A 71,522-nucleotide genomic window follows, 5' to 3' on the forward strand; every position below is an offset into this window, starting at 1 on the left:
CACAGCTACTTTATGAGTCTTGGCCGTGGCCCTAAGCACTTTGTTTTCCAGTTACCACCGGATACATAAATGCCACAGACACATAATTGGGTGAACCTTTTCAGATTGTGACTCAGCTTTGCTAAAGTCCCCAATTAGAGGTGTCCAGGATTCTTAAGCACACTCTTCTTTTGCTTTGGACCTTGACTTTAACCGCTCAGTCTCAAGTTTTCACTTGACACCTTCACGCCACAAGCACATGGTTAGGGACAGCTTTGGTTTAGCCGCTTAGGCCAGGATTTTATTCCTTTAGGCCCTCCTATCCACTAATGCTCAAAGCCTTGGGATCCTTTTTATTCACCCTTGCCTTTTGGTTTTAAGGGTTATTGGCTTTTTGCTCTTGCCTTTTGGTTTTAAGAGCTTTTGGCTTTTTCTGCTTGCTTTTTCTTTTTCTATTTTTTTTCGCCATTTTTTTTTCTTTCTTTTTTTTCTGCAAGCTTTTGTATTCACTGCTTTTTCTTGCTTCAAGAATCATTTTTATGATTTTTCAGATTATCAAATAACATGTCTCCTGTTCATCATTCTTTCAAGAGCCAACATATTTAACATTCTAAAACACCAACTTCAAAAGACATATGCACTGTTCAAGCATTCATTCAGAAAACAAAAAGTATTGTCTCCACATTAAAATAATTAAACTAAGTTCAAGGATAAATTCAAAATTCATGTACTTCTTGTTCTTTTGTAATTAAAACATTTTTCCATTTAAGAGAGGTGATGGATTCATATTCACTACTTTAAGGCATAGACACTTAAACACTAATGATCATGTAATAAAGACACAAACATAGATAAACATTTAACATAAGAAAACGAAAAACAGAAAGTTTAAAAACAAAGAATGAGTCCACCTTAGTGATGGTGGCATTTTCTTCTTGAGGAACCAATGATATCCTTGAGCTCTTCTATGTCTCTTCCTTGTCTTTGTTGCTCCTCCCTCATTGCTTTTTGATCTTCTCTAATTTCATGGAGTATGATGGAGTGCTCTTAATGTTCCATCCTTAGTTGTCCCATGTTGGAACTTAATTCTCCTAGGGAGGTGTTGATTTGCTCCCAAAAATTCTGTGCAGGAAAGTGCATCCCTTGAGGTATCTCAGGGATTTCTTGATAATGAGCTTCCTCACATGTTTCTTGAGCTCTATGAGTGGGCTCTATTGTTTGCTCCATCCTTTTCTTAGTGATGGGCTTCTCTTCCTCAATGGAAATGTCTCCTTCTATGAAAGCTCCAGCTGAGTAACATAGATGGCAAATAAGATGAGGGAAAGCTAGCCTTGCCAAGGGAGAGGACTTTTCGGCTATTTTGTAGAGTTCAAGGGAGATGACTTCATGAACTTCTACTTCCTCACCAATCATGATGCTATGAATCATGATGGCCCGATCCACTGTAACTTCAGATCGGTTGCTAGTGGGGATGATGGAGCGTTGGATGAACTCCAACCATCCTCTAGCCACAGGCTTAAGGTCCAGTCTTCTAAGTTGAACCGGTTTACCTTTTGAGTCAATCTTCCATTGAGCTCCTTCCACACATATGTCCATGAGGACTTGGTCCAACCTTTGATCAAAGTTAACCCTTCTAGTGTAGGGGCGTGCATCTCCTTGCATCATAGGCAAGTCAAACGCCAACCTCACATTTTCCGGACTAAAATCTAAGTATTTCCCCCGAACCATGGTGAGATAATTCTTTGGGTTCGGGTTCTTACTTTGATCATGGTTCTTAGTGATCCATGCATTGGCATAGAACTCTTGAACCATTAGGATGCCGACTTGTTGGATGGGGTTTGTTAGAACTTCCCAACCTCTTCTTTGGATTTCATGTCGGATCTCCGGATACTCATTTCTCTTGAGCTTGAAAGGGACCTCGGGGATCACCTTCTTCTTGGCCACAACATCATAGAAGTGGTCTTGATGAGCTTTGGAGATGAATCTTTCCATCTCCCATGACTCGGAGGTGGAAGCTTTTCTCTTCCCTTTCCCTTTTCTATAGGATTCTTCGGTCTTAGGTGTCATCAATGGTAATGGAAAAACAAAAAGCTTATGCTTTTACCACACCAAACTTAGAATATTGCTCACCCTCGAGCAAGAGAAGAAAGAATAGATGAAGAAGAAGAAGAAAATATGGAGGAGAGGAGGGAGAGGTGTATTCGGCCAAGAAGGGGAAGAAAGGGTTGTGTTGTGTAAAAATGAGGAAGAATGGAGGGCTTTATATAGGGAGGGGAGGGGGTTTAGTTTCGGCCATATAGGGTGGGTTTGGGTGGGAAATTGATTTTGAATTTTGAAGGTAGGTGGAGTTTATAAGGTAGGTTTATGGGGAAGAGTGGATAGATGTGAGTAGTGAAGTGGTGATAGGGAAGAGAGACTGAGGTGATTGGTGAAGAGTTTTGGAGAAGAGTGTTTATTGGGAAGAGAGGATGAACATTGAGAAGAAGGAAGATAGTGAGTGGTGGTAGGTGGGGATCCTGTGGAGTCCACAGATGCTGAGATGATCCTGTGGGGTCCACAGATCCTGAGGAGTCAAGGAATTGCATCCCTGCACCCATTAGGCATGTAAAATGCCTTTGCATGCAATTCTGGCGTTTAAACGCCGAATTGATGCTTGTTCTGGGCGTTCAGCGCCCAGATGCAGCATGTTTTTGGCGTTGAACGCCAGCTTCATGCTTGTTTCTGGCGTTCAGCGCCAGCTTTCCTCAGTGTGCATTCTTGGCATCTGAACGTCAGGATGCTGCTTGTTTTGGGCGTTCAACGCCAGATCCATGCTCTGTTCTGGCATTGAACGCCAGCCAGATGCTCCTTACTGGCGTTTAAACGCCAGTAAGTCCTTCCTCCAGGGTGTGATTTTTCTTCTGCTATTTTTTATTCTGTTTTTAATTTTTCTATTTATTTTGTGACTCCACATGATCATGAACCTAATAAAACATGAAAGAACAACAAAAATAAAAATAAAATTAGATAAATAAAAATTGGGTTGCCTCCCAACAAGCGCTTCTTTAATGTCAATAGCTTAATAGTGGGCTCTCATGGAGCCTCACAGATATTCAGAGCATTGTTGAGACTCCCCTACACCAAACTTAGAGTTTGGATATGGAAGTTCAACACCAAACTTAGAGTTTGGTTGTGGCCTCCCAACACCAAACTTAGAGTTTGACTGTGGGGGCTCTGGTTGACTCTGTTTTGAGAGAAGCTTACTGTGCCTCTTTTCCATGTTTACAGAAGGATGTCCTTGAGTTTTAAACTCAAGGGAGTCCTCATTTAATTGAAGGACTAGTTCACCTCTGTTAACATCAATCACAGCTCTTGCTGTGGCTAGGAAGGGTCTTCCAAGGATGATGGATTCATCCTCATCCTTCCCAGTATCTAGGATTATGAAATCAGCAGGGATGTAAAGGCCTTCAACCTTTACTAATATGTCCTCTACTTGTCCATAAGCTTGTTTTCTGGAATTGTCTGCCATCTCTAATGAGATTTTAGCAGCTTGTACCTCAAAGATTTCCAGTTTCTCCATTACAGAGAGTGGCATGAGGTTTATTCCTGACCCAAGGTTACATAGAGTCATTTCAAAGGTCATGGTACCTATGGTACAAGGTATTAGGAACTTTCCAGGATCCTGTTTCTTCTGAGGCAATCTCAGTTGATCCAATGCATTTAGTTCATTGGTGAACAGGGGAAGTTCATCTCCCCAAGTCTCATTACCAAATAAATTGGCATTCAGCTTCGTGATTGCACCAAGGAACTTGGCAACTTGCTCTTCAGTAACATCTTCATTCTCTTCAGAAGAAGAATACTCTTCAGAGCTCATGAATGGCATAAGAAGGTTCAATGGAATCTCTATGGTCTCTAGATGAGTCTCAGATTCCTTTGGTTCCTCAGAGGAAAACTCCTTATTGATCACTGTACATCCCAGGAGGTCTTCCTCCTTGGGATTCACGTTCTCCCCTTCCTCTCTAGGTTCGGCCATGTTGACTATGTCAATGGCCTTGCACTCTCCTTTTGGATTTTCTTCTGTATTGCTTGGGAGAGCACTAGGAGGGGTTTCAGTGATCTTCTTACTCAGCTGGCCCACTTGTGCCTCCAAATTTTTAATAGAGGACCTTGTTTCATTCATGAAACTCACAGTGGCCTTAGATAGATCAGAGACTAAGTTTGCTAAATTAGAGGTATTTTGTTCAGAGTTCTCTGTCTGTTGCTGAGTGGATGATGGAAAAGGCTTGCTATTGCTAAACCTGTTTCTTCCACCATTATTAAAGCCTTGTTGAGGCTTTTGTTGATACTTCCATGAGAGATTTGGGTGATTTCTCCATGAGGGATTATAGATGTTTCCATATGGTTCACCCATGTAATTCACCTCTACTATTGCAGGGTTTTCAGGATCATAAGCTTCTTCTTCAGAAGATGCCTCTTGAGTACTGTTGGATGCAGCTTGCATTCTATTCAGACTCTGAGAAATCATATTGACTTGCTGAGTCAATATTTTATTCTGAGCTAATATAGCATTCAGAGTATCAATTTCAAGAACTCCCTTCTTCTGAGGCATCCCATTACTCACAGGATTCCTCTCAGAAGTGTACATAAACTGGTTGTTAGCAACCATGTCAATAAGTTCTTGAGCTTCTGCAGGCGTTTTCTTTAGGTGAATGGATCCACCTGTAGAAGTATCCAATGATATCTTAGCTAATTCAGACAAACCATCATAGAATATATCCAGGATGGTCCATTCTGAAAGCATGTCAGAAGGACATTTTTTGGTCAGTTCCTTGTATCTCTCCCAAGCTTCATAGAGGGATTCACCTTCTTTCTGACTGAAGGTTTGAACATCCACTCTAAGCTTACTCAGCTTTTGAGGAGGAAAGAACTTGGCTAAGAAAGCCTTGACCATGAGCCTGTAGACTTCAGGATCTACTCCATTAGTCTTAACAGTATCACAGATCTGCAAGAATTCAGTTAAGAACTGAAAATGATCTTCAGATGGAAGTCCATGAAACTTGCAGTTTTGTTGCATCAGAGAAACTAATTGAGGTTTCAACTCAAAATTGTTTGCTCCAATGGCAGGAATTGAGATGCTTCTTCCATGTAAATTGGAATTAGATGCAGTAAAGTCACCAAGCATCCTCCTTGCATTATTATTTTCGGCTGCCATCTCCTCTTCCTGTTCGAAAATTTCTGTAAGGTTATCTCTGGATTGTTGTATTTTAGCTTCTCTTAGTTTCCTCTTCAGAGTCCTTTTAGGTTCAGGGTCTGCTTCAACAAGAATGTTCTTGTCCTTACTCCTGCTCATATGAAAAAGAAGGGAACAGAAAAATAATAATAATAATAGGGATCCTTTTTACCCAGGTATAGAGGTTCCCCTGTGTGAGTAGAAGAAGAAAAGAATGTAATGTAAAGAAGGGAAGAAGAGAAAATTCGAACACAGATGGAAGAGGGGGTTCGAATTTGGGTGAGATGAAGTGTTAGTAGATGAATAAATAAATAGAAGGAGATGAGAGAGAGAGAGGATTTTCGAAAATAAAATTTTGAAAAGGGGTTAGTGATTTTCAAAAATTAGGAATGAAATCAAATTAAAATTGAAAATTGAAATAACTATTTAATTAAAAAGAATTTTTGAAAAAGAGGGAAGAGATTTTCGAAAATTAGAGAGAGAGAGTTAGTTAGGTAGTTTTGAAAAAGATAAGAAACAAACAAAAAGTCAATTAGTTAGTTGAAAAAGATTTGAAAATCAATTTTGAAAAGATAAGAAGATAAGAAGTTAGAAAAGATATTTGAAAGTCAAATTTTTGAAAAAGATAAGATTTTAAAAAAAAAAGCTATGATAGGAAGATATGATTAGAATTAGTTTTGAAAAAGATTTAATTTTTAAAATCATAATTAATGACTTGACTCACAAGAAATCACAAGATATGATTCTAGAATTTAAAGTTTGAATCTTTCTTAACAAGTAAGTAACAAACTCGAAATTTTTGAATCAAAACATTAATTGATGATGTGATTTTCGAAAATATGATATAAAAATAAGAAAAATATTTTGAAAATATTTAAAAAAAAATTTTTGAAATTTTTGAAAATAAATAAAAAAATGGAAAAGATATGATTTTTTTGAAAAAAATTTGAAAAAGATAAGATTTTTAAATTGAAAATTTGATTTGACTCATAAGAAACAACTAAGTTTTAAAAAGTTTTGAAAAGGTCAACTCAAATTTTTGAAATTTATGAGTGAAAAAGGGAAAGATATTTTTTTTATTTTTAAATTTTTAATGATGAAAGAGAAAAACATGAAAAGGACTCAATGCATGAAAGTTATGGATCAAAACAATGAATGCATGCAAGAATGCTATGAATGTCAAGATGAACACCAAGAACACTTTGAAGATCATGATGGACATCAAGAACTTATTTTTGAAAATTTTATATGCAAAGAAAACATGCAAGACACCAAACTTAGAAATCTTTCATGTTCAGACACTATGAATGCAAAAATGCATATGAAAAACAAGAAAAGACACAAAACAAGAAAACATCAAGATCAAACAAGAAGATTTACCAAGAACAACTTGAAGATCATGAAGAACATTATGAATGCATGAATTTTCGAAAAATGCAAAATGAATATGCAATTGACACCAAACTTACAATTTGACTCACGACTCAAACAAGAAACATGAAATATTTTTTATTTTTATGATTTTCTAATTTTTTTTTTGTATTTTTTGAAAATTAATTTGAAAAAAAAAATAAGGATTCCAAAATTTTTAATATGAATTCCAGGAATCTTGCATTCTTAGTCTAAAGCTTCAATCCAGGAATTAGACATGGCTCACTAGCCAGCCAAGCTTTCAACGAAAGCTCCGGTTCAAAACACTAGACATGGCCAATGGCCAGCCAAGCTTCAGCATGTAATCATTAATTATCAAATTAACTTGCCTCTATGAAGATGGTTTGGAAGCCTCAGTCCAAAAGAATTTAGACATGGCTTTACAGCCAGCCAGGCTTCACATGCTTCATGAAACTCTAGAATTCATTCTTAAAAATTCTGAAGAACATAAATAAATTTTTTTTTTGAAAATATTTTTTTGGGAAAAACGAAAAAGAGGAAAATATTTTTGAAAAATTTTTTGAAAAATTTTTGAAAATAAATTCAGAAGAAATTTACCCAATCTGAGCAACAAGATGAACCGTCAGTTGTCCAAACTCGAACAATCCCCGGCAACGGCGCCAAAAACTTGGTATGCGAAATTGTTACTCTGAGGTTGTAAAATTTGTTGTTCATTCTCTCCCTGGAAATGGCGCCACAACTGTTGCACAATACCATGGTCCAGACATAACTTCACAACTTCGCACAATTAACCAGCAAGTGCACTGGGTCGTCCAAGTAATAAAACCTTACGTGAGTAAGGGTCGATCCCACAGAGATTGTTGGTATGAAGCAAGCTATGGTCATCTTGTAAATCTCAGTCAGGCGGATATCAAATGGTTATGGGGTTTTCGAATAGTAATAATAAATAAATAGAAAATAAAGATAGAAATACTTATGTAATTCACTGGTGAGAATTTCAGATAAGCGTATAGAGATGCTTTCGTTCTTCTGAACTTCTGCTTTCCTGCTGTCTTCATCCAATCAGTCCTACTCCTTTCCATGGCAAACTTTATGTAAGGGCATCACCGTTGTCAATGGCTACATCCCATCCTCTTGTGAAAAAGGTCCAAATGCTCTGTCACAGCACGGCTAATCATCTGAGGTTCTCGATCATACTGGAATAGGATTCACCCTCCTTTTGCGTCTGTCACTACGCCCAGCACTCGCGAGTTTGAAGTTCGTCACAGTCATTCAATCCCTGAATCCTACTCGGAATACCACAGACAAGTTTTAGACTTTCCGGACTCTCATGAATGCCGCCATCAATCTAGCTTATACCACGAAGATTCTGATTAAGAGATCCAAGAGATATTCATTCAATCTAATGTGGAATGGAAGTGGTTGTCAGGCACGCTTTCGTAGGGGAATGATGATGATTGTCACATTTATCACATTCATATTGAAGTGCGAATGAATATCTTAGAAGCGGAATAAGTTGAATTGAATAGAGAAACAGTAGTACTTTGCATTAATTCGTGAGGAACAGCAGAGCTCCACACCTTAATCTATGGAGTGTAGAAACTCTACCGTTGAAAATACATAAGAGATGAAGGTTCAGGCATGGCCGAGAGGCCAGCCCCCAAACGTGATCAATATGATCTACAGATGAACTAAAAATCATAAGATGTCTAAAAGACTAGTAAAAAGTTCTATTTATACTAAACTAGTTATTAGGGTTTATAAAAATAAGTAATTGATGCATAAATCCACTTCCGAGGCCCACTTGGTGTGTGCTTGGGTTGAGCTTGAAGTTTACACGTGCAGAGGCTTCTTCTGGAGTTGAACACCAAGTTGTAACGTGTTTTTGGCGTTCAACTCTGGTTCATGACGTGTTTCTGGCGTTTAACTCTAGACTGTAGCGTAGAACTGGCGTTCAACGCCCTTTTGCATCATCTAAACTTGGCCAAAGTATGGACTATTATATATTTATGGAAAGCCCTAGATGTCTACTTTCCAACGCAATTGGAAGCGTGCCATTTTGAGTTTTGTAGCTCCAGAAAATCCACTTTGAGTGCAGGGAGGTCAGAATCCAACAGCATCAGCAGTCCTTCTTCAACCTCTGAATCTGATTTTTACTCAAGTCCCTCAATTTCAGCCAGAAAATACCTGAAATCACAGAAAAACACACAAACTCATAGTAAAGTCCAGAAATGTGAATTTAACATAAAAACTAATAAAAACATCCCTAAAAGTAACTAGATCCTACTAAAAAATACTAAAAATAATGCCAAAAAGCGTATAAATTATCCGCTCATCAATGCATATTTGACGTTAGGATTTTTGCCAGTAAAGAATGTCATAAAAATAGTCGCGTTGTAGATATAGTCTCTAAACCGACAAAAATCCCTTCGTACAAATGTTTTGGTTGTCACAAGTAACAAACCCCTTTGAAATTGATAACCAAGTATTCAAACCTCGGGTCGTCTTCTCAAGGAATTGCAGGGAAGTATGTTCTTATTATTGATTATGAAGATTGTAAATTGGGGGTTTTGGAAGTAAGGAAGCAATATGTTGCACAAAAAGAATAAAATAAAATAGTAATAATAAAATAGACTTTTGGCAAGGTATGAAGAACTGGAGGTCCTATCCTAGTTATCCTTATCAATTGTGATGAGAATTGGATTCTTCTCCCACCTTATTAACCTCTAACTATGAAGGTAAGTTAAGTGGATAAATTAATTCCAATTTTCAATCAACAATGAGTTTGATAACTCAAGAGTTACCAATGTCTCAACCAAAGCCAAAAGAGAAAAATCCAAATTATTTATATAATAAAAAGGGGCAATCATAAGTCTGAAATACCTCAAGAAATATATTAAATAGAAAATCAATCTAAACATAGAGAGTCATAAACAAAATTGAGAAAAGCAATAAAAGAACATTGAACCTGGGATTGAGAGTCACTCTAAAACTAAGAGAAATTCTAAATCCTAATCCTAAGAGAGAGGAGAGAACCTCTCTCTCTAAAAACTACATCTACTCCTAAAATTCTGAATATGAGAGCCTTCTCATGAATGGATGCATTCCTCCACTTTATAGCCTCTAATATGTGTTTTCTGGGCCGCAAACTGGGTCAGAAACAGCCCAGAATTCGCTGGTTGCGAATTCAGATTCGCTGATTTTCGTCACTTGTGACACGACCGTGTGCTTATATCAAATCGAAGCCTCGGACGTTAGCTTTCCAACGCAACTGGAACCGCGTCATTTGGACCTCTGTAGCAAAAGTTATAGCCGTTTGAGTGCGAAGAGGTCAGGCTGGACAGCTTAGCAATTTCTCCAACTTCTTGTATTCCTTCCACTTTTGCATGCTTCCTTTCTATCCTCCAAGCCATTCCTGCCTTATAATATCTGAAAACACTTAACACACATATCAAGGCATCTAATGATAATAAGAGAGGATTAATAATAAGCAAATATAAGATCAAAGAAGCATGTTTTCAATCAAAGCACATAATTAGGAAGGCAAATGTAAAACCATGTAAATAGTATGAATAAGTGGATAAAGTGTTGATAAAAACCACTCAATTGAGCACAAGATAAACCATGAAATAGTGGTTTATCAACCTCCCCACACTTAAACAATAGCATGTCCTCATGCTAAGCTCAAGAGAAACTATAAAGATGAAGAGGAATGATAAAGAGTATGAAATGCAACCTATGAATGCAACTGCATGCTAAATTCTTTTACTTACTTGGTTAAGAGTAAATAAGTTCTCCAAGACAAATACAAACCAATTTCTACTAATTCAAATCATACAATAAAAAGCAAGTGAACTTGTAAGAAGACAGCTCATGAAAGCAGGGAACATAGAATTTAAGCGTTGAACCCTCACTGGAAGTGTATATCACTCTAATCTCTCAAGTGTATAGGGTAATTCACTCTACTCTTCTCTAGTCATGCTTTCTAAACCTTGTTCTTCATCTAACCAATCAACAAAAATTTAATGTACCAATGCAAACATCATGAGGTCTTTTCAAGGTTGTAATGGGGCTAAGGTAAGAGTGAAGGTATATATATATATATAAGGCTAAGTGAGCTAACAAAGTGAATCCTTGATTAGTCTAAGATCTCACCTAACATATACATACTTTATATAATTTAAAAATACTTTACCTAGCTACCCAAAATTTTTCCACTTTTATATTACATGCTCATGTATCAAACTTATTTTTGAATTTTGTCCCATGTGCATTGATTTTTTTATTTCGGCTGCCATCTCCTCTTCCTGTTCGAAAATTTCTGTAAGGTTATCTCTGGATTGTTGTATTTTAGCTTCTCTTAGTTTCCTCTTCAGAGTCCTTTTAGGTTCAGGGTCTGCTTCAACAAGAATGTTCTTGTCCTTACTCCTGCTCATATGAAAAAGAAGGGAACAGAAAAATAATAATAATAATAGGGATCCTTTTTACCCAGGTATAGAGGTTCCCCTGTGTGAGTAGAAGAAGAAAAGAATGTAATGTAAAGAAGGGAAGAAGAGAAAATTCGAACACAGATGGAAGAGGGGGTTCGAATTTGGGTGAGATGAAGTGTTAGTAGATGAATAAATAAATAGAAGGAGATGAGAGAGAGAGAGAGGATTTTCGAAAATAAAATTTTGAAAAGGGGTTAGTGATTTTCAAAAATTAGGAATGAAATCAAATTAAAATTGAAAATTGAAATAACTATTTAATTAAAAAGAATTTTTGAAAAAGAGGGAAGAGATTTTCGAAAATTAGAGAGAGAGAGTTAGTTAGGTAGTTTTGAAAAAGATAAGAAACAAACAAAAAGTCAATTAGTTAGTTGAAAAAGATTTGAAAATCAATTTTGAAAAGATAAGAAGATAAGAAGTTAGAAAAGATATTTGAAAGTCAAATTTTTGAAAAAGATAAGATTTTAAAAAAAAAGCTATGATAGGAAGATATGATTAGAATTAGTTTTGAAAAAGATTTAATTTTTAAAATCATAATTAATGACTTGACTCACAAGAAATCACAAGATATGATTCTAGAATTTAAAGTTTGAATCTTTCTTAACAAGTAAGTAACAAACTCGAAATTTTTGAATCAAAACATTAATTGATGATGTGATTTTCGAAAATATGATATAAAAATAAGAAAAATATTTTGAAAATATTTAAAAAAAAATTTTTGAAATTTTTGAAAATAAATAAAAAAATGGAAAAGATATGATTTTTTTGAAAAAAATTTGAAAAAGATAAGATTTTTAAATTGAAAATTTGATTTGACTCATAAGAAACAACTAAGTTTTAAAAAGTTTTGAAAAGGTCAACTCAAATTTTTGAAATTTATGAGTGAAAAAGGGAAAGATATTTTTTTTATTTTTAAATTTTTAATGATGAAAGAGAAAAACATGAAAAGGACTCAATGCATGAAAGTTATGGATCAAAACAATGAATGCATGCAAGAATGCTATGAATGTCAAGATGAACACCAAGAACACTTTGAAGATCATGATGGACATCAAGAACTTATTTTTGAAAATTTTATATGCAAAGAAAACATGCAAGACACCAAACTTAGAAATCTTTCATGTTCAGACACTATGAATGCAAAAATGCATATGAAAAACAAGAAAAGACACAAAACAAGAAAACATCAAGATCAAACAAGAAGATTTACCAAGAACAACTTGAAGATCATGAAGAACATTATGAATGCATGAATTTTCGAAAAATGCAAAATGAATATGCAATTGACACCAAACTTACAATTTGACTCACGACTCAAACAAGAAACATGAAATATTTTTTATTTTTATGATTTTCTAATTTTTTTTTTGTATTTTTTGAAAATTAATTTGAAAAAAAAAATAAGGATTCCAAAATTTTTAATATGAATTCCAGGAATCTTGCATTCTTAGTCTAAAGCTTCAATCCAGGAATTAGACATGGCTCACTAGCCAGCCAAGCTTTCAACGAAAGCTCCGGTTCAAAACACTAGACATGGCCAATGGCCAGCCAAGCTTCAGCATGTAATCATTAATTATCAAATTAACTTGCCTCTATGAAGATGGTTTGGAAGCCTCAGTCCAAAAGAATTTAGACATGGCTTTACAGCCAGCCAGGCTTCACATGCTTCATGAAACTCTAGAATTCATTCTTAAAAATTCTGAAGAACATAAATAAATTTTTTTTTTGAAAATATTTTTTTGGGAAAAACGAAAAAGAGGAAAATATTTTTGAAAAATTTTTTGAAAAATTTTTGAAAATAAATTCAGAAGAAATTTACCCAATCTGAGCAACAAGATGAACCGTCAGTTGTCCAAACTCGAACAATCCCCGGCAACGGCGCCAAAAACTTGGTATGCGAAATTGTTACTCTGAGGTTGTAAAATTTGTTGTTCATTCTCTCCCTGGAAATGGCGCCACAACTGTTGCACAATACCATGGTCCAGACATAACTTCACAACTTCGCACAATTAACCAGCAAGTGCACTGGGTCGTCCAAGTAATAAAACCTTACGTGAGTAAGGGTCGATCCCACAGAGATTGTTGGTATGAAGCAAGCTATGGTCATCTTGTAAATCTCAGTCAGGCGGATATCAAATGGTTATGGGGTTTTCGAATAGTAATAATAAATAAATAGAAAATAAAGATAGAAATACTTATGTAATTCACTGGTGAGAATTTCAGATAAGCGTATAGAGATGCTTTCGTTCTTCTGAACTTCTGCTTTCCTGCTGTCTTCATCCAATCAGTCCTACTCCTTTCCATGGCAAACTTTATGTAAGGGCATCACCGTTGTCAATGGCTACATCCCATCCTCTTGTGAAAAAGGTCCAAATGCTCTGTCACAGCACGGCTAATCATCTGAGGTTCTCGATCATACTGGAATAGGATTCACCCTCCTTTTGCGTCTGTCACTACGCCCAGCACTCGCGAGTTTGAAGTTCGTCACAGTCATTCAATCCCTGAATCCTACTCGGAATACCACAGACAAGTTTTAGACTTTCCGGACTCTCATGAATGCCGCCATCAATCTAGCTTATACCACGAAGATTCTGATTAAGAGATCCAAGAGATATTCATTCAATCTAATGTGGAATGGAAGTGGTTGTCAGGCACGCTTTCGTAGGGGAATGATGATGATTGTCACATTTATCACATTCATATTGAAGTGCGAATGAATATCTTAGAAGCGGAATAAGTTGAATTGAATAGAGAAACAGTAGTACTTTGCATTAATTCGTGAGGAACAGCAGAGCTCCACACCTTAATCTATGGAGTGTAGAAACTCTACCGTTGAAAATACATAAGAGATGAAGGTTCAGGCATGGCCGAGAGGCCAGCCCCCAAACGTGATCAATATGATCTACAGATGAACTAAAAATCATAAGATGTCTAAAAGACTAGTAAAAAGTTCTATTTATACTAAACTAGTTATTAGGGTTTATAAAAATAAGTAATTGATGCATAAATCCACTTCCGAGGCCCACTTGGTGTGTGCTTGGGCTGAGCTTGAAGTTTACACGTGCAGAGGCTTCTTCTGGAGTTGAACACCAAGTTGTAACGTGTTTTTGGCGTTCAACTCTGGTTCATGACGTGTTTCTGGCGTTTAACTCTAGACTGTAGCGTAGAACTGGCGTTCAACGCCCTTTTGCATCATCTAAACTTGGCCAAAGTATGGACTATTATATATTTATGGAAAGCCCTAGATGTCTACTTTCCAACGCAATTGGAAGCGTGCCATTTTGAGTTTTGTAGCTCCAGAAAATCCACTTTGAGTGCAGGGAGGTCAGAATCCAACAGCATCAGCAGTCCTTCTTCAACCTCTGAATCTGATTTTTACTCAAGTCCCTCAATTTCAGCCAGAAAATACCTGAAATCACAGAAAAACACACAAACTCATAGTAAAGTCCAGAAATGTGAATTTAACATAAAAACTAATAAAAACATCCCTAAAAGTAACTAGATCCTACTAAAAAATACTAAAAATAATGCCAAAAAGCGTATAAATTATCCGCTCATCAATGCATATTTGACGTTAGGATTTTTGCCAGTAAAGAATGTCATAAAAATAGTCGCGTTGTAGATATAGTCTCTAAACCGACAAAAATCCCTTCGTACAAATGTTTTGGTTGTCACAAGTAACAAACCCCTTTGAAATTGATAACCAAGTATTCAAACCTCGGGTCGTCTTCTCAAGGAATTGCAGGGAAGTATGTTCTTATTATTGATTATGAAGATTGTAAATTGGGGGTTTTGGAAGTAAGGAAGCAATATGTTGCACAAAAAGAATAAAATAAAATAGTAATAATAAAATAGACTTTTGGCAAGGTATGAAGAACTGGAGGTCCTATCCTAGTTATCCTTATCAATTGTGATGAGAATTGGATTCTTCTCCCACCTTATTAACCTCTAACTATGAAGGTAAGTTAAGTGGATAAATTAATTCCAATTTTCAATCAACAATGAGTTTGATAACTCAAGAGTTACCAATGTCTCAACCAAAGCCAAAAGAGAAAAATCCAAATTATTTATATAATAAAAAGGGGCAATCATAAGTCTGAAATACCTCAAGAAATATATTAAATAGAAAATCAATCTAAACATAGAGAGTCATAAACAAAATTGAGAAAAGCAATAAAAGAACATTGAACCTGGGATTGAGAGTCACTCTAAAACTAAGAGAAATTCTAAATCCTAATCCTAAGAGAGAGGAGAGAACCTCTCTCTCTAAAAACTACATCTACTCCTAAAATTCTGAATATGAGAGCCTTCTCATGAATGGATGCATTCCTCCACTTTATAGCCTCTAATATGTGTTTTCTGGGCCGCAAACTGGGTCAGAAACAGCCCAGAATTCGCTGGTTGCGAATTCAGATTCGCTGATTTTCGTCACTTGTGACACGACCGTGTGCTTATATCAAATCGAAGCCTCGGACGTTAGCTTTCCAACGCAACTGGAACCGCGTCATTTGGACCTCTGTAGCAAAAGTTATAGCCGTTTGAGTGCGAAGAGGTCAGGCTGGACAGCTTAGCAATTTCTCCAACTTCTTGTATTCCTTCCACTTTTGCATGCTTCCTTTCTATCCTCCAAGCCATTCCTGCCTTATAATATCTGAAAACACTTAACACACATATCAAGGCATCTAATGATAATAAGAGAGGATTAATAATAAGCAAATATAAGATCAAAGAAGCATGTTTTCAATCAAAGCACATAATTAGGAAGGCAAATGTAAAACCATGTAAATAGTATGAATAAGTGGATAAAGTGTTGATAAAAACCACTCAATTGAGCACAAGATAAACCATGAAATAGTGGTTTATCAACCTCCCCACACTTAAACAATAGCATGTCCTCATGCTAAGCTCAAGAGAAACTATAAAGATGAAGAGGAATGATAAAGAGTATGAAATGCAACCTATGAATGCAACTGCATGCTAAATTCTTTTACTTACTTGGTTAAGAGTAAATAAGTTCTCCAAGACAAATACAAACCAATTTCTACTAATTCAAATCATACAATAAAAAGCAAGTGAACTTGTAAGAAGACAGCTCATGAAAGCAGGGAACATAGAATTTAAGCGTTGAACCCTCACTGGAAGTGTATATCACTCTAATCTCTCAAGTGTATAGGGTAATTCACTCTACTCTTCTCTAGTCATGCTTTCTAAACCTTGTTCTTCATCTAACCAATCAACAAAAATTTAATGTACCAATGCAAACATCATGAGGTCTTTTCAAGGTTGTAATGGGGCTAAGGTAAGAGTGAAGGTATATATATATATATAAGGCTAAGTGAGCTAACAAAGTGAATCCTTGATTAGTCTAAGATCTCACCTAACATATACATACTTTATATAATTTAAAAATACTTTACCTAGCTACCCAAAATTTTTCCACTTTTATATTACATGCTCATGTATCAAACTTATTTTTGAATTTTGTCCCATGTGCATTGATTTTTTTTATTTTGCATTTGGGGTATTTTTTTTTCATTTTTCTTTTCTTCTTTTTTTTTTCTCTTTTTTTTTTTGTATCCCCTTATTTAATTACTTAATATATTTTTCTTCAATGCACATGGTAATTTAATTATTTTGATTTCACATGAGCATGCTTCCCAAATTTTCAAATAACTTATTCAATTTAATTTCCTACTTTTTCATATCATCCCATGTTCCCATAAAATTTCCCACACTTAAATTTTACACAATATCTATCTTAAGCTAACCAAGGATTCAACTTGGGATTCTTATTTTGTTTTTCTGCTTAAGGCTAGTAATGTGGTTATAAAAATAAAGGGGATTTAAAAGCTCAAGGGGGCTAACAAGGGTGATGTAAAAGGTAGGCTAATTTTGGGATAAGTGAGCTAAAATCAAACAATGGCCTCAATCATATGCAAACATGTAAATACACTAAATAATGGACATATAGATTGGAACAAAATATAGATTACAATTATAGAGAAGTAAACACACAAAAATAAAATATTTATGGTTAAATAATGTAACCATATAAATAAGCTCAAAATCTCACAGGTTGTGTGTTCTTTGGCTCAAAAACCATGTTTCAAATACAACTTCAAACAAGTTTTAACATAAATTTTTCAATTTAAATTAGTAAAATTTTTCAAAAATAGAGTCCTAAAAAGAAATTTATTACTTTAGCCAAGTAGTAACTAAATGCATAAAAATCAAACAAACATGCAAATGCAACAACTAACAAGGAAAATAAACCATTGGTGTTGATATAGAAGAGTGACTAACCCATGGAGATCGGTATCGACCTCCCCACACTTAAAGATTGCACCGTCCTCGGTGCATGCTGAGATGTGCAGGTGGACGGGTTGTTTCAACTGTTGCTTTTCTCTAAGGATTGTGCAGATGGACTTGTGTGTCTCTCCCATCCAAACGTCTTCCGGTTCTCTTCCTGGTGGCCATCCTGAAAGAAAAAGGGAAGGAAAGTAACCCAAAGCAAAGATAGAAAACAAATAAAACATGGGTTGGTTAATGCCAAAATTGAGGGTCTCAATTACATGGTAGCTACAACATGCAAATGAGAAAACAATAGAAGCCATGGCATACCAGTGGTGCAAAATTTGCAACCATGGAAAAAAAGGTGGGTAATGAAAGACAATGTAAATTCATGTCAATGCAAAAGAAATATCAGTAATATAAAAATTAGCATTGATTTAAATAATATTACCCAATCAGAATAAAACAAGTCATGAAGCACCAAGAAAATACCAGAAAAGATGTAACAGTTTGAATAAGAACATTTGAACACCAATAATAAATTTAGAAAAAAATAAAAATAAAAATATGCAATGAATGAGAGTATGTAAATAAATTAAATAAAATAAAATGAAAGTGAAAAAGGATGAGAAGAAGAAAAAGAAAGTGAGAAAGGAGAGAGAAGGAAGAAATTAGGATTAGAGAAGAAAAGATAAGAAAATTGGCACTAATCTGGATAGGTTGTGCGACGCTGGCGACGCGGTCGCGTGGGTGACGCGGTCGCATGGTGCGCAATAAGGTTAGGCGACGCGGACGCGTGGGGCACGCGATCGCGTGACTTGATTTGTGCTAGTGGCGCGAGTGCAGCCTCGCGGTCGCACAACTCTCTGTTCAAAACTTAGTATTGCCAAAATCCTGGGTGACGCGATCGCGTGGGGGACGCGATCGCGTGAGTGGCCATCATGGGGATATGACGCGGACGCGTGGGGCACGCGTTCGCGTGGTGAGGCTTGGGCTTTCAGCACGATTCCAGCCCAACTCCAGCTCAACTTTCGGCCATGCACCTTTTGACGTCGAAATCCAGGTCACGCGGCCGCGTGGGGCACGCGATCGCGTGGGAGGCTAGTGTTCCCCTGCGACGTGGACGCGTCAGCGATGCAGTTGCGTGGGACGAATTGTGCCACTGGCACACCTCCAGCCTTGCTCCAGCGTGACTCTCTGTTCGTTTTTATTTTCTCTTCTCTCCTTGCGACGCGGACGCGTCGCTGATGCGGTCGCGTCGCGTGCTCGCTCTTTTTTTTTCTGAAAAATGCAGAATGCAGTGTTAATATGAATGTGATGCAAAGCTCCAGGTTTAATATAACAAAATAAAATAAAATTCAAAAACAAATAAAACTAAATAAAAATGAAAAATGAACGATCATACCATGGTGGGTTGTCTCCCACCTAGCACTTTTAGTTAAAGTCCTTAAGTTGGACATTTGATGAGCTTCCTGTTACGGTGGCTTATGCATGTATTCATCCAGGAATCTCCACCAATGTTTGTATCTCCAGTAACCTCCGGGGTCCCAAACTAGGCGTAGAAAGCCTTCAAGTAAGTTAAAGCAAGTGACTAGGCCCCAATAGTGGTGATTGATAGAATGGATTCCGGGGTCCCAGACCTTGCCTTTGCACCCGTTCTTGTCTCGATCTGCACTTTTCCAGCCGGGTGAAAGGTGATCTGAATTCTCACTGCAGCGACCAAACAGCTTCCTAGACCCATTCAGTTGAGCTTTATACCAACCTTTGCGTTTAAACTTAAAGCTTCCAACCATGATGAACCTTGCTTGACAATTCTTATCACTGGCCATCTTCCTCTTACTCTTAATGCCATAAAAAGCTCTAAGTTGACCATCCGTCTCCAGTAGCCCATATTCAAGTGGGATTAGAAAGCTATGGGATATGAATTTTACCCACTTGAATGTTGTGAAGGATGATGGCAACTTAGGGGGAGGTGTTTTTAATGAAATTGCAAGCTCCACTCCCTTGTGCTCTTCTCTAATAATTACCACCTCTTTGCAAGCTTCTTCAATTTTAACCTCTTCCTCTTGGTAGCTTTCTTTCCATTCAATCTCCTCTTCATTGCTTTCCAAGGGCATGGGAGGTTGTGCTTCTTCTTCTTGAATCTCCATCTCTTGATCAACCTCTTCCAAGTCTTCAACTATGATATGCTTTGGAGGTTGTACACCCTCCTCAGCATCAATTACAACCGTCTTGGAAGGAGGCTCTATGTCTTGACTTTCCCATGGAGGTTCTGCATCTCCTAAGTCTTCAACCACTTCTTCTTCTTCTTGAACAATGACAGTTTCTTCTATTTGTTCTAGTACGAATTCATTCTCTGTCTTGTCCACTGGGGTTTTTGGTATCTCCTTCATGCTATGCTCTTCACTAGACTGTCCACATGGGGCTGTGGCTGATCCTTGTGTATTTAAGCGTCTAGAAGCCCATTGAATTAATACTTGCCCCAGTTGTTGAACGGTTGCCTGAAATTTAATTACTATTTTCCTTAGGCGATCCTCTGCTTCTCGGGTTGCCGAACTTAGACATGCTACAAAAGAAAGTGGTGGTGGTTGGGAGTGATTGGATTGGAATTGGGGTGGTTCTATATATGGTTCATATGGCTCATAAGGTGGTTGGTATGGTGGTTGAGGGTTAGGGTCATATGGAGGTGAATGGTGGTAGTTGGCTTGTGAGTTTGGTGGTCCAAAGTTATATTGAGGAAAGGGTTCATAGGCATATGGTGGTGGTTGTTGATAGTCCATTGGAGGTGGTTGTTGCCATGAGGGTTGATCAAATCCTTGTGGCTCCTCCCATCTTTGATTGTTCCAACCTTGATGCCTGTTCTCATTGTAATTTCTTCTTCCTGCAACATAATTGTAACCAGACTCATAGTCAAAGGGGTGAGAGTTCATAGTAGTAAAATAAAAATTAAAAATGAAAATAAAAATAAATTTAAATTAAAAGGTTATTTAAATTTTGAATTTGAAAATTAAATTTTGAAATTTGAAATTTGAAATTTTGAAATTTGAATTTTTAGTTTTGAATTTTAAAATTTTGAAATTTGAATTTTTGAAATTTGAAATTTGAAAATTTTTAAATTTAAATTTTGAAAATTTTTAAATTTGAATTTTGAAATTTTGATTTTTTAAATAAGATAAGATAAGATAAAAATTTTAAAATTTTTTTTTTCGAAAATATTAATTAAAAATATTTTTGAATTTAATGAGGAAAGAGAAAAACAATAAAATGACACCAAATTTCAAATTTTTAGATCAAAACGAAGAAAACAACTAAGAACAGCTTGAAGGTCAAGATGAACGCGAAGAACAAACTTTTGAAAAAATTTTTGTAATAACTAAATAAAAACCAATAACCTCTTAATTTATGAAAAAGCAAAAATAAAAACAAAAATAGAAACAAATAAACAAGTAAAAAGCAAATATTTACAATAACCAATAATAAGGCACACGTTTGCAATTCCCCGGCAACGGCGCCATTTTGACGTTAGGATTTTTGCCAGTAAAGAATGTCATAAAAACAGTCACGTTGTAGATATAGTCTCTAAACCGACAAAAATCCCTTCGTACAAACGTTTTGGTTGTCACAAGTAACAAACCCCTTTGAAATTGATAACCGAGTATTCAAACATCGGGTCGTCTTCTCAAGGAATTGCAGGGAAGTATGTTCTTATTATTGGTTATGAAGATTGTAAATTGGGGGTTTTGGAAGTAAGGAAGCAATATGTTGCACAAAAAGAATAAAATAAAATAGTAATAATAAAATAGACTCTTGGCAAGGTATGAAGAATTGGAGGTCCTATCCTAGTTATCCTTATCAATTGTGATGAGAATTGGATTCTTCCCCCACCTTATTAACCTCTAACTATGAAGGTAAGTTAAGTGGACAAATTAATTCCAATTTTCAATCAACAATGAGTTTGATAACTCAAGAGTTACCAATGTCTCAACCAAAGCCAAAAGAGAAAAATCCAAATTATTTATATAATAAAAAGGGGCAATCATAAGTCTGAAATACCTCAAGAAATATATTAAATAGAAAATTAATCTAAACATAGAGAGTCATAAACAAAATTGAGAAAAGCAATAAAAGAACATTGAACCTGGGATTGAGAGTCACTCTAAAACTAAGAGAAATCCTAAATCCTAATCCTAAGAGAGAGGATAGAACCTCTCTCTCTAAAAACTACATCTACTCCTAAAATTGTGAATATGAGAGCCTTCTCATAAATGGATGCATTCCTCCACTTTATAGCCACTAATCTGTGTTTTTTGGGCCGCAAACTGGGTCAGAAACAGCCCAGAATTCGCTGGTTGCGAATTCAGATTCGCTGATTTTCGTCACTTGCGACGCGGCCGCATGGAGCACGCGGTCGCGTCGCCTAGCGTCAGAGCAACTATGGCATATTATATATCAAATCAAATCTCCGGATGTTAGCTTTCCAACGCAACTGGAACCGCGTCATTTGGACCTCTGTAGCAAAAGTTATAGCCGTTTGAGTGTGAAGAGGTCAGGCTGGACAGCTTAGCAATTTCTCCAACTTCTTGTATTCCTTCCACTTTTGCATGCTTCCTTTCTATCCTCCAAGCCATTCCTGCCTTATAATATCTGAAAACACTTAACACACATATCTAGGCATCTAATGGTAATAAGAGAGGATTAATAATAAGCAAATATAAGATCAAAGAAGCATGTTTTCAATCAAAGCACATAATTAGGAAGGCAAATATAAAACCATGCAAATAGTATGAATAAGTGGGTAAAGTGTTGATAAAAACCACTCAGTTGAGCACAAGATAAACCATGAAATAGTGGTTTATCAATATTTAACGGTAATTTTTATCGTAATTAGAATAAAAATATTAAATGTGTATTAAAATTAGTCATTATATATTTATAAATAAATATATATTAGTTAATTTATTTTTAATATATATTGTATATCTTAACATATATTTTATATTAATAATTAATTTTAATAGTTGCTTTTAGTATAAATCTAACATAGCCAATTCTATAATACTTATGAATTAGTGTCAAAATACAAAAAATTCATCGAATACCATCGGATTTACCAGCAGATTTAGTGGTGAAATAAATGTGTCGGTATAAACCTCACCGGAAAATACTTACCGGCAGATTTTTAGAGTCTGACACTAATTTCTATCGGAATTAGTGACGGAATATAGGTGGTAGTATAACACAATCTGTTGAAAGTTGCCATTGGATTAATCTAACAGTCATGTTGGCGCCATGTTATAAGTATTTGCACCATTTTACCGTCAAATTAATCCGATAGAAATGCCAACGGAAAGTTTTTTGGAGTTTTTTTCTAAAATAGGTTGTTACCCTCGGTAAATTTCGATGGTAACGCCAACGAAAGTATTTTTTATTTTTTTAAAATAGTCATTTTCCATCCATTTGTAGCGTAACCTAATAACAAACATAATTGAAACAGTGCTTTAAACCTAAAGTGAAATATCAAGTATACAACGTAAAAATACGGAATGATGATAATTGATATATCTGAAACAATGTTAATTACATTACATTTTTCTCAAAATTTGGTAAAGAATTTTAAATATCATAGAACTATATTTACATTAACTCTATTCAAATTCATCATCTTCTTCCTGTGGTTCACCATCTTCCTCTTCCGAGGTAGATTCTTGATCATCAAACTCGTCTTCCTCTTCTTCATCTATGTCGACTCCATCTTCTTCTTGAAGATCGTTATCCTATTGTGGTAGTGCGTTGTCATGTAATCATGGTCAACGATATAATCATTCGTAACAGTCGAGCTGAGGATAATCAGCTCACCGATATCAACCACCGTTTTTGAAGGAGTTGGGTCATCAATCTTGTAAGGTTCCTGACCCTCTATCCTATCATGAGACTCGATACGGCCTCTTAGTTTAGTCTTAACCACAACCACCCAACTAGACTTTCATGAACCCGGATAAGGCAAAAAGTACATCTATCATGCATTTTAAGGTAGAATAAAAGGATTGTAGTGCTTATATTTCTTGGTTAAATTAACTTCATTGATATCGTAGTCCTTATGAACATGAACTAGGATAACACCATTCACATTTAAACACCACACCTTGTACGTAGTGCGAAAGAAATATTCTAATTTAATTATGTTGTACAACACACCAAACCAATTAGAATGACCACCACCTGACTTCCTACGAACCCAAACTCTAGTATTGTATGTTTTCTTCAATATCGACCACTGTAAGGTATGGAACTGATATCTGTTAATATCGGGTAGCTAGTGCCCTTATTCATTGAGCCCCAACTAAGTGCACCTAGTTCTGAATCTGTTGTGTCTGATAAATGCACGCTAACGTATTCTCTTATCCAATGTGGAAAGTTGTTCGATGAGGTATCAGGATTTGCCTCTTGAAATAACCTATATGATAGAATAGGATAAAGAAATTTTGGTTAGATTAAGAAGTTATAATGTTATTGATTACAATATTTACGAGGACTTAATAAACTCACATGAGGTATGGTAAAATCTAGTCACAGTTAAGCAACACATGCATATGTGCAGTATCGACTTCCTTTTGCTCAAACCAGTAGTCACTGTCCACATCAATTACAGCTCCTTTCGGAGCAAAGATTGGGTATGTTCCACCCGACAATGATTTTTCCCTCTCATTGTTCCTTGCAACCCTTGTTCTACGTGACTCAACATAAGGCTGAAATAGAATGAGCAAAATGCGGATGTTTCCTTAACTAGGAATGCCAATTTGCAGATACTGCCCTCAATTCGAGTCATGTTCTTCACAATGCACTTGAATGAATCAATCATCCTCTCAAATGGGTACATCCACTGAAATTGGACCGGCCCACACAGTAGTGCTTTGAATAATAGGTGGATTGTTAAGTGTTCCAAAACATCAAAAAAGGATGGAGGGAATATCTTTTCTAGCTTACAAAGTATGATGGAAATGTTCTTATCCAAGACTGTGAGATCATTAATGCTAAGTTTGGTAGCACATAACTCTCTAAAGAACTCACTTATTTCTGTGTTGGGTTTCTGAATGTTGGTTGAAAATTCTCTGAACATGACCGGAAGCAAAGGCTCCATGAAAATGTGACAATCATGACTCTTAAACCCAACAAGCCTATCTTGTGACACGTTTACACACTTGCTCAAGTTAGAGGCATAACTATTAGGAAACCTCAATCTCCTAATCCACCTACAAACATTTTGCCTTTGATCATTTGTTAGAGCAAACACCGCCTTTAATTTAGCCCACCGCCTGTTATTAAGTCTCTTTTAAGTTTAGATATGGCCGCCTGTAAATATCCATCAAGTCTAACCGTGTCTTATCATTATCCTTTGTTCCTCATCATCCATTACTATGTGTATGATATTATCGAACACGTGTTCCTCAATGTGCATCACATCAAGACAATGTCGAACCAAGTTATCTCTCCAATAAGGGAACTCCCAAAATATACTCTGTTTAGTCCAATTATGCTCCTTGCCATATCCGGAAGGTCTCAGACCTGCCCTGTTTTCGACGATCTTTGGGATTCTACTGATACGATGCCAAACTTTCCTACCACTCAACTTTGCAGGTGCCTCTTGGTGTTCAGTTATATTCTTTTTGAACAAGTCCTTGTTGTGCCAAAAAGGATGATCCATGTCGAGGAATCTTCGATGGTAATCAAACTATGAATTCTTACCACCATTCGACAACCAAAATGCCTTTGTATTCTCCATACAAATGGGACATGCCAGTCTGCCCTGAGTGGACTAACCTGACAACATCCCGTACGCAAAAAAATTGTTAATGGTCCACATCAACGCAACACACAGTTGGAAGTTTGTCTTTGTCGAAATATCAAATATTTTGACACCATGGATCCATATGTCCTTTAACTCATCCACCAAATGCTGCAAAAAGATATCTATTTTGGCCTTTGGATTGTTGGGACCAAGTATGATACAAGTTAAGAACATTTACAATCCTTTATGCATATTTTGGGACTCATGTTATACGGTGTCACAAGAGTACGCGTTGCCGAAATTGAAACTCAGTGCGAACCCGTCAGAGCACAAAACTTGTCTAACATTTCTCGGCTCGCTCGTAAATGTAGGATGGACCTGATCAAAATGCTTCCAGGCTTGTTTGTGAGATGGGTACATCACGATTTCTTCATCTTTCTTGTTACTATGCCAGGTCATGTGAGGGGCCTAACTCATTGATGCATACAATCATTTCATCCTAGAGATCAAGGACAAGTAGTGCATCTGTTTTATTAAAACTCTCTTTAGTCAGCATTTACTAATCTGTTCTTTCTCGACTTGGAACCTTAGTGATTTACAAAATCTATATTCAGTTAGGTCTGCATCCCTCTTGTAATTCAGCATACATCCATTCAAACAACAATCAATTTTCAACAAATTCAGACCTAATTTTAAAACTAACTTCTTTGCTGTGTAGTGGTTGCGAGGGATGCCAAAGGTCCCGACAGATACTAGTTCGTTGCAGAGGGTGGCCCACTTATCAAAAGACTCTTGCAAATAATTTGTCTCTGACTTAATAGTCATTATTTTAACACATGCAAACAACTGCGAATGAACGCAACCCTCAAACAACGGTCTCATAGCAGATTCTAACGGATGATAAAAATATATTTGCCTTCGGGTTAAGCTCTTGTTTAGACTTTTCTAATTCCGTAACACTTGTTGCATAAAATACCATCATGTTGTATCTCTCTTGGTTATCCTCCCAAGTCATGTCTTCCATGTTTAGTTCTCTTTCTACCCGAACTCTCGTTGATCGATAGCCGGACCTATTCAAATTCGAGGCAGACCTATTAATTCCTTGTTCATCCACCTCTCCATGCTCTGTCCACATCCAATACTCATCATTGTACCCATTACGGTAAAGGTAAAGCATAATATCCGCAGGTTCTAACCACTTAGTCAGCCAACACTTTTCACATGGACACCTAGATACCCCCTTCAGACCTAAACGGTTCCATGCTAAATACATGTTCAACAAACATGTCAACGCCTTCAACCAATTCAAGTTTTAATCCCCCCCGGTCCACTGTAATCCCTATCATACATACATAGACGATGACTTTGAATCATATTGAATCATACACCCTAGAATTTGACGAACAAGACAAAATTATTACATTTTTTACAAAATATAGTAGAGCATACCCTATAATTAGAATCTTCTGTAAACCAAGAAAGTTTTAAAATAAATCACACAAAATTTTGGCAGAACTTTTTCTTAATTCAGAGACATCCATCAAATAAATATAATAATTTTCACGGTAAAAACAACTGCAAGGATATATTAGAACAAACATAAATTCAATAACATATCAAATCCTAACCATTATAGTGTGCAACCCGTTATAACCACAATTTTCCAACAAACAAGGGTTTCGAGAAGGCGCCTCTACGCAATCTTCTCCCACTTCTGTCTTAAAATACTATTCTAGAAAAAGTAAGTCGAACATAAAACTTAGACAATTAATTATAATTAGAGATAGAAAACTTACCTGAAACACAGATGCATAGAATACGAAAGAAGCAAAATCTAATTAATCTCAGAGAAATACCACCGTCCTAATAAAAAAGAAAATTTATTAAACTCACAAAGTGAAACTAACTACTTCAACAAACTACACAAAGTCATCCACCAACAATGTCGACCACCCTTAATCTCATCCTACTTAACCTACATTAACTTAATTATAATGTCTATTTATGATAAATTAACATAAGAAATCCTAATCACAAACTTCATTACCCTATTTTAATCAATAATTTGATAATAAATTACAAAACAAAATCCTAGACTCACAAAAAGAATTTGAAAAAAATAAAAATCACAATCCAAACCCTAATCACAAACTCCATTACCATAATATAATCAATAATTTCGTAAAATACCTAACCAAACCCTAAAGTCACACAAAAAATCTGAAAAATAGTAAAAAAAAAATATTTCAAATTATAATCACAAACTTCATTACACTAATTTAATCAATAATTTTATAAACTATTTAGCAAGAACTCTAAACTCACATAAAAATATTAATAAAATTAAAAAACTATGTTAAAATTATCTTTGATAGTGGCTGCAGGATGCTGGAAGCGTGGTGGTACTCGTAGTGACTGTGACACCGATGGCAATGGCCACCGAAAACAGCGGTGGCGTTCCCAACTTTCCCAAAAGTGACCAACAGCTCCAGCGGCGAAAACGTCTAGTGGCGGCGGCACTAGAGGCTTTGGCAAGTGATGGCAATGCTGACAGTACCTCCTCCAACAAGAAAACACGAGAGGAGAGAGAGTCAACTCGGACAAGTAAGGGTGGAAGGTTCGCGTTTGAATTTTAAACCAGTCTTGTCGTTAGAATACTCTGACGGTAAATTAGTCAAACGCAGTATTTTACTAAAGCGATTTACTGTCAAAAATATTCGACGGTAAAGTTGGCACCAAAAAATTATATTTCGTGCCACTAATCACCGTCGGATTTAGCGTTAGAATATAAAATTCGATGGTAAATAAACATTTTGGGAAATCCAACCTGCCTTGTATCCGACGCAAAACCTGACGCTAAATCCGCCAGTAATCATTGCCGCTAAATCCGATGGTAACTCCAACGGTACTCAGCATTTTTCTTGTAGTAAGGACAGTGTACTCAAGATACGTATATTATTTAATAATTTAACTACAATATTACGTACTCATATTATTCTACTCGTACGATTAATTTAATATTTAATTTAAAAATATAGTTTGTAAGTATAAAAATATAATTTTTAAAATAATAAAAAATTAATAATTTTATTTGAATTGATTTAAAAATAAAAATTAATATATTTTGTTAATTGTTAGTATGTGCGTGATTTGAAATCACTAATTTTAAATTAGTGGAAGACACAATTTACATCGATATAATGGTATTTATAAATATAAAATATTTAATCCCAAAATAAAAAAATATTTATAAATAATTTAGATCAATTTATAAAATAAAAATTGGTATAATTTATTATTATTTATATTGAAATAGATCGATTTATCTGTAATTTTTTTCTATTACTACTTATGAATCATCAGAACCTTTTATTTTATCTGACTGACTTACGTTCCTAACATGAGTTAAAAGTGTACACGTTGAAAAGTAGTGGATAATTGGAATTAGAAAAAGGCGTTATCAATTTCACCTTAATTCTAAGTGCTAACGGTTTGGAGTAGAATTCGTTAATACTAAACCAATTCAAATTTTAACTGTCTATTAATTTTAATATTTTTAAAATTAATATAATTTATTATGATTTAAATAGTATTCATTTAATTTTATTTATCAATTTAATTAATTTTTATTCAAAAATATCAATTTAAAATTATTTTTGTATTTGGTCTAATTTAAAATTTAAGGTAATTTACATAAATAAATTGTTTGGCTCCTAAATTTACACAATTACAACTTTATAAAGAAGAAGACGCAAATACATTTTTTCATATCTCTATAGAAATTACTACTGGCAGTAGCGGTTTACAGAGATATGTAATCCGCTACAGGTAGCCGCAGATTATGTGGTTGGAGTGCAATACAGAAACCGGTAGAGGCAGTAGCGATTTGTGTGTGTGAGATGCGTGCGTAAACCGGCAGTAGCGGTTTACAGAGATACGTAATCCGCTACAGGTAGCCGCAGATTACGTGGTTAGAGTACAATACAGAAACTGCTAGAGGCAGTAGCGGTTTATGTGTGTGGGGATGCGTGCGTAAACCGCTGGAGGCAGCAGCGGTTTACGTTGAGTATGTGTGAGCGTGGCTGCCTATATAAACCCCTCAAATGCATTGAGGTGGAGGAAGAGTGTTATTTCTCACAAATGGATGGTGAGAAAAGTTTTGTGGCTCTAGTGCATCGCTCTGGAAAAATTCAGAAGAGCAAAAGGCATGGTGTAAAATTTACGGATAGAGAACCGCTTAGTATTTTTATCCGGTCGTCGAGTACGTTGGCAGAGATTAAGCTCAGCATATTATGGAAGCTCGGTGCGTGTGGGACGAAGTGGGTAAAAAAGTTGTATTACAAAATTTTCATTGTCGTTATGTCAGCTGGTGTGAGATATGAGACCTTTGTGATAGGGTCTGATGAAGACTTGCAGGTCTTGTTTCACTACGTGCGGAGTTTTTCCGAGGTCAGAATACCCGAGCTGCTTGTGAAGTTGGAAGATGGTGTCGACAGCTCCGAGGCATCGGCGCCGAATCCTCAGTCGACGATGATCGGTGGTGCCTCGACATCGATGCCTGTGGTAGCAGCGACAGTTCTGATTCTTGATCCTCAACGTGTGCGGTTGTCCATGTTGATGTGCCTCCTGGTGTTCCTGATTTTGAATTTGAGGCTGGACCGGATCGAGTTGAGAATGCATCGATACAACCTTTCCAAAGCGGCCGACCCCCAGCTATACCTCCCCATGTCATCAAGATTCACCAAATATGGCAACCACTGTATATGTACCCGGTTCGCACTCTTGTCCCCAAATAACTGAGTGGATAACAGCATCATGATGTAGGCACGTGCGTAAATACGAACAGTGTCCTCGGTCGCATCTGCTGGTAACATTCTAAACCTCTCATGGAACAATATAAAGTGGACTGTCATCTGCTTGACCTTATTCGATGGTGGAAGCTCACCGAATAGATCCTGAAACCACTCCTGCGCTGGTCGGCCACCCTCTATGAATTTCTCAAACTCTCCAAGGCAACCACTCAAGGCCTCCCCATCGACAGGTAACCCAATCTGAAACACCACATCTTGCAATGTCACTATGCACTCTCCAAAAGGCATATTAAAGGTGTGCGTCTCAGGGCGCCACCTCTCAATGAATGCACTGACCAAGGACTCGTCCAACAAGAACCAGTGACTGTTTAACCTGGCCAAGTGGTACAATCCAGCCCTCTCTAAATACAGGATGATCCTGTGATGCATGGACATATTTTGTTGCCGTCTCACACTATAGATACACCTAGTTGGCTGCACACAATATGAAAGATATACACGAAACAATTAAATTCTACTATCTATAACAAATCCCCCTATCTAATAACAACAAATTGCTTATACCATCACCAAACAAGGAAACAAATTAAACAATTAAACAATTAAACTATTAACCTATTAGTCAATCGTCAAATCAAATTGCGAAAAACATCTTTTTTTGGACTAATACAAAAACAGGTTGCACAATTAGATTAGCAGTTTCCGGTCCCCAAAATCGGTTGCTTTTAAAGAAGCCTTTCACGAAAATCGATTTAACCCAAAAAGAATGTAAAAAAAATTCTTATAAAAGTTAACATTCGGAAATTAACGGAACAAAAATTGCGATTCAAACCGATTCTCAAGTACAGCCCCACTACATTCTACATCCTAACATGCAAGGTCTAATTTCAAACTATAACGGTTAAATTATAAATTCTAATTCCTCTACCCTACATACCATTTTTCTAATTAATAAATGATAATTTTAAAAAAATAAAATAAAATATAACTGACCTCATCGGCAATGGCACCGGCAATATGGGCAACACCGTTCAGTCGGTACAAGCTCCGTTCTTCTGCCATGATATCCAGCTAGAGGTCACACTCAGATACCTCGGACTCACTCTCAAATTGCTCTGCCGAAGCTCTAGAATTTACTCTCTCTAGCCAAACGCAAGATCCACTCCAAATGAGGAATCCACGGTTGCCTTCCACAGTTTATATAGGCAACCACGCTCAACGTAAACCGCTGCTGCCTCCAGCGATTTACACACGCATCCCCACACACACAAACCGTTATTACCAGTAGCGGTTTATGCACAAGCGACCTTCAACAAAAGTCGCTACTGCCTCTAGCGGTCACTCCAACAATGTAATCCGCGGATACCTGTAGCGGATTACGTATCTCTGTAAAAATATATTTGTGTCTTATTCTTTGTAAAGTTGTAATTGTGTAAATTTGGGAGCCAAACAATTTATTTATATAAATTTTCCTAAAATTTAGGTGAAATTGTGTCCCACCACTAATTTAAAATTAGTGATTTAAAATTGCATACGTATTATTAAATAATAGTAACAAAATATATCCACTTTTATTTTTTAAATTGGTCTAAATAAAATTATTAATTTATATTATTTTTATAAATTAAATTTTTATACTTTTAAATTATATTTTTAAATTAAATATTTAATTAATCATACAAGTAGAATAACACAAATACATAATATTATAGTTAAATCGCTAAATAAAATACGTATCCGGACTACACTAACATTAAATGCATTTTGGTTATATCTCGATTATTGAGTATTCGTTTTATGCACAACTGCGGTGACTAAGTACCCAAGATAAATTGTTTAATGTAATTTAGATACAGTACTCCATATATATAAAATTATGTACATCAATAAATATTATGTGTATTACGAATTTTAGTAAATAACATATTGAATTCATTTAAATAAAAAAAATTTCCTAATTTTTGATTAACTTATCTGTTATAATAAAATTTTAAATATTTAATAATTATTTATTTTATATTTTACATTAAATATTAATTTTCAATCTTTTTTATAGGATAGACACCACTTTTTTAAGAATTAAAACATGTAAAAACTCTTCATATGAAATTAGGATTTTTTATTTAAATAAATAAAATAAAATTAATAATTTTCGAAATAAATATTTTTAAAAATATTTATCGATTTGCATTTTCCAGTCATATCTCATTTATACTGTAAACGAGATGTATCTCGTTTACAGTATAAATAAGATATGACACATCAGCTGTAACATGGCTATTTCGTTTACACTGTAAATGAGATACATGTAATGTCCATTTCGTTTACAGTGTAAACAAGATACATGGAGTGTTATCCCAACAGCTATAAAAGGATGTGTAACCTTTGGTATTCTTCACAAACTTTTTTTTTTCTTTTTGTGTCTCTTATTTCTCACAAATATAAGTCATTAATGGCCAGTAGTCCATACATAGTTGTGCTTGTTTATCCCAACTATCGTTGAGAAACGGCGACAACGGGTGACATTTGAGTGTGAGTGATATGCGAAATTGTTACTCTGAGGTTGTAACATTTGTTGTTCGTTCTCTCCCTGGCAATGGCGCCAATAACTGGTGCACAATACCATGGTCCAAACATAACTTCACAACTTCGCACAACTAACCAGTAAGTGCAATGGGTCATCCAAGTAATAAAACCTTACGTGAGTAAGGGTCGATCCCACGGAGATTGTTGGTATGAAGCAAGCTATGGTCACCTTGTAAATCTCAGTCAGGTGGATATCAAATGGTTATAGTATTTTCGAATAATAATAATAAATAAACAGAAAATAAAGATAAAAAGACTTATGTAAATCATTGGTGAGAATTTCAGATAAGCGTATAGAGATGCTTTCGTTCCTCTGAATCTCTGCTTTCCCGCTGTCTTCATTCAATCAGTCTTACTCCTTTCCATGACAAGCTTTCTGTAAGGGCATCACCGTTGTCAATGGCTACATCCCATCCTCTCTGTGAAAATGGTCCAAATGCTCTGTCACGGCATGGCTAATCATCTGGAGGTTCTCGATCATGCTGGAATAGGATTTACTATCCTTTTGCATCTGTCACTATGCCCAGCACTCGCGAGTTTGAAGTTCGTCACAGCCATCCCTTCCCAGATCCTACTCGAAATACCACAGACAAGGTTTAGACTTTCCGGATCTCAGGAATGGCCATCCATGGGTTCTAACTTATACCACGAAGATACTAATAACTTGGACTCGGTCCCCTGTATTAGATATCTAAGAGATACTCATTCTAGCTTGGTTGCATGTAGAACGGAAGTGTTTGTCAGGCACGCGTTCATAAGTGAGAATGATGATGAGCATCACATAATCATCACATTCATCATGTTCTTGGGTGCGAATGGATATCTTAGAAGCGGAATAAGTTGAATTGAATAGAAAATAGTAGTATTTTGCATTAAATCATGAGGAATAGCAGAGCTCCACACCTTAATCTATGGAGTGCATAAACTCTACCGTTTGAAAATACATAAGTGATAATGGTCCAGGCATGGCCGAATGGCCAGCCCCATGAAAGTCTATGATAGCATAAAACTGATCAAAGATGATCCAAAGATGTAAATACAATAGTAAAAAGTCCTATTTATACTAAACTAGTTACTAGGGTTTACAGAAGTAAGTAATTGATGCATAAATCCACTTCCGGGGCCCACTTGGTGTGTGCTTGGGCTGAGCTTGAAGTTTACACGTGCAGAGGCTTCTTTTGGAGTTGAACGCCAAGTTGTAACGTGTTTTTGGCGTTCAACTCTGGTTCGTGACGTGTTTCTGCCGTTTAACTCCAGACTGCAGCGTAGAACTGGCGTTCAACGCCCTTTTGCGTCATCTAAACTCGGGCAAAGTATAGACTATTATTCATTTCTGGAAAGCTCGGGATGTCTACTTTCCAACGCAATTGGAAGCGCGCCATTTGGAGTTCTGTAGCTCTAGAAAATCCACTTTGAGTGCAGGGAGGTTAGAATCCAACAGCATCAGCAGTCTTTCTTCAACCTCTGAATCTGATTTTTGCTCAAGTCCCTCAATTTCAGCCAGAAAATACCTGAAATCACAGAAAAATACACAAACTCATAGTAAAGTCCAGAAATGTGAATTTAACATAAAAACTAATAAAAACATCCCTAAAAGTAACTAGATCCTACTAAAAACATACTAAAAACAATGCCAAAAAGCGTATAAATTATCGGCTCATCACAACACCAAACTTAAATTGTTGCTTGTCCCCAAGCAACTGAAAATCAAATAGGATAAAAAAGAAGAGAATATACTATAAATTCCAAAATATCAATGAAACATAGCTCCAATCAGATGAGCGGGACTTGTAGCTTTTTGCCTCTTGAATAGTTTTGGCATCTCACTTTATCCATTGAGGTTCAGAATGATTGGCATCTATAGGAACTCATAGTTCAGATAGTGTTATTGATTCTCCTAGTTCAGTATGTTGATTCTTGAACACAGCTACTTTATGAGTCTTGGCCGTGGCCCTAAGCACTTTGTTTTCCAATAGTACCACCGGATACATAAATGCCACAGACACATAATTGAGTGAACCTTTTCAGATTGTGACTCAGCTTTGCTAAAGTCCCCAATTAGAGGTGTCCAGGGTTCTTAAGCACACTCTTCTTTTGCTTTGGACCTTGACTTTAACCGCTCAGTCTCAAGTTTTCACTTGACACCTTCACGCCACAAGCACATGGTTAGGGACAGCTTGGTTTAGCCGCTTAGGCCAGGATTTTATTCCTTTAGGCCCTCCTATCCACTGATACTCAAAGCCTTGGGATCCTTTTTATTTATCCTTGCCTTTTGGTTTTAAGGGTTATTGGCTTTTTGCTCTTGCCTTTTGGTTTTAAGAGCTTTTGGTTTTTTCTGCTTGCTTTTTTTTTTCTTTTTTTTGCCATTTTTTTTTTCTGCAAGCTTTTGTATTCACTGCTTTTTCTTGCTTCAAGAATCATTTTTATGATTTTTTAGATTATCAAATAACATGTCTCCTGTTCATCATTCTTTCAAGAGCCAACATATTTAACATTCTAAAACATCAACTTCAAAAGACATATGCACTGTTCAAGTATTCATTCAGAAAACAAAAAGTATTGTCTCCACATCAAAATAATTAAACTAAGTTCAAGGATAAATTCGAAACTCATGTACTTCTTGTTCTTTTGAATTAAAAACATTTTTCATTTAAGAGAGGTGATGGATTCATATTCACTACTTTAAGGCATAGACACTTAGACACTAATGATCATGTAATAAAGACACAAACATAGATAAACATTTAATAGAAAGAAAATGAAAAACAGAAAATTTGAGAACAAGGAATGAGTCCACCTTAGTGATGGTGGTGTTTTCTTCTTGAGGAACCAATGATGTCCTTGAGCTCTTCTATGTCTCTTCCTTGTCTTTGTTGCTCCTCCCTCATAGCTCTTTGATCTTCTCTAATTTCATGGAGGATGATGGAGTGCCCTTGATGTTCCACCCTTAGTTGCTCCCAATAATTGTGTGGAGGAAAATGTATCCCCTGAGGTGTCTCAGGGATCTCTTGATTTGCAGTCAAATGTTCTACCACTGAGCTATAGACCCTTGATGGAAGCTTTTGTCTTCCCTTTCCTCTTTCTAGAGGTTTCTCTGGCTTTAGGTGCCATCAGTGGTTATGGAAAAATAAAAAAAGCAATGCTTTTTCCACACCAAACTTAGAATGTTTGCTCGCCCTCGAGCAAAAGAAGAAAGAATAGTAGAAGAAGAAGAAGATATGGAGGTGAGTTGATGGTTTGAATTTGAGTGGGTGGGTGTAGGTGGGTTGTATGATGGTTTTAGGGGAGTAATGGATGTGAGTGGTGAAGGGTTCTTGGGAAAGGGTGATATAGGATTATGAGGAGGTAAGGTGAGTGGAGGTATGTGGGGATCCTGTGGGGTCCACAGATCCTGACGTGTCAAGGATTTGCATCCCTGCACCAATTAGGCATGTAAAACACCTTTGCATGCAATTCTGGCATTTAAACGCCGAACTGATGCTTGTTCTGGGCGTTCAGCGCCCAGAGGCAGCATGTTTCTGGCGTTGAACGCCAGTTCTATGCTTGTTTCTGGCGTTCAGCGCCAGCTTTCCTCAGTGTGCATTCCTAGCGTCTGAACGCCAGGATGCTGCTTGTTTTGGGCGTTCAACGCCATATCCATGCTCTGTTCTGGCGTTGAACGCCAGCCAGATGCTCCTTACTGGCGTTTAAACGCCAGTAAGTCCTTCCTCCAGGGTGTGATTTTTCTTCTGCTGTTTTTGATTCTGTTTTTTATTTTTCTATTTATTTTGTGACTCCACATGATCATGAACCTAATAAAACATGAAAGAACAATAAAAATAAAAATAAAATTAGATAAATAAAAATTGAGTTGCCTCCCAACAAGCGCTTCTTTAATGTCAATAGCTTGACAGTGGGCTCTCATGGAGCCACACAGGTGATCAGGTCAATTTTATAGACTCCCAACACCAAACTTAGAGTTTGGATATGGGAGTTCAAAACCAAACTTAGAGTTTGGTTGTGGCCTCCCAACACCAAACTTAGAGTTTGATTGTGGGGGCTCTGTATGACTCTGTACTGAGAGAAGCTTACTGTGCCTCTTTTCCATGTTTACAGAAGGATGACCTTGAGTTTTAAACACAAGGGAGTCCTCGTTCAATTGAAGGACTAGTTCACCTCTGTCAACATCAATCACAACTCTTGCTGTGGCTAGGAAGGGTCTTCCAAGAATGACGGATTCATCCTCATCCTTCCCAGTATCCAGGATTATGAAATCAGCAGGAATGTAAAGGCCTTCAACCTTTACTAACACGTCCTCTACTTGTCCATAAGCCTCCTTTCTTGAGTTGTCTGCCATCTCTAATGAGATTTTAGTAGCTTGCACCTCAAAGATTCCCAGTTTCTCCATTACAGAGAGTGGCATGAGGTTTCTTCCTGATCCAAGGTCACATAGAGCCTTCTCAAAGGTTATGGTGCCTATGGTGCAAGGTATTAGGAACTTTCCAAGATCCTGTTTCTTCTGAGGCAATCTTAGTTGATCCAATGCATTTAGTTCATTGGTGAACAGGGGAGGTTCATCTCCCCAAGTTTTATTACCAAATAAATTGGCATTCAGCTTCATGATTGCACCAAGGAACTTGGCAACTTGCTCTTTAGTAACATCCTCATTCTTTTCAGAAGAAGAATACTCATCAGAGCTCATGAAGGGCATAAGGAGGTTCAATGGAATCTCTATGATCTCTAGATGAGTCTCAGATTCCTTTGGTTCCTCAGAGGGAAACTCCTTGTTGATCACTGGACGTCCCAGAAGGTCTTCCTCCTTGGGATTCACGTCCTCCCCTTCCTCCTTGGATTCGGCCATGATGGTTATATCAATGGCCTTGCACTTTCCTTTTGGATTTTCTTCTGTATTGCTTGGGAGAGTACTAGGAGGGATTTCAGTGATCTTCTTACTCAGCTAGCCTACTTGTGCCTCCAAATTTCTAATGGATGACCTTGTTTCAATCATGAAACTCAGAGTGGCCTTAGATAGATCAGAGACTAAGTTTGCTAAATTAGAGGTATTTTGCTCAGAGTTTTCTGTCTGTTGCTGAGTGGATGATAGAAAAGGCTTGCTATTGCTAAACCTGTTTCTTCCACCATTATTAAAGCCTTGTTGAGGCTTTTGTTGATCCTTCCATGAGAAATTTGGGTGATTTCTCCATGAGGGGTTATAGGTGTTTCCATAAGGTTCACCCATATAATTTGCCTCTGATATTGCAGGGTTCTCAGGATCATAAGCTTCTTCTTCAGAAGATGCCTCTTTAGTACTGTTGGATGCAGCTTGCATTCCATTCAGACTCTGAGAAATCATATTGACTTGCTGAGTCAATATTTTATTCTGAGCCAATATAGCATTCAGAGTATCAATTTCAAGAACTCCCTTCTTCTGAGGCGTCCCATTATTCACAGGATTCCTCTCAGAAGTGTACATGAACTGGTTGTTAGCAACCATGTCAATGAGTTCTTGAGCTTCTGCTGGCGTTTTCTTTAGGTGAATGGATCCACCTGCAGAAGTATCCAATGACATCTTAGCTAATTCAGACAGACCATCATAGAATATATCCAGGATGGTCCATTCTGAAAGCATGTCAGAAGGACACTTTTTGGTCAGTTCCTTGTATCTCTCCCAAACTTTATAGAGGGATTCACCTTCTTTCTGTCTGAAGGTTTGAACATCCACTCTAAGCTTACTCAGCTTTTGAGGAGGAAAGAACTTGGCTAAGAAAGTCTTAACCAGCTTATCCCAAGAGTTCAAGCTATCCTTAGGTTGAGAGTCCAACTATATTCTAGCTTTGTCTCTCACAGCAAAAGGGAAAAGCATGAGCCTGTAGACTTCAAGATCTACTCTATTAGTCTTAACAGTATCATATATCTGCAAGAATTCAGTTAAGAACTGAAAGGGATCTTCAGATGAAAGTCCATGAAACTTGCAGTTTTGTTGTCAGAGAAACTAATTGAGTTTTAAGCTCAAAATTATTTGCTCCAATGGTGGGGATGGAGATGCTTCTTCCATGTAAATTAGAATTAGGTGCAGTAAAGTCACCAAGCATCCTCCTTGCATTATTATTATTTTCGGCTGCCATCTCCTCTTCTTATTCGAAAATTCCTGTAAGGTTGTCTCTGGATTGTTGTATTTTAGCTTCTCTTAGTTTCTTTTTCAGAGTCCTTTTAGGTTCAGGATCTGCTTCAACAAGAATGTTCTTGTCCTTGCTCCTGCTCAATTGACAAAGAAGGGGATAACGAAGAAAATATGGAATCCTCTATGTCACAATATAGAGATTCTTTTGGGTGAGTAGAAGAAGGAAAGAATGTAATGTAAGGAAAGAGAAGGGAGGAGAATCCAAACACAAGGGTGAGGATAACAGAGATATGAGATGAAGAGAAGTATAAGTAAGTAATGAATAAATAGAAGGAGATGGGAGAGAGGGAATTTCGAAAATTGATTTTGAAAAATAGTTAATGATTTTCGAAAATTAAAGAAAAATTGAAATTAAAATTAAAATTTAAACAATTAATTAATTAAAAAGAATTTTTGAAAAAGAGGGAGGTATTTTCAAAAATTAGAGAGGCGTAGTTAGTTAGGTAGTTTTGAAAGAGATAAGAAACAAACAAAAAGTTAATTAGTTAGTTGAAACAAATTTGAAAATCAATTTTTAGAAGATAAGAAGATAAGAAGTTAGAAAAGATATTTGAAAAAGATAAGATAAAAAGATATTTTTGAAAAGATATGATTGAAATTAGTTTTGAAAAACATTTGATTTTTAAAATCACAATTAACGACTTGATTCACAAGAAATCACAAGATATGATTCTAGAACTTAAAGCTTGAATCTTTCTTAACAAGTAAGTAACAAACTTGAAATTTTTGAATCAAAACATTAATTGTTGATGATATTTTCGAAAATTATGAGATAAAATTAAGAAAAAGATTTTTTTTGAAAAATATTTTTAAAATTTTTGAAAATAAATAAGAAAAATGAAAAAGATTTGATTTTTGAAAATGATTTTTAGAAAGATAAGATTTTTAAATTGAAAATTTGATTTGACTCATAAGAAACAATTGAATTTTAAAAATTTTTGAAAAAGTCAATCCAAATTTTCGAAATTTATGAGAGAAAAAAGGAAAGATATTTTTTTATTTTTGAATTTTTAATGATGAGAGAGAAAAACATGAAAAATGATGCAATGCATGAAAATTTTAGATCAAAACATGTGATGCATGCAAGAACACTATGAATGTCAAGATGAACACCAAGAACACTTTGAATGTCAAGATGAACATCAAGAACTTATTTTTGAAAAATTTTCAAGAAAAGAAAATATGCAAGACACCAAACTTAGAAAATTTTCATGTATAGACACTATAAATGCAAGAATGCATATGAAAAACAAGAAAAGACACAAAACACGAAAATATGAAGATCAAACAAGAAGACTGGCCAAGAACAACTTGAAGATCGTGAAGAACACTATGAATGCATGAATTTTCGAAAAATGCATAAATTTTTTAGAAAAAAATGCAATTGACACCAAACTTAAAAATTGACTCAAGACTCAAACAAGAAACACAATATTTTTTATTTTTATGATTTTATAAATTTTTTGTATTTTCTTTTAGATTTTTTTTTCAAAAAACATATAGGAAAAAGAAAATAAGAAATTCAAAATTTTTAATAAGAATCCCAGGAATCTTTCAATGTTGGCCTAAAGATCCAATCCATGGGTTGGGCATGGCTTAATAGCCAGCCAGCTTTAGGATATAAATCAGGCATGCAACAGCTGATATTCCAATTAACTTGCCTCTATGCTGATGGTTGGAAGCCACAGTCCAAAAGAATTAGACATGGCTTTACAGCCAGCCAGGCTTCAACATGCTTCATGAAACACTAGAATTCATTCTTAAAAATTTAGAATAATTTTTTGAAAATAGATGAGAAATTTTTGAAAGATTTTTGAAAAATTTTTGAAGAAATATTTTTTTTTCGAATATTAATTGGGAAAAACGAAAAAGAAGAAAATATTTTTGAAAAATTTTTGAAAATTTTTTGAAAATAAGAAGAAAATTACCCAATCTGGGCAACACGATGAACCGTCAGTTGTCCAAACTCGAACAAACCCCGGCAACGGTGCCAAAAACTTGTTATGCGAAATTGTTACTCTGAGGTTGTAAAATTTGTTGTTCGTTCTCTCCCTGGCAATGGCGCCAATAACTGGTGCACAATACCATGGTCCAAACATAACTTCACAACTTCGCACAACTAACCAGCAAGTGCATTGGGTCGTCCAAGTAATAAAACCTTACGTGAGTAAGGGTCGATCCCACGGAGATTGTTGGTATGAAGCAAGCTATGGCCACTTTGTAAATCTCAGTCAGGCGGATATCAAATGGTTATAGTATTTTCGAATAATAATAATAAATAAACAGAAAATAAAGATAAAAAGACTTATGTAAATCATTGGTGAGAATTTCAGATAAGCGTATAGAGATGCTTTCGTTCCTCTGAATCTCTGCTTTTCCGCTGTCTTCATTCAATCAGTCTTACTCCTTTCCATGGCAAGCTTTCTGTAAGGGCATCACCGTTGTCAATGGCTACATCCCATCCTCTCTGTGAAAATGGTCCAAATACTCTGTCACGGCATGGCTAATCATCTGGAGGTTCTCGATCATACTGGAATAGGATTTACTATCCTTTTGCATCTGTCACTACGCCCAGCACTCGCGAGTTTGAAGTTCGTCACAGTCATCCCTTCCCAGATCCTACTCGGAATACCACAGAAAAGGTTTAGACTTTTCGGATCTCAGGAATGGCCATCCATGGGTTCTAACTTATACCACGAAGATACTAATAACTCGGACTCGGTCCCCTGTATTAGATATCTAAGAGATACTCATTCTAGCTTGGTTGCATCTAGAACGGAAGTGTTTGTCAGGCACGCGTTCATAAGTGAGAATGATGATGAGCGTCACATAATCATCACATTCATCATGTTCTTGGGTGCGAATGGATATCTTAGAAGCGGAATAAGTTGAATTGAATAGAAAATAGTAGTATTTTGCATTAAATCATGAGGAATAGCAGAGCTCCACACCTTAATCTATGGAGTGCAGAAACTCTACCGTTTGAAAATACATAAGTGATAATGGTCCATGCATGGCCGAATTGCCAGCCCCCATGAAAGTCTATGATAGCATAAAACTGATCAAAGATGATCCAAAGATGTAAATACAATAGTAAAAAGTCCTATTTATACTAAACTAGTTACTAGGGTTTACAAAAGTAAGTAATTGATGCATAAATCCACTTCCGGGGCCCACTTGGTGTGTGCTTGGGCTGAGCTTGAAGTTTACACGTGCAGAGGCTTCTTTTGGAGTTGAACGCCAAGTTGTAACGTGTTTTTGGCGTTCAACTTTGGTTCGTGACGTGTTTCTAGCGTTTAACTCCAGACTGCAGTGTAGAACTGGCGTTCAACGCCCTTTTGCGTCATCTAAACTCGGGCAAAGTATGGACTATTATATATTTCTGAAAAGTCCTGGATGTCTACTTTCCAACGCAATTGGAAGCGCGCCATTTGAAGTTCTGTAGCTCCAGAAAATCCACTTTGAGTGCAGGGAGGTCAGAATCCAACAGCATCAGCAGTCCTTCTTCAACCTCTGAATCTGATTTTTGCTCAAGTCTCTCAATTTCAGCCAGAAAATATCTGAAATCACAGAAAAACACACAAACTCATAGTAAAGTCCAGAAATGTGAATTTAACATAAAAACTAATATAAATATCCTTAAAAGTAACTAGATCCTACTAAAAACAATGCCAAAAAGCGTATAAATTATCCGCTCATCAGTGAGGATCCGATATTGTTTCGCACTCAGTGTGTGGAGACGTTGTCCGATTTGAGGAGTTTGATATTGAGCAAACTCGGTGGTACAGAAACGAGGGAAATCGGAAGGGTGGCATATAGGTTGCTGGCACCCATGGGTAACGGAGTCTTCCGGTTTCGACTATTCCAACTTCTAGGGGACGAGCATGTGCAAGTGATGTTCGACATCCATGGGAGGATCATGGTGGAGCAAGTAATGGATCTTTTTGCAGAGGTGGGACACGGTGGCGGTGGTCCTTCTATACACTCGACCTATGTGCAGGACGACCGATCCCTCGCACCACCGCCCATTCATGTCGCCATTCCAGTGGATGAGGCAGAGGAGGGCGAGGAGGAGTCGGACGAGGATTGCGTGAGGAACAGTGGTGACAGCGACTTGTTTGATAGTGGGGATGAAGATAAGTGTGTTCTGGAGACATCCAAAGTGGATTTTCTGGAGCTACAGGAGTCCAAATGGCGCGCTCTCAATTGCGTTGGAAAGTAGACATCCAGGGCTTTCCAGCAATATATAATAGTCCATACTTTTCCCGAGTTTAGATGAAGTAAACTGGCATTCAACGCCAGCTTTCTGCCATATTCTGGAGTTAAACGCCAGAAACAGGTTGCAAAGCAGAGTTAAACACCAGAAATAGGTTACAAACTGGCGTTCAACTCCAAGAGAAGCCTCTACACGTGTAAAACTCAATGCTCAGCCCAAGCACACACTAAGTGGGCCCCGGAAATGGATTTCTGTATCATTTACTCATTTCTGTAAACCCTAGTAACTAGTCTGATATAAATAGGACCTTTTACTATTGTATTAGACATCTTTGATCAGTTTTATGCTATCTTAGACCTTTATGGGGGCTGGCCATTCGGCCATGCCTGGACCATTATCACTTATGTATTTTCAACGGTAGAGTTTCTACACACCATAGATTAAGGTGTGGAGCTCTGCTATTCCTCATGAATTAATGCGAAGTACTATTGTTTTTCTATACACTTGTTCTTCAACTTGAGGAAGGTGATGATCTATGACACTCATCATCATTCTCACCTATGAACGCGTGCCTGACAACCACTACCGTTCTACTTGCAATCGCTTAAGTGCATATCTCTTAGCCTCATGGTTCATGACGCATGGTTGCCTCGCCTGACAACCGAGCCTTCCATTCCATGAGATCAGAGTCTTCGTGGTATAGGCTAGAATTATTGGCGGCCATTCTTGAGATCCGAAAAGTCTAAACCTTGTCTGTGGTATTCCGAGTAGGATCTGGGAAGGGATGGCTGTGACGAGCTTCAAACTCGCGAGTGCTGGGCGTAGTGATAGACGCAAAAGGATTACTGAATCCTATTCCAGTATGATCGAGAACCGACAGATGAATAGCCGTGCGGTGACAGCGCATTTTGGACCATTTTCACTGTGAGGATGGGATGTAGCCATTGACGATTGTGATGCGCTACATAACGCTTGCCATGGAAAGGAGTAGGAATGATTGGATGAAGACAGCAGGAAAGCAGAGGTTCAGGAGGAACAAAAGCATCTCCATACGCTTATCTGAAATTCTCACCAATGAATTACATAAGTATTTCTATCTTATTTTATGTTTTATTTATCTTTTAATTATTAAAACTCTATAACCATTTGAATCTGCCTGACTGAGATTTACAAGGTGACCATAGCTTGCTTCAAGCCGACAATCTCCGTGGGATCGACCCTTACTCACGTAAGGTTTATTACTTGGACGACCCAGTGCACTTGCTGGTTAGTTGTGCAAAGTTGTGACAAAGAATTAAGATTATGAACGTGCGTATAAAGTTTTTGACGCCGTTACCAAGGAATGAACGATCACGATTTTGCATACCAAGTTTTTGGCGCCGTTGCCGGGGATTGTTCGAGTTTGGACAACTGAAGGTTCATCTTGTTGCTCAGATTAGGTAATTTTATTTTAATTTTAAGCTTTTTATTTCTTATTTTCAAAAAATACCAAAAAAAATTCTTCAAAAAATAAATTATTCTATGGCTTCAGAATTTTTAAGAATGAATTTTAGAGTTTCATGAAACATATTGAAGCCTGACTGGCTGTAAAGCCATGTCTAACTCTTTTGGATCGAGGCTTCCACTCATTAGCACAGAAGCAAGTTGAATGAAGTATCAGCTGTTGTATGTCTGATTGGTATCTGCTAAAGCTTGGCTGGCCATTGGTCATGTCTAGTATTCTGGACCGGAGCTTTCACTGAAAGCTTGGCTGGCTAGTGAGCCATGTCTAATTCCTGGACCGGACTTTTAGACTAACATTACAAGATTCCTGGAATTCCTATTAAAAATTTTGAAATCCTTATTTTCCTTTTCAAAATAATTTTCGAAAAATATACAAAAAAAAAATTAATAAAATCATAAAACCAAAAAAAAAATTATGTTTCTTGTTTGAGTCTTGTGTCAGTTTTTAAGTTTGGTGTCAATTGCATGCTTTTATAATTTTCTTTAATTTTCAAAAATTCATCATGTGTTCTTCATGGATCTTTAAATTGTTCTTGATGATTTTTCTTGTTTTGATCTTTGCATTTTCTTGTTGTGCATCTTTTCTTGTTTCTCATATGCATTTTCAATTTGTTAGTGTCTTAACATTAAAAATTTTTAAGTTTGGTGTCTTGCATGTTTTTCTTTTCTTAAAAATTTTCAAAAATAAGTTCTTGGTGTCCATCTTGACATTCAAAGTGTTCTTGGTGTTCATCTTGACATTCAAAGTGTTCTTGCATGCATTAGTTGTTTTGATTCATGATTTATATGTCTTGTGTCTTTTTTGTGTTTTTCTCTTTCATCATTAAAAATTCAAAAATAAAAAAAATATATCTTTCCCTTATTCACTCATAATCTTTCGAAAATTTGAGTTGACTTTTTCAAAAAATTTTCAAAATTTAGTTGTTTCTTATGAGTCAAATCAAATTTTCAATTTAAAAATTCTATCTTTTTCAAAAATCAAATATTTTTCATTTTGCTTTTATGATTTTCGAAAATTTTAAAATGATTTTCAAAATATTTTTCTTAATTTCATTTCATAATTTCAAAATCTTTACTAACAATTAATGTGATTGATTCTAAAATTTTTAAGTTTGTTACTTGCCTATTAAGAAAGGTTCAATCTTTAAATTTTAAATTCATATCTTTTTGTTTCTTGTTAGTCAAGTAATCAACTTTAATTTTCAAAATCAAATATCTTAAAATTTCTTTTTCAAATCTTTTTCAAAATAAGTTTCAATCACATCTTTTTCAAAATCAATCTCAAAATCTTTTCTAACCTCTTATCTTTTCAAATTGATTTTCAAATCTTTTTCAAATTAATCCTATCTTTTTGTTTGATTCTTATCTTTTTCAAAACTACCTAACTAATTCTCTCTCTCTCTAATTTTCGAAAATCACCTTCCTCTTTTTCAAAATTCCTTTTTAATTAACTAATTATTTTGAATTTTAATTTAATTTAATTTTATTTTTCTTTTTTATTTTTGAATTTCAACTTTAAATTTAAATTAAAAACAAAAATATTCTTCTTTTCTTTTCAATTATTTTCGAAATTTTTCTCTCTCTCATCTCCTTCTAATTATTTATTTATTCACTAACACTTCTCTTCATCTCAAAAATTCGAACCCTCTCTTCTCCTTGGTGTTCGAATTTCTCTTCTTCTATTCTTTTCTTCTTCTACTCACATAAAGGAATCTCTATACTGTGACATAGAGGATTCCATATTTTCTTTTCTGTTTTCTTCTTTTTCATATGAGCAGGAACAAGGACAAGAACATTCTTGTTGAGGCTGATCCTGAACCTGAAAGGACTCTGAAGAGGAAGCTAAGGGAAGCTAAAACACAACTCTCTAGAGAAAATCTGACAAAAATTTTTGAAAAAGAAGGAGACATGGCCGAAAATAATAACAATGCAAGGAAGATGCTTGGTGACTTTACTGCACCAAATTCCAATTTATATGGAAGAAGCATCTCAATCCCTGCCATTGGAGCAAACAATTTTGAGCTAAAGCCTCAATTAGTTTCTCTGATGCAACAGAACTGCAAGTTTCATGGACTTCCATCAGAAGATCCTTTTTAGTTCTTAACTGAATTCTTGCAGATCTATGATACTGTTAAGACCAATGGGGTTGACTCCGAGGTCTACAAGCTTATTCTTTTCCCGTTTGCTATAAGAGACAGAGCTAGAATATGGTTGGACTCTCAACCTAAAGATAGCCTGAACTCTTGGGATAAGCTGGTCACGGCTTTCTTAGCCAAGTTTTTCCTCCTCAAAAGCTTATCAAGCTTAGAGTGGATGTCCAAACCTTCAAACAGAAAGAAGGTGAATCCCTCTATAAAGCTTGGGAGAGATATAAGCAACTGACCAAAAAGTGTCCTTCTGACATGCTTTCAGAATGGACCATCCTGGATATATTCTATGATGGTCTGTCTGAATTATCAAAGATGTCATTGGACCATTCTGCAGGTGGATCCATTCACCTAAAGAAAACGCCTGCAGAAGCTTAAGAACTCATTGACATGGTTGCAAATAACCAATTCATGTACACTTCTGAAAGGAATCCTGTGAGTAATGGGACGCCTCAGAGGAAGGGAGTTCTTGAAATTGATACTCTGAATGCCATATTGGCTCAGAATAAAATATTGACTCAGCAAGTCAATATGATTTCTCAGAGTCTTAATGGATTGCAAGATGCATCCAACAGTACTCAAAAGGCATCTTCTGAAGAAGAAGCTTATGATCCTGAGAACCCTGGAATAGCAGAGGTGAATTATATGGGGGAATCCTATGGAAATACCTATAATCCCTCATGGAGAAATCATCCAAATTTCTCATGGAAGGATCAACAAAAGCCTCAACAAGGCTTTAATAATGGTGGAAGAAACAGGTTTAGCAATAGCAAGCCTTTTCCATCATCCACTCAGCAACAGATAGAGAATTCTGAGCAGAATACATCTAGCTTAGCAAATATAGTCTCTGATCTATCTAAGGCCACTCTAAGTTTCATGAATGAAACAAGGTCCTCCATTAGAAATTTGGAGGCACAAGTGGGCCAGCTGAGTAAAAGGGTCACTGAAACTCCTCCTAGTACTCTCCTAAGCAATACAGAAGAGAATCCAAAAAGAGAGTACAAGGCCATTACCTTACTTGGTATGGCCGAACCCAAAATGGAGGAGGAGGACGTGAATCCTAGTGAGGAAGACCTCCTGGGATGCTCAGTAACCAATAAGGAGTTTCCCTCTGAGGAACCAAAGGAATCTGAAGCTCATCTAGAGACCATAGAGATTCCATTGAACCTCATTCTGCCCTTCATGAGCTCTGATGAGTATTCATCCTCTGAAGAGGATGAAGACATTACTGAAGAGCAAGTTGCTAAGTACCTTGGTACAATCATGAAGCTGAATGCCAAATTATTTGGTAATGAGACTTGGAAAGATGAAACTCCCTTGCTCACCAATGAACTAAATGCATTGGATAGGCAGAAAATACCTCAAAAGAAACAGGATCCTGGTAAATTCCTAATTCCCTGTAACATAGGCACCATGACCTTTGAGAAGGCTCTGTGTGACCTGGGGTCAGGAATAAACTTAATGCCACTATCTGTAGTGGAGAAACTTGGGATCTTTGAGGTGCAAGCTGCCAGAATCTCTTTAGAGATGACAGACAACTCAAGAAAACAGGCTTATGGACAAGTAGAGGACGTGTTAGTAAAGGTTGAAGGCCTTTACATCCCTGCTGATTTCATAATCCTTGACACTGGGAAGGATGAGGATGAATCCATCATCCTTGGAAGACCCTTCCTAGCCATAGCAAGAGCTGTGATTGATGTGGACAGAGGAGAATTGGTCCTTCAACTGAATGAGGACAACCTTGTGTTTAAAACTCAAGGATCTCCTTCTGTACCCATGGAGAGGAAGCATGAAAAGCTTCTCTCACTGCAGAGTCAACCAAAGCCCCCACAGTCAAACTCTAAGTTTGGTGTTGAACCCCCACATTCAAACTCTATGTTTGGTGTTGGGAGGTCCCAAAAATGCTCTGAACATCTGTGAGGCTCCATGAGAGCTCACTATCAAGCTATTGACATTAAAGAAGCGCTTGTTGGGAGGCAACCCAATGTTATTTAACTATATTTATTTTATTTTTATCTCTATTTCGTGTTTTATTAGGTTGATGATCATATGGAGTCAAAAAAACTACAAAAAAAAAAATCAAAAACAAAACAAAAAAATAGCATTAAAAACAGCACAGCCTGGATAAACGCCAGAAACAAGCACCAAGCTGGCGTTTAACGCCAGAAACAAACATCTACCTGGCGTTAAACGCCAGAAACAGGCAACATTTGAGCGTTTAACGCCAAAAACAGGCAGCAAGCTGGCGTTTAATGCCAAAACATGCATGCTAAGGGCGTTTTACACGCCTAATTGGAACAGGGATGTTAAGTCATTGACCCCACTGGATCTGTGGATCCCACAGGATCCCCTCAGGATCTGTGGACCCCACAGGATCCCCACATTTTCTTCTCTCCTCTTCACACCTTTTCATAACTCTCTTCCCCATAAACTCCACCTACCTCCAAAATTCAAACCATTTTTCCTCCCAAACCCAACCCTAATGGACGAACCCTAAACTTCCTCCCACTCCTATATAAACCCCTCATTCCTTCTTCATTTTCACACAACACAACCCTCTCTTTTTCCCCTTGACCGAATGCACCTTCTCCCTCCATCTCCTCCATTTTCTTCCTCTTCTCCTTCTTTCTTTCTTCTTTTGCTCGAGGACGAGCAAACCCTCTAAGTTTGGTGTGGTAAAAGTATTACTTTTTGTTTTTTCATAACCATTTATGGAACCTAAGGCCGGAGAAACCTCTAGAAAGAGGAAAGGGAAGACAAAAGCTTCCACCTCCAAGTCATGGGAGATGGAGAGATTCATCTCAAGGGTCCATAGCTCAGTAGTAGAGCATTTGACTGCAAAACAAGAAATTATGGACCTCAACAAGAGCATGAGGAATTCCCTCACCATGAAATCCTTGAGATGCCTCAGGGGATGCACTTTCCTCCACAAAACTATTAGGAGCAAATCAACACCTCCCTAGAAGAATTAAGCTCTAACATGGGACAACTAAGGATGGAACACCAAGAGCACTCCATCATTCTCCATGAGATTAGAGAAGATCAAAGAGCTATGAGGGAGGAGTAACAAAGGCAAGGAAGAGACATAGAGGAGCTCAAAATCACCATTGGTTCTTCAAGAAGAGGAAGACGCCACCCTTACTAAGGTGGACCCGTTCCTTAATCTCCTTGTTCTTATTTTCTATTTTTCGTTTATTATGCTTTATGTTTTATTTATGTTTGTGTCTTTACTATATGATCATTAGTGTTTAAGTGTCTATGTCTTAAAGCTATGAATGTCCTATGACTCCATCACCTCTCTTAAACGAAAACTGTTCTAAAAACAAAAGAACAAGAAGTACATGGTTTCAAATTCATCCTTGAAACTAGTCTAATTATTTTGATATGGTGACAATACTTTTTGTTTTCTGAATGAATGCTTGAACAATGCATATGTCTTTTGATATTGTGGTTTATGAATGTTAAATATGTTGGCTCTTGAAAGAATGACGAAAAAGGAGAAATGTTATTGATAATCTGAAAAATCATAAAATTGATTCTTGAAGCAAGAAAAAGCAGTGAATACAAAAGCTTGATAAAAAAAAGAAAAGAAAATTGGTAAAAAAAATAAAAAGAAAAAGAAAAAGCAAGCAGAAAAAGCCAAGAGCTCTTTAAACCAAAAGGCAAGAGCAAAAAGCCAGTAACCCTTTAAACCAAAAGGCAAGGGTAATAAAAAGGATCCAAGGCATTGAGCATCAGTGGATAGGAGGGCCCAAAGGAATAAAATGCTGGCCTAAGCGGCTAAACCAAGCTGTCCCTAACCATGTACTTGTGGCGTGAAGGTGTCAAGCGAAAACTTGAGACTGAGCGGTTAAAGTCGAGGTCCAAAGCAAAAAGAAGAGTGTGCTTAAGAACCCTGGACACCTCTAATTGGGGACTCTAGCAAAGCTGAGTCACAATCTGAAAAGGTTCACCAAGTTATGTGTCTGTGGCATTTATGTATCCGGTGGTAATACTGGAAAACAAAGTGCTTAGGGCCACGGCCAAGACTCATAAAGTAGATGTGTTCAAGAATCAACATACTGAACTAGGAGAATCAATAACACTATCTAAATTCTAAGTTCCTATAGATGCCAATCATTCTGAACTTCAATGGATTAAGTGAGATGCCAAAACTGTTCAGAGGCAAAAAGCTACTAGTCCCGCTCATCTAATTAGAGCTAAGTTTCATTGATATTTTGGAATTTATAGTATATTCTCTTCTTTTTATCCTATTTGATTTTCAGTTGCTTGGGGACAAGCAACAATTTAAGTTTGGTGTTGTGATGAGCGGATAATCTATACGCTTTTGGCATTATTTTTACATAGTTTTTAGTATGATTTAGTTAGTTTTTAGTATGTTTTTTTATTAGTTTTTAAATAAAAATCACATTTCTGGATTTTACTATGAGTTTGTGTATTTTTTTGTGATTTTAGGTATTTTTTGGCTGAAATTGAGGAACTTGAGCAAAAATCTTATTCAGAGGCTGAAGAAGGAGTGCAGATGCTGTTGGATTCTGACCTCCCTGCACTCAAGTGGATTTTCTGGAGCTACATGAGTCCAAATGGCGCGCTCTCAATTGCGTTGGAAAGTAGACATCCAGGGCTTTCCAGCAATATATAATAGTCCATACTTTGCCCGAGTTTAGATGACTCAAACTGGCGTTCAACACCAGCTTTTTGCCTTATTCTGGAGTTAAACGCCAGAAACAGGTTGCAAAGCAGAGTTAAACGCCAGAAACAGGTTACAAACTGGCGTTCAACTCCAAGAGAAGCCTCTACACGTGTAAAGCTCAATGTTCAGCCCAAGCACACACGAAGTGGGCCCCGGAAGTGGATTTCTGCATCATTTACTCATTTCTGTAAACCCTAGTAACTAGTCTGATATAAATAGGACCTTTTACTATTGTATTAGACATCTTTGATCAGTTTTATGCTATCTTAGACCTTTATGGGGGCTGGCCATTCAGCCATGCCCGGACCATTATCACTTATGTATTTTCAACGGTAGAGTTTCTACACACCATAGATTAAGGTGTGGAGCTCTGCTGTTCCTCATGAATTAATGCGAAGTACTATTGTTTTTCTATTCAATTCAAGCCTATTTCTTATATAAGATATACACTTGTTCTTCAAGTTGAGGAAGGTGATGATCTGTGACACTCATCATCATTCTCACCTATGAACGTGTGCCTGACAACCACTTCCGTTCTACTTGCAATCGCTTAAGTGCATATCTCTTAGCCTCCTGGTTCATGATGCATGGTTGCCTCGCCTGACAATTGAGCCTTCCATTCCATGAGATCAGAGTCTTCGTGGTATAGGCTAGAATTATTGGTGGCCATTCTTGAGATCCGAAAAGTCTAAACCTTGTCTGTGGTATTCCGAGTAGGATCTGGGAAGGGATGGCTGTGACGAGCTTCAAACTCACGAGTGCTGGCATAGTGACAGACGCAAAAGGATTACTGAATCCTATTCCAGTATGATTGAGAACCGACAGATGAATAGCCGTGCGGTGACAGCGCATTTTGGACCATTTTTACTGTGAGGATGGGATGTAGCCATTGACGACGGTGATGCCCTATATAACGCTTGTCATGGAAAGGAGTAGGAATGATTGGATGAAGATAGCAGGAAAGCAGAAGTTCAGGAGGAACAAAAGCATCTCCATACTCTTATCTGAAATTCTCACCAATGAATTACATAAGTATTTCTATCTTATTTTACGTTTTATTTATCTTTTAATTATTAAAACTCTATAACCATTTGAATCCGCCTGACTGAGATTTACAAGGTGACCATAGCTTGCTTCAAGCCGACAATTTCCGTGGGATCGACCCTTACTCACGTAAGGTTTATTACTTGGACGACCCAGTGCACTTGCTGGTTAGTTGTGCGAAGTTGTGACAAAGAATTAAGATTATGAACGTGCGTATAAAGTTTTTGACGCCGTTACCAAGGAATGAACGATCACGATTTTGCATACCAATCGGACCTGTTAAAGTACTACGTGCAGTGCCGCCAAGCTAAGAATGGGTGTCAATGGAGCCTCCGTGTAGCCCTTCAGCGGAACCTCGGATACTGGTAAGCTTAAGTTTACTTGTGCTTTTCATTACTTCTATACGATATACTAATAAGTAGGTGTACGACATAGCTGAAGTAATCCTGTTTTATTGTGTCCAGGGAAGTTCGGAGGGTGGGTGGAGTGCATAGTTGTCTAGCAACCACCATGTCTCAAGACCATCGTCAATTAGACAGCAGTCTGATTTGCAGAGTCATCTTGCCGTTGATTCAGTCGAACCCCTCTGTAAGCATTCCGGTTTTGCAAGGTGTGGTCCGAGCAAGCTATCACTTTAAACCATCCTATAGAAAGGTGTGGACGGCCAAGCAGAAGGAAATTGTACAAATCTATGTAGATTGGGAAGAGTCGTACAATAAGGCTTCGAAGTTGCTTCAGGCACTGCAGAGCTGTTTTCCTGGTACCATTTGTGACCTACGTGTCAAACCATTCTACGATGGACACCTCCTGGTACGTGACTGCAGTATGTTCGACAATGTATTTTGGTCTTTCTCGTCATGTGTCGAAGCCTTCAAGCATTGCAAGTCCTTTGTCTATGTAGATGGTATGCATCTGTATGGCAGGTATGGTGGTGTGTTGCTTATTGCGGTGGCGCAAGATGGGAATAACAACATCCTGCCGATTGCTTTTGCCATTGTAGGATCCGAGAGCACCGAGTCATGGTCGTTCTTCCTAACTAATCTGAGACGCCACGTCATCCCACAAGACGGCCTTCTGGAAATCTCTAACAGATCTCAGGCTATAAAGGCCGCGCTTAGCTCCAATGACAATGGGTGGCATCCTCTAAGAGCCTACCATGCTTACTGCATAAGATACATGGCTACAAATTTCATGACTCGGTTCAAGTCAGCGAGGGCAAGAGATACCTCATTAACGCTGCTTATAGTCCAAGCAGGGCCGATTACGAGTGGTACATGGATGCGTTGAGAGGAGTCTCGCCGGCGATGGTTGACTAGGCTGGTCATTTCAGGAAGGAGATTTGGCTACAACATTGCGATAGCGGGCGTTGGTTTGGCCACATGACGACTGATTTAATGAAAATTGTCATGTCGGTATAGAATTTCACACAAAATGAATTCTCGTTGCAAGTATAGTTCTACACCAACAAACAATCCTCCCAATCAAAAATTTTGGTTGTCACAATTAACAAACCCCAAATAAGAATTAACCGAAGTATTTAAACTCCAGGTCGTCTCACAAGGAATTGCAATGAAGTGATCAATTATTGGCTATGAGATATTTTGGGGTTTTTGGGATAAGAGACATGAAATGTAAATATCAATGAAAATAAACTAACAACTAGAAAAGCTCTTGGCTAGATATGAGAACTAGAAGTCACATCCTAGTTATCCTCCTCAATTGTGACCACAAATTGTCCACTGCTACTACTTAGTTAACCTCTAACCATGGAGAAAAGTCAAGTGGATGAATCAACTTGATTCCACAAGTCCTAGCCAACTCCCAAGGGAAAGGCTAGCGTTAGTGGTATCCAAATTAATTAGCAACTTTCAATTGTCAATCAATTAAAGGAATTAGATAACTCAAGCGTCACTAATTACTCCACTTAGGCCAAGAGGAACAAAATCTACACTAAAATCCAACCAAACATTTCATCAAATACTTGGAAGGCATAAAAAGAAAGCATGGTAAAAGTGCAAGAATAATAAATCTACCAACTACTAATTGCAAGGAAAGTAAATTCACAACTCAAATCAACAATTAAAAAAACATCAAACATAAATTTCATAAAAGAAAATATCCAATTCCAACAAGAGTTCATGAACATAAAAAAGGTATAAAAGTAAAATTAACACTAAAAATCTTGAGAATGAAAGAGTAGAAGCAAGAAATCATAAAGGAAACAAGATGAAAACATGTAATTGAACCAAAATCTAGAAGAAATTAACCTAACCTAATTCTAGAGAGAAGAGGGAGCTTCTCTCTTTAGAAACTAACCTACATGATGCTATACTACCAAACAATTTCTCCCCCCCTGCCCAAGCTTGAATTCTGCATGAAATAGCATTAGAAATGAGTTGGGTTGGGCCCAAAGTGCTTCAGAAATCGCTGGGGGCAATTTCACTTTAGTGGGCCACGAGCAGCATCGGCGGGCACGCGTACATGGCGCGTGCGTGCCCCTATACGTGAAAAAACATATGGCAAATTTTATATCATTTCGAATCCCCGGATGTTAGCTTTCCAATGCAACTAGAACCGCCTCATTTGGACCTCTGTAGCTCAAGTTATGGTCGATTGAGTGCAAAGAGGTCAGGCTTGACAACTTTACGATTCCTTCATTTCTTCATGAGTTTTCCCACTTTGCATGCTTTTCTCCTCACTTCTTCCATCCAATACTTGCCTTATGAATCTGAAATCACTCAACAAATACATCAAGGCATCAAATGGAATTAAAGTGAGCTAAATTTAGCTATTTTAAGACCTAAAAGGCATGTTTTCACATTTAGACACAAATCAAGGGAGAATTGCAAAACCATGCTATTTCATTGAATAAATGTGAGAAAAGTTGATAAAATCCCCCAAATTAAGCACAAGATAAACCACAAAATCGGAGGTTTATCAACGACAAATCTGTCCGAGTGTATCAATGCAGTGTTGAAGGGCACCCAGTACTTGCCGATTTCTGCCATTGTGCACATCACGTACGAGAGATTACAGAATTTGTTCGTGACGAAGGAGAGAAAGGCACAATCACAGTTGGCTGCTGGATGCCGATTCTCACAGAGACTCTTGGCCGCCATTGAGAAGAACAGAGAAGGGATACCGAAGATGCGTGTCACTCACTGCGACAGTGGGCTAGCTGGCTCCTCCGACAGTGTCACTCCCTCGCACGTCTCCTCCGATCTGGCATGCCCCTCGGAAGAGTCCGATCGTCTCTCGGCTGGCTGGCAGTGGGCTGGACGTCGGGGGGCAACTCTACCAGCTTGGGGTCCTCCAAAACCTCCTGCCCCGATAGATGCCTCACACGGCAAGCCACACACCACCAATCGTAGTACTCACTGGTAGGCCTAGTGTCAAACATATGGTGGACGGTAATGCTGCGATCGGGCTCGAACTTCTGCCTCCAACCGTCGTACCACTGTTGGAGTCGCTCCGGCCACCAGACGTCCTCACCACGTCCAGTGGTGGTCAGATACCTATTGTTAAACATATTACGTAAATAAAGTAGTATCACTATCAGAATAACAAACAACTACAAACGTATAACTTTGAAGAAATTAACCACTATTCATACCTGTCAAGGTTCACCGGAATGCCTGGCACTGACTGCTCCCCGTTGAACTGCCGTTTCACCCAATCAACGTGATGAAACCGGACAATGTTGAAGCACACCAGTGGAACGGCCGACAACCATGTACCCCACTCCTCCTCCTCATGGAACCAGTGCGGGCACAGGGCCTGCAGCACAGGGTCATCGTATACTCTCCATGCAAACTGAATAAAAATTTATGTAACAAAATAACAAGTATTACAACACAGCAAGTATTTAAAATAAAAAAATATTTAATTACATGACTAACCTCATCAAACCATAGCCGGTCAATCGATACCCTCCAGTACATGACACTGGCCTGATGCTGATCCGTACTCTGCTGCTGCAGTCTAACCAACCTGACAGTAACAGAGATATATACAATTCATTAATTAACAAACCATGCGAATTAACAATATTGTTTAACGCGAAATGAAAAAGTAATATTTGGTTACCTCGCAGCTAGCGGATACTGGTAGACTCCTCTATCTGGTGGACACCACTAAGGAAATCTCTAGTAAATCCAACTCATTAGCAGCGGAGGGCAACCGGCGATACTCGTGACGCCCTGCTGTGCCGCCAAACAGAGTGACTGGTAAGTCCAGGCCAGCACAGCAGAGCTCCAAGATAACACCCTATACTCCGCGAAGTCCCGGAGAAGTGGTAGCCACAGTACGTGAACCAAGTTGTTGGACTTTTCTGTCAACAGATACCCTCCGATCAATAACATAATATAGCATCGGACATAATGTCGGAGGGTCTCGGGATCGTCGGTCGGGGGCATCTGGCGGACACGAACATGCAACCAAACCAGCTTCAGCGTGAACGACTCCTTCCTCTGCACAGCCTGGTGTGCCGCCACCGGAGGCCTGTCACCAAGCAGCTGCTCAACCATGGCCCACGTCTCCATGTCGTACCACCTACCAAAGTCACGAAGGCATCCCCCAACGGGGTTCCCGTGTGCACGTAAGCCTAGGTGGTACGCCACGTCCTGCAGGGTGATAGTGACCTCACCCCACGGGAGATGAAACGTGTGCGTCTTAGGACGCCATCACTCCACGAGTGCCGAAATCAGGGAATTGTCAAATGTGAACTCCCTGAGGGGCACTGTGTCGCCGAATCCGGCCTCAACCAGATACAGGACGATGGCGTCCGGTGGAGGAAGGGTATGGCTAACTCGTCGGGGCAGTAGAAGGCGAGGCTTCTGCGGAACGGAAAAAAAAGATTTTTAACCTATAAAGAGATAATAATAAATTTTTGTAGCCTACTTAAGAACAAAGTACTACTACTACTTAGGAACATACTACCATGTGTCTACTCTACAGATGTCTCTAAATTACTTATGTCGGTAAGCTAATCTTAATTAAGTCATACCAATCTTACAGAAGCAAATATTGTTCCAAATTAATCCTACAGTCCAATCCCTAAAGCATTTTACTCAGTGCTTGTCACTATCAGACTACCCTAACAATATCTACATACTTAGATTAACCAAATATAATGCAACTAACCTCGAAGTCGGCTGCCTCGGCATAATGCGATGTCTCGTTTAGTGTATTGATGTCCCATCGTTTCCCGCCTGGCGTGCCATCACCGTATCGGACTCAAATATGGTAGGAAATGGTAAAAAGAAGGGAGAAAGAGTTTGACTAAATCAAAATCGGGTCCAAGAACAGCATGTAAACGACTTATACTTATAGACGCTGTTCGCTTTATCTCGTTTACAGTGTAAACGAGATAGCCACGTTGCAGCTGGCGTATCATATCTCGTTTACACTGTAAACGAGATACATGCAATGTCATCTTGTTTACAATGTAAACGAAATATGACTAAGGAACGTAAATCGAAAAATATTTTTAAAAATATTTATTTCAGTAATTATTACTTTTATTTTATTTATTTAAATAAAAAATCCTATGAAATTAATAATTGAGAATCTATTAAATAATTTGATAAATTTAACTAAATTGTGGCTCTCAATTATCAACTTCATATGAAATTAATTGTACTAAATTTCTACCATTATAACAATTACCTTAAAAAATATTAGAATGTCAATAAAATTAATTGTTTATAGACGATAATTAACCATCAATATTTAAAAATATATTATTAAATTATTAACAAAAAATTGAATTAAAAAATAGAAAATATTAAAAATAATAAATTCTGAACAATTCCAACTCCTTTTATATATGCTTGGCGTGAAAATAAATCAAATCAATCTTCAATGTTATAGGGTCTTATCTTTATATATGAACAATTAAAATCAACAATAAAAGAAAAAACAAGTCATGATCCCTAAACAGCAATTAAGTAATTAACAATACATCAATCTTAGACTTTCTCCATGCTCATCCCCCCCCCCCCCCCCCCTTTTCTCCCTTTTTTTTTATCGCTTGAAACTACATATCAACAAACAAAACCTATGCCTAAGAAGAAAACAGACACGGATTATAAAGGTTCAGAACACACTGAAAAGAATGTAACTTTCGGTCCTCTTATATGTAACGATGCACCTAAACTTTGGTTAACTATTATAATAAAAAAAAAAAAAAAAAAAACAATTATAACAGTTTTTATTTTCATATTTAAGATGATCATATTCTCAAAAGAAAAATACTGAGTTCAGGTCCTCCACTACCATCAGGATTCAACATGTAAAAAGCTTCCGAGTCACGGCTTCCAACGACTCGTTCAAACCTCGCTCTCATGTACATCAACTCGCCCTCTGACCCGCCGTTGCTCTCTTTCTCCCCGTCTTCCAGCAGCGGTATTACGCCCGCGCCAACGGACACACTCTGAACGGTTCTCAGCACGTGCCACTCACGCTCCCCGCACGTGCGCGACACCGCGTAACCGCACTTCCTACCGTTGCAGTACATAGTCCAGGCCGGCTCCTGGAAGAGCTTCCTGTGCCGGCCGCCGTGAGAGGCGGCGGCGTGGACCTTCTCGCACTCGAGCGCGATGCGGACGAGGCCGGAGGACATCTCCTTGACGAGAGAGGTGGTGGAGATGGCGAGCTCGAGGAGGAGGAGAGGCTCCTCCCGCGGGTCGAGCTGGACGGCGAAGGAGATGTGGCCGCGGCGGTGGCCGAAGAGTGTTCCGGTGACTTTTCGACCAGTGGAAGGGGTTATGGAGAAGTTGGAAGGTATAGTGAAAAATTTGCATGCTGGGATCATTGTAGGGAAGGTGAAGATGCACAGGAAAGAGCGCATTAGAACTGAGAGTTTGTTGTTGTTGTTGGTTCTTGTTCTTGTTGTTGGTGGTGGTGATGATTGGTTATTCTTGAAGGAGGAGGAGGAGGAGATGGAGGGGGAGGTGTTGGGAATAAGACACAATTCCCCCTTGAGAAAACACCTTTGACAGAGAAATAAAATAGACACAATCACAACACAAGAATTTAACGTGGAAACTCCAATTACCGGAGAAAAAACCACGGCCGTTGTCAAATGACAACCAGAGAATATCACTATGTGAAAATTGTTACAACACATAGACTTCTTTCTCTCACCGGCACCCCAGTACACCCACACTCTTTCAAAGCAAATATCTAACTACACCTCACAACACTCTCTAATCAAAGAGTACAGAGGAAAAGAAAAATCAGATACAAGCTTAAAGTGTTTCTGACTGGTGCAAAAACAAATGAAGAACTTAGCCTCATATTTATAGCCTAGGCCACCCACTCCATTTGCTATCCTAAGCAATGTAGGACTAATTCAACCAAATCCTAACAATCTCCACCTTGATTGAAATAGTCACACATCTTCAGCTTCCATTGTCAACACCGACAATTCTTTGCTGCCATTGTCTATACCGACAATCATAGTTCAGAGAACTATCATACTCCACCATGAAAGTATACTCACTTGGAATTAGACCACTCCAAGAATTTCGCCTTGGTACAGATCGAAACCTTGCTGAAAATTCATGGTGCAACTTCCAAATTGGCTTTTCCTGGAAGTTCTTCAGCCATCGACCTAACTCCGCCACACACCTTGCATCTCAACGCCAACCAATGCCCGTGTGCAATTGTGGACCTGATTGCCACAACTCATCCTTATCCATGGCAGTGCAGTAATACCATGAGGATACTTCTTGTCTTCTAGAGAACATCATCTTCTCTCATAGAGAGAGCAACCAGAGATCTTCTCCTTCAACGCCTTGTGCAAACCTGATTGTATCAACACATCCTTGACTTGTACTTGCCACAAGCCAAAATTGATTCTTCCATCAAATTTCTCTATTTCAAGCTTCACAGCACTTGAATATCCTGACATTGTTGCAACCGTATACTGGAATATTATAACTCAACTGTAGACCGTGCACTAGGAAGGGTCCCCAGGAAAGAGAGGTGGGTCACAATGGACACACTTAAATACCAAGTCTTTCCTTAGCCAGAACCTTTTCCAAATTGCACTCTCACAGAGTCACACTGCCTTCCAGCAACAACAACAGCAACCAAAGATCAACCTCAAGCCACAGGACAAAATTCTTTTCTGATGTGGAAGGTCAGACTAGGCTGCAACCACAGAGCATACTAAGAATAAATCCCACCGAACCGAAGCTCTGATACCACTTGTTGGGAATAAGACACAATTCCCCCTTGAGAAAACACCTTTGACAGAGAAATAAAATAGACACAATCACAACACAAGAATTTAACGTGGAAACTCCAATTACCGGAGAAAAAACCACGGCCGTTGTCAAATGACAACCAGAGAATATCACTATGTGAAAATTGTTACAACACATAGACTTCTTTCTCTCACCGGCACCCCAGTACACCCACACTCTTTCAAAGCAAATATCTAACTACACCTCACAACACTCTCTAATCAAAGAGTACAGAGGAAAAGAAAAATCAGATACAAGCTTAAAGTGTTTCTGACTGGTGCAAAAACAAATGAAGAACTTAGCCTCATATTTATAGCCTAGGCCACCCACTCCATTTGCTATCCTAAGCAATGTAGGACTAATTCAACCAAATCCTAACAGGAGGAACCTCGCCGTACGAGGAGCTTTTCGGCAACGTCGTCGGGGTCGGAGAGGCGGAAGAGGGCGTGGTGGTTGGAAGGGGTTATTCTTCTGGTGCTTGTTAATCTTGTGGTGATGGTGCTGGTGCTTATTTGGAGGATGAGGTTTTGTTCTTGTTTTCTCATGATGTATACGTGACTGTTAATTACTTTAGTTTGTTATGGAAATGGAGAAGGTTGAAGTTCTAAAGAGAATGAAGGTATTGAGTTTTTTGGGAAAGAAAGGTGTTGGTTAGGAAGAGTGTGATTGAAGCTTCTAACGAAGAGAGAGAGATCAGAGAACGAGAGAAAAGAGGAGAGAGGGGGGAGGGGTTTAAAAGGGGGCCGACAAGGGTGATAATAGTGTTGGCGTCGGGAGCAGGAGGGGAGGAATATAAAGGGGGATGTGGAAGCTTGTGCTTCATCATCATCATTTTTGTTGGACTTTAGTTTTGTTGCTTGACGAGTGATTTTTTTTCCACCTTCTTTTAAGGGTCCTACTCTACAGTCCAACATTATTATAATATATGAGTAAACGGTTATTATTTGTTCTTTAAATTGGTCTGGAAGATTTTTTTAATAAAATTTATTGTTTAAAAATTTTAAATTAATTATGTTATTATGTTAGTCTTTTTGTCATTTTGTCGTGTGAAAATTTATTAATATAACACGTTGAGTGACATCCCAACACACCTAAAAATTTTAATTGAGTATTAATATGATTAGTTTATAAAATTAGAACAAATTAACTCTAAATTGAAGAATTTCAATGTCTCAAGTTCTCTCCCCAATTAAGTTTTGATTTGATCTAATTTTATAAACTTATTATATTGATAGTTAATTAAAAATCTTAGATGTGTATTGGGATGTCACTTAACGTGTTACATTAGCAAATTTTGACGCCATCAACAAACAAAATGACGAAAGAACTAACATGACTAATTTAAAATTTTTAAAAAATAAATTTGATTAAAAAGATTTTGAAGACCAATTTAAAAGACGAATAATATTTTAAGGATTAATTTGACTATTTATTTTATAATATATAGATTTTGTGAAAATTTAAGTAAAACCATTTGGGTCTATATGCTAAATGTTAGAAGTTAACGGAAAAAATAAATGGGAGAGAGAACATTTTATGATTGACATTTATGTGAGACTAATATAGATATGAAAAATTTTAGAGAACTAACTATACTCCATTATAAGGTATTTGTTTATTTGTGACAGTTTTTTTTTTTTTTTATTTGTGGAGGTTTATAATCCTCACCGAATGATTTGTGGAGGTTTTTGAAACTCCCAAAATTTGAGGTGCCACGAGATCTTTTATGGGGTTTTTAAAAACCTCCACAATCTATTCAGTAGAGGTTTTGTGTGTGTTTAGTGGGAGTTTAATATTGAATTTTTGTGGCGATTTTAAATCACTTTTGTGGCAGTTAAAAATCCCTACAAATTAATTTTTTAAATAAAGAAATTAACTATTTTGTGAGATTTTCAAACCCCCACAAATTCTGTAATTATTTATTTATTTTTAATTTCACATCATTCATTAATCTCATCTCATTTACATACTATCAAATTAAAAATTTATTTTTTAATATCAAAATTTAAAAATTAAATCTTTTATAATAATTTCTCAATATAAGACATAACTCTATATATAAAAAAAATTCTCAATGTCAATAGTTCCAAACATAATTGCATATGGTATTGTTCTACACAACTATTACTATTTTTCTTTAAAAATTAAATAAAACAACAATTTCAATATCATCTAATTATATAAAAGTCTCTAGTAATCACTAAAACAATACACTTCTTACTATATCAAATAAAAATGCTTAAATATCATTAATATTAAGTTATCCTTCTAGTGTAGTGATATCAATCAGAGTCAATTACCAATTGCTCTACAAGTAGTTATAATACTAAACTAAACAAATGTATAAATGTCAATGGTGGCACTAACCATGAAATAAGTGCTGAATCCAGAGCTAGCTAATAGCAACAACGACAGCAACTTTGAGCTGAGACTTCATTTATTCCAACAAATACACTACAAGGAGAGTCCAACAGTGTTTTAGCACAATGTGTAAAGGAGTTTCTAACTCTTTCCGAGACTCTTCCTTTTTGGTTTTAAGTGCATCTCTTACAGTTAACTGCAAATCCCTTGCTTTACTCTGCAACATAAAAATAACTAATATTATATTTATGGTTATTTGATATAGCATTTACACCATTAGGTTTTTGTAAAAATATAGACTTTCAGGTGAGATTATTCGTATAACGATGCAGTACAGATTTTAGTTCCATAAGTAGTTCCATAAAGTATAAACAAATAAAACAATATTCAGTAACTTATTAATATGTGGAATTTATCAACCAATACTTCTACTTGAGAAGAAAAACGAAAACGGAAGCAAAGGTCATATTACCATTTCATTGTTGGGAGTTTCTTCCTTCAAAAGACAAGGATCATTCAAGACATCATGACTGCTCTTAATCTTTTGCTTCACTAATGCCAATTCCTTTTCTTCTTCTTCAGCTTCATCCCAAACAAAAGCAAGTTCAATTTTCTGCATTATGAAATTTCTGCATTATGAAATTATTAAAATCAAGCAACAATTGACTCAGATACTTGCCAACACAAACAATGCATTGGGTTCTACAAAGTCGACTCTTAGGTAGCGTTTGTTTTCGAGGGCAGGACACGGAGACATAGACAACACTTGTTTAAAAAGTGTTTGGAAGCAGAGACATGGACAGTGGACATATTGTCTCCGAGACAGTTTTATACTTTTGTGTCCATTCTTTTACGAAGGACAATGATGAACACAAAATTTGAAAGAGTGGACACGAACAATTTTATAAATTTTGTTTTCCTTTTTTTCCACTGTTACCCCTTCTTATTTTCCTATTGCGTTGTTCAGAGATACTTTTTTCTTCTTGTTCTTCCTCTATCACTTTCTTTTCCAGGTACTCTCTCCTTTCTGTATAATTTTTTTTGGGGGTAGATAATTCTTTTCTTTTTATCGTTTTACTTCAATATCATTTTAACCTTATATTATATTATTTGATTTGTAATAAAAATAATAACAAAAATAATTAATCTTGAAACTTTTGAAAGATAAATATTAGCAAAAGTAAAATTGATCTTTTAAAATGCTAAAAAATAATTTATAAATTGTAATTGATTTTATATAATTTAAAGAAAAATCAGTTTTTTATAAAGAAAAATCAGTTTTAAATAAAAAAATAATTTTTTTAAATAAAAATAGATTTTTATATGTAAAAACTAATTGTTTTTTCATGTAAAAATGGATTTTTTTTAAAAATTAATTTTTTATTTAAAATTAATTTGGCTTATTAACTTAAACAAATTTTTTTATTAATCAAACTCAAATTTATTTTTTTTGTTAATCTTAACCATATGTATTCCTACATATTAATAATAAATTTTAAAATAAAATAATTATATTTATAAATTTTATTTTAATATAAATACTAATATATTTTTTTATTAAAATTTTTTGCCTCTTCAAATATTTTTTTTCAAGTTCCGTCTGTACTCCTACGTACTCTTATTTTTTATTAAATTAATTTGTATTGATGTAGAAAATTTGGAATCACAGGACTATTTTAGTCATTTCATATAATATTTTAGTCTTGTCCATGTGTATCCAAACATAATACTAGACATTACATTAGTGTCTTGTTCATCGTATCCAAACACAATACACAAAAGATAATTTTTAGTGTCTCCGTTCTATTGTCTCCGTTTCAGTGTCATGTTCTGTCCTGTCTCTAAAAACAAACGCAGCCTTAGGTATGAGACAGGACTTACTCCACACCCTTTGTCTTCAAACCCTTAAAAAAAAGATAAAATTTTAGTTGTGATAAAATTTCTGGCAGATAATTTTAGTTGTGCAACAATATTCTTCACCCAAATCTCTAGTAAAACTTTGCTTATAAACCGTTATGAACACAAAATAAGCTAATCCAAACACAGGCATAATATCAAACCAACTAACAATGACAAATCTTACCAATCAAACTTTTAATTATAGCATTGTAATATAATCAGCTGCAATGTGTAAAGGAGTTGTTCCACCAGCACTAATATTTACTTTCGCACCCGCCTGCATGCAATAAAATTCAAATATCAGGATACAGAAAAAGAAAAAGAAAAAAAAATTGGTTCGAAGGATCGAGGCTCATAAACAGTGCCTCTGTTCTGAGGGATTCAGTGTCTGAGACTGATGAAAAAGAAAAAAGATCACATTACTATAATAACTGAGTTGATTTTCTGTGGTCGATAAAGATTTTGGATCAGCTTATTTTTTAAGCAAACTACATCAGAATGATAGTTGTAACTTAAAAACCAAAAGACTTGGGGAAATTGACTTCTACATGCACTTCATAATTGATCAACTATTTACGTTATGAATTAGGATGTTCTACCTTCTTGGCCTTGTATATGCAGGAGAAGGAGGCCAGAATAATTAATAGCTGCTTTACAGTACTTTTCTAGGTTCTGTTTAAGGTGAAATTTTGGATTTGGACACTTATTTAGGACCTGTGGTAGTGCTTTAATTTGGAATTTGCTGTAAGTTCATGAAGTGTGTAAAATAATGATCTTTCCTTGCTGACTTGCTCTATAAAAGCTAAACTTGAACCGTTCTATGGAGAGCCTCATTTTCATTAAACTTGCTTCCCTGTGTCCCTGTTGATCCTTCTTGACGAGGAGCAAATAGTTATTTATAAAATTTAAATAGAATTCTTCTTTTAGCTCCTCAGCCAAATTTTCCTGCCAAATCCATCCAACATTAAGTAACCAATTTTAGTTTCCAAATTCCAAGACAGATTAGGCATGTTTACCTTCATTTTTGTAGCCATGATATTGATGAACTCTTCAAAATCTATGCTCCCACTTCCGTCAATATCAACTTCACTAATCATATGTTGGATTTCTTCTTTTGTTGCATTACCTTCCAATGATTTAATAATGGTTGCCAATTCATCCACGCTAATAAATCCTATATACATACACTTTCATTCAAATCAGTTTAAAAAACAAATGAAACTCTTTAATCCAAGAAAGAGTTTGGGATAAAAAAGAAAAATATACACACCATCATGGTCCTTGTCAATGAAGCTAAAAGCTTCTCGGAATTCAGCAACTTGATCTTCTGTCAATGCATCTGGTGCCATGAAATTAAATTTCTGTTTGGAAATGGAATAATAAATGAAAACACAAACACGATATATATTATATAATGATAAATGTGTTGTTCATTGTGTTTATATAAAATGGCACAAGAAGATTCAATAAATTACTACAAACATGTAGCTGAAGTAAAAATAAAGGACATGCCATTGCTGAAACAAAATGATTCTTCAGCCTGGCTTAGACTCTGCAAGCATCAAAATGGAAAGCCCAACTTTCAAGGAAGCTCACCAAAAAAGCATACAATATTGAAGCACATTATATTTTTTTTCTTTCTTCTGTAGTGTTGATTATTATAGTGATTGATTGTTACTATGACGGGCATAATAATATATTTTGTCTAAAAATGCAAAATACATGATACTCAACTTAAGAGAGACTTTTGAAGTTTGAACGCATACTAATTTTGACCAAAATTACAGACACTAAAATACTAGACTACAGTTTAAGAAGCAACAACCAACCTCAGAAACAAATGATTAAAAGTAATAAAAAAAAAGGAGACCATACTTTATAATATCCATATTCATATATAAAATGTTTTGCAATTGATGAGTATGAGCAGGATTAGAAAGAAAAGTAGTACATAGCTATTTCTAAGCAGAAATACATTATGAAATGAAAGCTTACTGCCTCCAAATTCCAGCACCAATGCAAAAACATCCACAGTTGTCTTGGGGAAAAACCTAAGCATCATGTGATAATTATCTTCATTCAGCAGAGGAGGTGCAGTTTATGTGATCATAGAAATAGCCAATTTGAGATTTAACAAACACCTCATGCAACATAGCTATTTCTAAATAAAATCAATATATCAGGATTTCAAATGTATCAAAATAAAAGAGTGTCACAAAATCAAATTTAAAAAATTAGCAAATTAATTTATCAGGATTTCAATTAAGAGAATAAACAATTCATCAAACACTTGGAATGCTTGAGAATTTGAAACAATGTTATCCATTAAGAGATAATAAAACTCATCGAATGTTATATCACATAACAAAGCATTCAAAATCTGCGAATGAAAAACAAAAAAACAAGGAAAAAGAGAAGGAGAACCATCAAATTGAGAATGAGTGGAAAGAAGAGTGTACAAAAGGGATAGAATGCCGATGGAGAACACGAGCGTCATTGGCGGAGAAAAGTTGACCGAAGAGGCACTTTCTCTTGATCTCAAATGCTTGTTATGATTAGATCTGTAAACGCGCTGATGAAGGAGGAGCCTTGGCTCGATCTCAGTAGCTTTATGGTAGAAGCAGAAAAGAGATGAACTCTAGCGGCAGCGATGACGGCAATAGCGGCGGAGGCGGCGGCAGAGATGGCGATGGAGATGCCTATAGCGAGCTTAGGGATTCTCTGAGCTCTCACTCTTCCGTTCCCTCTCGTCAGTGTTTCATTGGATTTTTAAGGAGTTTTAATTATGTGGTAATTATAACAGTGGAGTTTATTGTTAATCTGTGGAGGTTTATTAAAATGTCACATATAAAACGTACTGTGGAGGTTTTCAAAACTCCCCTTTAAAAAATACCCACAAATATATTAAAGTCTTGTAGTGATATAATCCAACTCAATTCAGTTAACTTTTTTTGTTTCTAATTTTAAAATTTCAGAAAATAGAAGTAATGGGAAGTTATTTTTATTTTTATTTTTTTTATGTAACTAGTATGTTTTTTAACTAGTTGACTATAATTAGTTATACTTCAAGTTGGTTCCTAGTAAAATTAGATACAATTTAACTAGGTGTCCTTTAAATTAGTCCTTCATTCAGCCTTTTTATTACATTAATTTAAAAAAAATTAAAACAAACACGTCAAAATAGATTTATTATTTTTTTTAATTTAAATACAAATCTACACAAACAGATTAACTAAAATTCAAATTCAAAATTTAAATTTAAAACTTTTAAATCCTAACAAATCCCAAATAAGATCCTAAATATCCCAAATCAAATTTTTATCACTACTAAAATCTTCCTTCCGTAAAGATCTAGAACTGCAGCGCTTCCCCCTCCTCATATGTGACCGCTTCCGTCTTCTCCCGCGTTGCACACCTCCTCTGCGACGATCTCCTCCTTCGACGACGCATTCCTCCTCGCGACGCGCACCTCCCTCGCGACGCACGCACATCCCCACACCTCCTCCATCGATGGGCTCCTCCCCGTCCATAGTATCCTCCCTCGCACCACGCACAACCGCCTCTTCCTCCGCACTTCTTCTCTGTTTCTGGTAGTTCTGCTTGCAAAATTCTAAAAAAATTTGGTTAAGTTCATTCATGGAGATATGTTATCTCTTTTTTCATTTAATAAAAGGTTCTATTTTTTTCAATTTATGTATAATATTGCATATGTTTGTGTTTTATTTTTTTTAAATGTGTTTGTGATTTTAATTTTTTTCACTGATATATTTGATTTGGGACTTGTAATGTTAACTTAATTTAGATGTGTCAATACTTAATTTTGGATGTGTTTATGTTGTTTATTATGTTCTTATGTATATATATAAATTTTTTTACATGAATTTTGAATGTGTTGATAACATATTTAGAGTGCATTCTTATAATATTAGATGTGTTTATGTTGTTTATCATGTTCTTATGTACATATATAAGTTTTTTTACATGAATTTTGGATGTGTTAATAAAATATTTAGAGTACATTCTTATAATTTTGGATGTGTATTTGAGTTTAATTTTGTCTGTGTTCAATATGTAATTTAGAACTACAATAACAATGTGTTAATACATAATTTTAAATGTGTTTATATCGCTTATTTAATTTTAGATGTGTTTTTGACATGAGTTTTGAATGTTTTGAATAAAAAAAATTTGAAGTGAGTTTAATTGATTTTGAAAACTTCACTGATTTTTTAAAAATTAGTATACGAAAAATTGTTACAAGTTTTATGGTTTGCTTTGCAAAAAATCAATGTATTGCAAGTGGTTACAAATTTTACGGTGATAAGTATTAAAAATAAAAGTAATTCCTTAAAAATAGAAAATATGATTAATTAAAAACTTAAAATAATAAAATATTAGATTTAAAGGCTTAATAAAGGCTGAATTTTATTGTACAACTAACATTTTCCAATTAGATAGGAGAAACATATGGAAGATTAACCACATATGTGTGACGTGTAATTATATTGGGGATTATGTTATTAGTGGGTTCTCGCTACCATGTATCACTGTATTTTAATTCTGAAAATATGGTAGGTATGGTCAAATAATTTGAATTTTTAAGAATGGTTAAGCTAATTTAAAGAGAGTATTGTACTCTACTATTGTGCCCTGAGTGATTTGAAACCTTTGTTCCGCCAGGACCTTTATAGAGAAACCGGAATCAAACAACAAGAAGCAACGAATGGCATTGAAAGAAGTAATTAAGAAAAACTCAAAATTCTAATCTAATAAGTTTTGAGAAAGAGGATATTGTTTTTCTTAAAGAGGTGGATGTGAATGTGATTTATTAGAAAACTGCCACAGAAGTCTAATCGGGAGACTTATGGCAAATAGAGATTTAGAGGTGGAACAATGGAGACTACCTTTGGTGCAATATGGAACCATCCAAAAAAATTGCTTGTTAAAACTGATGGAGATAGAAATGCATTCAGTTATGATGACAAATTGAAATTGATTGTATAACAAAATTTGTATAACAAATTCTGTTAGAAATTAGTGTTGCTAAGTCAGCATATCATTATCTTAATTGATTAATTGCTTTAAATTAAGTTAGGAATTAGGGATAAGTTAGTAATATAAATAGTAGGCAATCTGTAACTTATTTTACTTAATTTTTTCTTTCTGAATCAATATACAGAAACTATTCTCTCTCTTCTTCTTCTCTTCTCAAACTATTCTCTCTCTCTCTCTCTCTCTTCTTCCCCAATTCTTCTCCCAAAATCTCGATCCAGAACTTGGTTTTATCATGGTGCGGTGAGCATGAAAAATCGAGATTGAAGAAAGGGTGTCGTTGATGCAATTGGAACTGTGGTTTGGTCACAATGGCAAACAACCCCAGTTCAGATCCTGAGATAAATCAAACTCCAGATTCAGAGTTTTCTCCAGTGGAACTTCAAAGCTTAGCACGGATTTTGAGCAAACTCTCAAATATGCAACTATCAAGAGCAAAATCAAGTGCTAATTTCTTATCAGATCCATCAAGTGTTTATTACTTACATCCAGGTGAGAATCTAGGAATCTCTATTGTTACTATTACTTTGAACACTCAGAACTATAATTCCTGGTCTAGAGCTATGAGGTTAGCCTTGAAATCAAAGAACAAACTAGGATTCATTGATGAAACTATACAAAAATCGAATAAGAATGATCCAACTTTTATAGCTTGGGATAAATGCAACACATATGTTGTAGCCTGGATTAATTTGTCATTGAGTACTGAAATTGCACAGAGTGTAGCTTGGAATGAGATTGCTGTAGATCTGTGGGTTGATTTAAAGCACAGGTATTATCATGGAGATTTGTTTAAGATTGCTGAGTTAGAAGAAAAATTATACACAATGAATCTGGGAGATCTAACCATCACAGGATACTACACGAAGATGAAGGCAGTTTGGGAAGAAATTGAAAGTTTCCAGCCAGTTCCTAAATGCAAGGATTGCAATAAAGAGTGTGATTGTGGTCTTCAAATAATGAGGAATTACAGAAGAGAGAATTATGCGGTAAGATTCTTGAGAGGCTTGAATGAGCAATATGGGATTGTGAGATCCCAAATAATGCTTATGAGACCTCTTCCTACTATCAATGAAGTGTTCTCTTTGCTTACTCAACAAGAAAGGTAGCTTCATGGTCCATATTAGGAGGTTAGAAATTTGCTACAGTGGCCAATTCAGTGCACAATTTTAACAACTATGTTCCTAGAGGATGAGGACGAGGAGGACGAGCAGGGAGAACTGGAAGAGGTGGTGGAAGGAGCTCATCTAAGACATGTTCATATTGTCATAAGGTAGGACACCTTATGGATACTTGTTACCACAAACATGGGTTCTCACCCCACCTCCAAAGACAAAAATTATCACGAAAAGTGAACAATGCAGCTGTGACAAATCAGATAGCTACTGAAATTGAAGGAAATAGTGGTTGTACAGAGAAAGAAGAGAAGGAGAGTGATGTTCAATCTTTGTCTAATCAAAATTTGAGAAACGCACTGCTTACTTTTCTTCAACAGGAGTGTACACAGCCTTGTCAATGATCAAATATGAGAGAAACCTGCCACACCAATGCAGAAAAGAGAGGTATAATTTTAGAGACTTATACACTTTGCATGAGCTCCCATATTGCACATTTATTGTCAGTAAAAACTTTTTTTTCAAACTCTTGGGTGCTA

The 71,522-nt window shown here is 36.6% G+C and overlaps 5 protein-coding genes and 3 non-coding genes across 40 annotated transcripts; 2 read left to right on the top strand and 6 right to left on the bottom strand.

The window, feature by feature from the left end:
- The first annotated feature begins 4,753 nt into the window (after positions 1-4,753).
- Positions 4,754-4,861, top strand: LOC112731805 (small nucleolar RNA R71). Its single transcript, XR_003167563.1, has one exon. It is a non-coding gene; the product is annotated as a small nucleolar RNA R71 (small nucleolar RNA).
- A 24,875-nt stretch (positions 4,862-29,736) lies between these two features.
- Positions 29,737-31,017, bottom strand: LOC112730132 (protein MAIN-LIKE 1-like). Its single transcript, XM_025780238.1, has 2 exons — positions 30,949-31,017; positions 29,737-30,429 (listed from the first exon to the last, which is right to left on the bottom strand). The coding sequence occupies exons 1-2, from the start codon at positions 31,015-31,017 to the stop codon at positions 29,737-29,739; spliced, it is 762 nt and encodes a 253-aa protein (XP_025636023.1).
- A 7,126-nt stretch (positions 31,018-38,143) lies between these two features.
- On the top strand, positions 38,144-38,251 carry LOC112731212 (small nucleolar RNA R71). Its single transcript, XR_003167000.1, has one exon. It is a non-coding gene; the product is annotated as a small nucleolar RNA R71 (small nucleolar RNA).
- An 8,469-nt stretch (positions 38,252-46,720) lies between these two features.
- Positions 46,721-46,828, bottom strand: LOC112731749 (small nucleolar RNA R71). The gene has a single exon (XR_003167512.1). It is a non-coding gene; the product is annotated as a small nucleolar RNA R71 (small nucleolar RNA).
- Positions 46,829-55,158: 8,330 nt separating this feature from the next.
- LOC112727536 (uncharacterized) lies at positions 55,159-56,530 on the bottom strand. The gene is made up of 4 exons (XM_025777327.3): positions 56,391-56,530; positions 56,204-56,294; positions 55,918-56,117; positions 55,159-55,819 (listed from the first exon to the last, which is right to left on the bottom strand). Exons 2-4 carry the CDS (start codon positions 56,243-56,245, stop codon positions 55,501-55,503), a joined length of 561 nt encoding a protein of 186 aa, XP_025633112.1. The 5' UTR covers positions 56,246-56,294; positions 56,391-56,530; the 3' UTR covers positions 55,159-55,500.
- Positions 56,450-56,845, bottom strand: LOC140176761 (serine/threonine-protein phosphatase 7 long form homolog). The gene has a single exon (XM_072208306.1). The coding sequence runs from the start codon at positions 56,843-56,845 to the stop codon at positions 56,450-56,452; it is 396 nt and encodes a 131-aa protein (XP_072064407.1).
- A 5-nt stretch (positions 56,846-56,850) lies between these two features.
- On the bottom strand, positions 56,851-61,101 carry LOC112727538 (protein MIZU-KUSSEI 1). The gene is made up of 4 exons (XM_072209393.1): positions 60,941-61,101; positions 58,581-59,257; positions 57,447-57,514; positions 56,851-57,139 (listed from the first exon to the last, which is right to left on the bottom strand). Exons 1-4 carry the CDS (start codon positions 61,099-61,101, stop codon positions 56,987-56,989), a joined length of 1,059 nt encoding a protein of 352 aa, XP_072065494.1. The 3' UTR covers positions 56,851-56,986.
- A 1,680-nt stretch (positions 61,102-62,781) lies between these two features.
- LOC112727539 (calmodulin) lies at positions 62,782-67,638 on the bottom strand. 33 transcript variants are annotated; one of them, XR_011868631.1, is made up of 8 exons: positions 67,276-67,638; positions 66,812-66,867; positions 66,087-66,155; positions 65,833-65,990; positions 65,416-65,761; positions 65,001-65,093; positions 63,390-63,530; positions 62,782-63,134 (listed from the first exon to the last, which is right to left on the bottom strand). XR_011868631.1 is itself a non-coding variant. In XM_072209395.1 (6 exons), the coding sequence occupies exons 1-5, from the start codon at positions 67,311-67,313 to the stop codon at positions 65,016-65,018; spliced, it is 399 nt and encodes a 132-aa protein (XP_072065496.1). In that variant the 5' UTR covers positions 67,314-67,638; the 3' UTR covers positions 64,630-64,821; positions 65,001-65,015. The 33 variants fall into 33 exon arrangements, 5 of the variants coding, with proteins under 5 accessions (XP_072065496.1, XP_072065497.1, XP_072065495.1 ...); XR_011868636.1 differs by having other exon boundaries at positions 63,390-63,499; positions 66,087-66,177; XR_011868634.1 differs by having other exon boundaries at positions 66,087-66,177.
- Positions 67,639-71,522: the final 3,884 nt, after the last annotated feature.

The sequence above is a fragment of the Arachis hypogaea genome, chromosome 12, assembly GCF_003086295.3.
Source record: "Arachis hypogaea cultivar Tifrunner chromosome 12, arahy.Tifrunner.gnm2.J5K5, whole genome shotgun sequence".
Classification (NCBI taxonomy): domain Eukaryota; kingdom Viridiplantae; phylum Streptophyta; class Magnoliopsida; order Fabales; family Fabaceae; genus Arachis; species Arachis hypogaea.

Bases quoted from the DNA above. Each gene is read 5' to 3' on its own strand.
- LOC112730132 (XM_025780238.1), bottom strand. From the start codon at position 31,017: ATGGCAGAAGAACGGAGCTTGTACCGACTGAACGGTGTTGCCCATATT. The intron at 30,430-30,948 runs GTCAGTTATATT...TATTGTGTGCAG, and splicing joins CCGGTGCCATTGCCGATGAG to CCAACTAGGTGTATCTATAG.
- LOC112727536 (XM_025777327.3), bottom strand. From the start codon at position 56,245: ATGTACTGGAGGGTATCGATTGACCGGCTATGGTTTGATGAG. The intron at 56,118-56,203 runs GTTAGTCATGTA...ATTTTTATTCAG, and splicing joins ACCGGCTATGGTTTGATGAG to TTTGCATGGAGAGTATACGA. The intron at 55,820-55,917 runs GTATGAATAGTG...GTTTAACAATAG, and splicing joins ATTCCGGTGAACCTTGACAG to GTATCTGACCACCACTGGAC.
- LOC140176761 (XM_072208306.1), bottom strand. From the start codon at position 56,845: ATGGAGACGTGGGCCATGGTTGAGCAGCTGCTTGGTGACAGGCCTCCG.
- LOC112727538 (XM_072209393.1), bottom strand. From the start codon at position 61,101: ATGAGAAAACAAGAACAAAACCTCATCCTCCAAATAAGCACCAGCACC. The intron at 59,258-60,940 runs CTCCTGTTAGGA...TATTCCCAACAC, and splicing joins CTCCTCGTACGGCGAGGTTC to CTCCCCCTCCATCTCCTCCT. The intron at 57,140-57,446 runs GTTAGTTGCATT...TCCGTTCCGCAG, and splicing joins CCGAGGCAGCCGACTTCGAG to AAGCCTCGCCTTCTACTGCC.
- LOC112727539 (XM_025777331.3), bottom strand. From the start codon at position 67,313: ATGACGCTCGTGTTCTCCATCGGCATTCTATCCCTTTTGTACACTCTT. The intron at 66,868-67,240 runs GTTCTCCTTCTC...CATGATGCTTAG, and splicing joins CACTCATTCTCAATTTGATG to GTTTTTCCCCAAGACAACTG. The intron at 66,178-66,811 runs GTAAGCTTTCAT...ATTTCCAAACAG, and splicing joins GGTGCTGGAATTTGGAGGCA to AAATTTAATTTCATGGCACC.